General features: G+C 47.1%; 1 protein-coding gene and 1 long non-coding RNA gene across 2 annotated transcripts; both read left to right on the top strand.

The window, feature by feature from the left end:
• The first annotated feature begins 10,889 nt into the window (after positions 1 to 10,889).
• On the top strand, positions 10,890 to 24,197 carry LOC120506516. Its single transcript, XR_005628526.1, has 3 exons — positions 10,890 to 11,049; positions 23,663 to 23,709; positions 23,983 to 24,197. It is a non-coding gene; the product is annotated as an uncharacterized LOC120506516 (long non-coding RNA).
• Positions 24,198 to 25,555: 1,358 nt separating this feature from the next.
• ATP1A1 (ATPase Na+/K+ transporting subunit alpha 1) lies at positions 25,556 to 51,409 on the top strand. The gene is made up of 23 exons (XM_039717721.1): positions 25,556 to 25,710; positions 33,286 to 33,390; positions 34,611 to 34,670; positions 35,681 to 35,884; positions 36,235 to 36,348; positions 36,855 to 36,989; positions 37,147 to 37,264; positions 37,724 to 37,992; positions 39,000 to 39,198; positions 40,594 to 40,703; positions 42,087 to 42,221; positions 42,755 to 42,947; positions 43,428 to 43,603; positions 44,149 to 44,285; positions 45,586 to 45,736; positions 46,269 to 46,437; positions 47,040 to 47,194; positions 47,533 to 47,656; positions 48,440 to 48,585; positions 48,712 to 48,842; positions 49,399 to 49,500; positions 50,564 to 50,655; positions 51,068 to 51,409. Exons 1-23 carry the CDS (start codon positions 25,699 to 25,701, stop codon positions 51,094 to 51,096), a joined length of 3,066 nt encoding a protein of 1,021 aa, XP_039573655.1. The 5' UTR covers positions 25,556 to 25,698; the 3' UTR covers positions 51,097 to 51,409.
• Positions 51,410 to 65,468: the final 14,059 nt, after the last annotated feature.

Here is a 65,468-nt window from a genome sequence, read left to right on the forward strand (position 1 = left end):
GAGTGATATAATTCCTTGGTAACCTGTCAAAGCACCAGCACAAGCATCAGCTCAGCGCCCTGAGAGGCAGTGGTGGTGGGATGCTGGAGAGAAAGTGAGACAGGGAGGGAAGAGACAGAGAAGGAGGTGAATGTAAGGATGGAGACTATAACCCAGACCTTGCTTTTGTCTTTTCAAAAATGCTCCCCTGCTGTAGCACTTACAGTGAGAGAGCTCATTTATATTTTGTTTCTGTTCTTTCTTCAGGCTTGATAGAAAAAAATAAAAACCAACAAGCCAGCAGATGCAATGGAAAAATGAAGTGACAACAGCAATCCTCCCAGGTCACCCTTTTTTTCCTTTCCACTGTGCTTGCCAAGCACAACCCATTTCAGTCTCTGCTGACAATGCTCCGTGCTGCAGCGTGGTGTGTTCCACCCCTCCGGGGCATGAACTGAAAGAGAAACTCCTGGCAGCCCCCAGGAACTGCAGAAGTGAGGAACTCATGTAACTTCCACAAGGCTCCTGCCCTGCCACAAGAGCTGTGCAGTGTCACTGTCCCGTGGTGTGTGTGTGTGTCAGGGAGCTTTGTGGGGGCTGCAAAGGGCCCAGGAGGACGCCGTGTCCCGTGTCTGAGCAAAGGCCCGGCTACTTCCCCGAGCAGTGCGTGAGACATGGCAGCGCGGCCTGCGACGAGGTTGCTGACAAGCCCCAGGGGGGTTGTAGACCAGTCTGTCACTATTAATCAAAAATACTTCTTTTTTTTTTCCCTCTGCCTGTGCACAGCCCCCTTTACACTGAACTGCTTGTTTTTAGGTCTGTCCCAAAGAAGGGCTCCGAAATGGGAGCCTAATCCAAAGCAGAGCCCCGGGCAATACCATGTTCAGATGTCTGATCCCTTGCACTTGGTTTTGAAGAGCCTAACTCTGAATTCTCTTCAACGAAGTGCCCTTTGACCTGTGGCCTGCAGACCCTCTATTCTGAAAGGTAATTAAGGAGAGCAAGCCTTTTGCTGGCCAGTTTAAATTCACTGTATGGGGACTGCATCTTCAAAGGGAGAAAATCATGGGAAGATCTATAATCAGAGAAGTTGAAAGCTACCAGTCCAAGAAACTGGAGGCACTTACAGGAGAGATTGCAGTGCTGGCTGTGGTTTATCTTTTTGTTCCCATAGGACAAGTTTTGCCTCCATTTAGAAAGCACTGCAGGACCTGGTTACTCTCACAGTCCTCCCTTAAGTATTGACTACGGAATAAATAGAGGATGTTTTCCTTCCCTGAATATCTATTTCCTTCCTAAATAAACCATGGGTGAGTCTGTTTGGTTTTTTTGAGTTTTTGTTTTGTTGTTGTTGTTGGGTTTTTAATGGAAGAAACACAAACCAATAGGGAACTTACAAAGCTTTTAATAGCTGTATTTGGTTCCTCAGTACCATGAGGAATGGGGAAATCACTGAACATAGAGTAATACCTTGGGACCAGCTAACTCATCCTCCTCTCCAAGGCAGGATTAACTAAACCTAGTCTATGCCTGCCAGATGCTTTTTGACATGTATTTTACAGCCCTACAACCCTCCAGCCTACTCAGGAAGTAATTAATGTGTTAATGGTATTGATGTTGTTCTTCTTAGTGTGTTTAAGGCACATGAGTTTGGTTTTTCCCCAGTGGGAAAAGAAAACTGGTTCTTTTTTTTCCCTTTGCCCTTTGCAGTGACCTTTCACCTGACTGAGGGCGGTTACAGTGGCTCCTCAGAGTCTCCTCCAGGCTGGATGAAAACACAGCCCATGCTTTCTTGCCTCCCACCACAGTCAGAGTGGGGGAGGCAGCTGAACAAACCTTTGTGCAATTCTTTCACTGTCTGTGATGGTGGTGATACAGAGGGAGTGGGTAAAGCCAGAACTGGTCAGATGCCATCCATGCTCTCTACTCACAGAGCTCAGCAGAGAGCAGTTCACATGCATCAGCACTGAGGTGCCTTCTTCAAAACATCCAAAGGCCTGGAGCTGTGATTCTGCAAAACTGCCCTCATCATCATGAGTCACTGGACAAAGGAGCTGTTGGATTTGGACTCTGTAACCTGGTTTGAACCCTCTGCTGATATGAACCCTGGGATCTCTTCTGCTCTCACTCTTAACCTCTTACACCACTGAGCTTCCAGGAAGGCTTGGACTGAGACCCAAACACCCATTCTGTGTGGGCACGTTCAGAGACAGGTTTTTGCAAGCCGGTCTTTGCTTCACCCATGGACAATTTTAATTTGGATGGTTTTCCTCCAGCCCCATCTGTTGTTGTGGCCTCACATATACAGTTCATGGCTTGTTCTTGCCTCCTACTCCTTGGCCTGCCAAAGTCCCACCCCTGTTGCAATTACCACAGCCCTGAAGCAGCCAGGTACAGTATTCCTCTCGTGGAAAATCAATCCTTTTCATCCACAGAGAACTAGAACTGCATTTAACTATTTTCTGAGTTAGCACCAGTCTTGAAGCTAGTGAAATGTCAGAATTTGGTCCAGGATTTCTGCAAGGCTGTGATATGGTAAACTTAGGCTGATTCCTTATGTGTAGATGAGGCCAAACTCTGTTTATGACAGGACATTGTTCTGTAGCTAACCTATTGCACAGGCACACTTCCTATCTTTAGTGTTATTGTCTAACCCTCTTACACCCAGGTCACCCCAACAATATTGCAGTGGAGTGCAAAATTGTCTTGCTGTATTCAGCAAGACAAAATCATGTTTGCAGGTAACATTTCAACAGCTCTCCTTAGAGCTGAAGCCTGGGGCATTTTTAGGTGCTAGGAAGGTTCTGCCTGTGGAAGGCTCTGCCAGTATGAGGCCCTTGCACTGGGGCTTTTGCCATTGCACAGGAGATCTTTGTGATTCACCCCAGTGAATGGGCTCACAGAGGCTTTCCAGAGCAGGTGAGCAGTTTTCACAGCACAGCAAGTGTGTGTGCAGACCAGTGTGCACTCACTTCATGTTGGTGGCTGGGTGCCATTTCCCAGTGGAAATTTTTGGTTGTTCACTGATGCAGGGGCCACGCTCAGTCCTCACCAACCAGCACAGCAGTGCCTCTGGCAGCTCAGCACTGAATGACTTCACCTTCATGTCTCTGACCTTGGACATCTGGTCAATTCAACCTCACAGGACCCCACTCCGGCTGCATACAAAGGAAACAACCTCAAAATCATAAATATCTCATATATCCCTTCTGTTGAGGGCACAACTCAGAATTCCTGCCCTGATAAGGGAGTTTTCCAGTAGTGATCTGTGCAAAGGGTCTGTGGAAACACCTGTGATGGGTTTGCTTTCTACACGGGGTGCAAAAAGTAGAAGTCTTTTTGTGACTCTTATGAGTCACACCTCTATTGCAGCAATGCAGATGCTGCTACAAACTCTCCTGATGTACACTGACCAAACACTGCCTGTCTTGTTAGGTTCCCAGCTCCAAATGAATTTTGAAGCTCCTGGCAGAATTTATTCTGTATTCATACCCTAAAAGAGCAGAAACTGCTCATGCATTCCCTTATTCCAGAAAAGGCTGAGAAACTCTTGGATGTTGACCTAGCCTTTAAGGTGCTGCTTTTGTTCAAAGGGTTTCTTACACTGAAAGTTTGGTGCTTGCTTAGCTGCTTTGAGCAGCATGAAAATGTTGAATTATGTGGATGTCAGAAAACCATGATGAGGATTGTCCACTTGGGAAATTTTAGGGACGTGACTTCTGTGACTGTGTGAATTATGTGGTGTAGCTAAACAGATAATAGATATGACCACCTATGACATGTCACTCCTTAGCTAATGCCATGCAAAGATTGCTCATTGTGGGCAATACTCTGTTTTGATGTCTCTGGCCTGTGTCAGCTGTAGCTTCCTCAAGACTGCAATCAATTCCCAAGATTGCACAAAGGTTATGGACTGCCTCCAAACTTCCAGTGTGAGACCACTGCTGTGTGCAGGGGTATAGTAATAGCTAAACTATATAATTACATCTGCTGGCATTCACATGAGGGACTTCAGGACCTTCGCCACATCTGCTACCAGTTAGGGCTGTGCAAAAGCCAATCTTCAGCTTACTGAGCTGTGTCAGCAAGCCCCTGCTGTGCTCTGCATGGAGCAGCTGAAATAAACTGCAACTGGTAGCTGCTGTAAAGCCCCTCATGTTTTGCTGTACAACGTAGCAGTGAGCTACATTGAGAAGGAGTTTCTTAATGCAGACTTTGCAAGAGAGTGGCCAGCCAAGAGACTTTTGAAGCTGGCAGCCAGTAATCAGTCTGCATAAAGAAAGCACAAGGGTTTGGGGGTCTGAAGGGCAATAAGGCCCAAAGCAACTGCATCCCACAAATCCAAGCAGTGGTCAGATCCCTGCATGATGACAGCAAAGCCTGACAACTCTTTGTGCCCTGCCTGGTCCTCCCTGCCTATGGACACCTTGCTGGCTTCACTACCTGCTGGGGGAAGCAGGCTCCCAGCAAAGCGAATGGAGATAGTCCTCTTCCACCCTGCCCAGTCCCACATCACCAGCCCCATCAGGATCCCAATGGCTCTGGAGATGGGCAAGACAGAAACCCTAACATTCTACCCAAGTAGAAATGTCAGACATCTCTTTTTCTGCAGCAAACAAGCAGAATCCAGTCTTTACCATTTGCTTATGCAAGAGGGGTGATGAGGACAGGGCAAAGCTGGGAGGCTGAGCAGCCCAGGTGTAATGGAGATGCATGTTATGCTAACACAGAGCCCTGCACATGGTGCCATTTGTTGAGCTGCTGTTTGGCTGGGCTCCTGCAGCTCAGCCGGTCACACAACAACCTCTCGCTCTCATTAATGCCAGATTGGGTTCCTGCCGCCGCTCCCCTGCTGCTTTTAATTATGTGGCCACCAGCCAAGGACTGCTGGGGAAAACCCTACCCCTCAGTTTGGGTGTCAGCTGATCCTAACTAAAACATATGGCTCTTGGAGGGGGAAGAGGGCATAAAGGAAAACAACAGAAATGGAAACAATTCACTCGAGAAGGAGGATGAAGGTCCGAGGTTAAAAGTGCAAGAATAAGGAGCCAGGAGGGGACATGGAGCAGAACACCACCATTTCTGCCGACCTCTCCCTACAGGCACACAAAGTGCAGGGAGAGAAATGGTCTGTGGTCTAACAAAACTGTGGTCTCCTCTCTTCATCCTCCTTCTCCTGGGCAGTCTCACCAGGGCAAAGAGGAGGCTGCCAAGGTCTTGCGGCATAGTGGGCCTGGAGGTGGAGAAGGTGCTGGCACAAAGGCAGTGAGAAAAACACACAGCCCTTGGGGAAGATGGGAGGGGCACTGGGGCCTGCCAGGTGCACGTGTGCCAGGTTCTGTCCCATGCTGCAGAAGGGATTTGTGTCCAGGAATCCCATAAACCATGCTGTGACCGTGCCAGTGCCTGCTGCTTCGGCAGGGTGTGGAGTTGGCCCATGGAACTATCAGTCCCACTGGTATCCTTCAGCATCTTCTGAGGGTGTTGGAACAAGGAAGCGAGTGGGGACTAAGCACTTGTAGCTCAGAAAAGTGCAATTTTTGGTGACACCTACCAGGGCTGGTCTCTGGAGAACTTGGGTCTCTCTGCCACTTGCACAGATGCGGAAGATATACAATGGGGACTGATCAAGGGCATTTCCCCTCTGCCCCTCGGTGGTTGCAGGAGACCTGGCTTCTCTTCTCTGAGCTGGAAAGAAATCAGTATCAGAGACAGTCCTGGGCACCCCGGTGTCCTGGGATAGCACAGAGCATAGGCAAAGGGACACACGTGGCTGGAGCTCTGAGCTGCACTGATGTGGGCAAGGGAGGCTGCCGTGGAGGTCTCCATATGCCCCAGCTCTGCTCTTCAGCACATGCTGGGAGCTGTACCTCCCATCCTCCCTCTCAGCAGCCCGCTCCCCTCGCTGCACAGACAGGCACTGGTTGGTCCCTGGCAACTGAGAAATCCCAGTCTGCAAGGCCAGCCCAGAGGCACTTGCTGTACTGGGATATAGCACCAGTACTGGGTGATATTTTCAGGGGCAATGACAGCTGTGTTCCCAGGCATTCAGACAAGGTCAGTCTGACCCTGATACTCCTTCCTATTGCCCAGCCCCAGGCAGTTCCCCACACAGGCCCTCTGAATTGCTTACCAACCGCCAAAGAATTTAAAAAATCCCTAACAAGTCCCTAAGAATCTCCACTGTCTGCACACAGGGTCTTGGGATGGGGGCAGGCCACCTGAATGACAAGGCAATGGTGCACTGACCATGACCAGCTGCCCACTCAGCCACTCTCATTCCCCCCACCTCAATAGGTCAGGGGGAGAAAAAAATCCCCTTGTGGTCAAGATCATTGCAGTTTAACAAGAAAAGCAAAAGCTGCACGTGGAAGCAAAACAAAACAAGAAATTCATTCACCACTTCCCTTTGGGAGGCAGATGCACTGCACAGGCTGCTGTGAAAAAAGTGACTGTCCTAACTCCATTCCCGACAGACCCAGCACAGACAGTAGACATGTCTTGTGTATTTTGTGTATACACTTGCGAGTGCTCACCTTTTTTTTTTTTTAAATCTTTTATTTTTCGCACTCCTGCTATCTCACTGGGACCCAGGCCTGTCTCCCAAGTGATACCCAGTTCTTAAATGTCATCATGTCAGATCCATCTGTACAACGAATGAACCATCCTCAGATGTCCTCAACAACTTCAGGAGTGCTCCTGCCCACAAATGCCCATTTCCCCTGTGCATGTTACCACAAACACCTGCAAATGAGCCATTACACAGGTCTGTGCTCATACACACCCATTTGTTCCTGCCACAAATACAGCTCGGCCATGAAGCTGGACCTCTGTGCTGGCAAGCTACTTAGCAACATGAACTCTCAACATCAATTAGGCTGACTGCACTGGTGAGCAGCTCTTACAATAAAAATCACGTTACCTTCCCTTCTGGCTTCCCATGCAGACAATGTGGCAGCCTGGGAGTCATGTTAGGTCAAGAGATGTGGAAGTCTGAACTAGCTGCAGCTGCCTCAAACAGCTCTGGAAGGATCTTTTCCTCTTTGTTCATTTTGATCCTGTTTTAATAGGCGAGAATAACTGGTTTAAAGCAGCACACAGAGTCCCTGGGAAACCCCCGGCTAGAGCAGACACTTGGCTTTGTCCGGTGCCTGGGCACCTCATGCAGAATGGGGACTTTGTATTTGCTTTTAGAAGATAACCAATTCATATAGGAGGTTCATGAATATTCAGCTTGTGCTTAGGGTTGGGGAGAACAATCCTTAAAACAAAGAGGCAAATTCTTTTACCCTTCATTTGGGGGAATGTGTTTTTCAGCCCAAGGGCTGCAAGTAGCCTGCCATCACTTTCTGTGCAGGATCCATTAATGACCGGTGTTTTTCCAAGCCTGAGCGTGCATCGCTGCTGAAAAATAGATGCAGTCAGTGAGGGCTTGGGGTTAATGTTTCTGGATAAAGGAGAATTTGGAGGTGAGTCCAAGAGCATAAGGAGCCAGGCTGAAGTCAGTCAATCTTGCTGTTGTAGCCTCTCCGGCTTTGTCCCCTTTCTGTGGCTGTACCTGCCCTGGGAATCTCTAGCAGAGCAGTCTCCCAGCAGTGGGAAGACGTGGACATGTCTTTTGCTGCATAGCTACTGCAGTTATTCCTCTGTGCAATGAAAAACAACCAGCGAAGAGTCTGTCTTCCCCAAAGACGTTTGCCAGTTGCATGCTATTCCCAAAGCTGCATTTAGCTTCCCCCCTCATTTTCCTTGCACAGCACACATTTTAGGGCTTAGAGACACTGTCTAGGTGTGGTAACAAATTACCAATAAATAATGATTGTAGCTGCTTGTCATTGCATCTGCAATGACCCCGCATGTGTTGTGAACTCGGCTGTTCCACCCCAGGCAGCAAGCAGCAGATGAGCAGGAGTTTGCCATACCACAGCGACCTGGGTGCATTTCTAGGCTCTCGTATACATGCTTCTCCACACGAAACACACCTTGTTGGTGTTGCTTACAGGAATTTCCAAGTGAAATAGGCTTTCCTTGAAAAAGTGAAATAACCCTTCCTATTAAAAGTACTCCTTTGCAGTGTAACTGTGCGCATGCTTGGGTTGTTGCTGCTCTGAGTGCTGTCTTCCCTCCCCTTCCCAACCCCCTTCCAAAATGATTACACTGGTAACACTTTCAAATACATCCTTGTTTTCCTTGTCTTCATCCTCATGGGAACTCTCCTGTAATTATTCCGCATTGTCCAACCAAAGCAGCAGAACAAGTTGGGTGACCCCTGTGTGACTGATCACCACCCTGCCATGGAGAAGACAAACAGTCAGGGCTGGAGCTGGGCAAAGTGGGCACTGTTTGCACCAAGTGAAGGGGATGTTATTCTGTGGATCTCTGGCCTGGTTCCAAAACTGTTCCAGCAGTGCCAGGTGAAGCTGGCTGCTAACTGAGTGCATCAGTGCTACCAGGCACCTGCCTGGAGCTGTGTGTGCTGCGAAAGAGCCTCTGTGTGACCTCTCATCTTTTCGCACTTGCCAGGAAATGTGTGCAACACCAGCTCCAATTGACAGACCCTCCTCCATGCTTCCACCTGCTGCCTTTCTTTTGCAAGCATGTCTATGTGCTCCTTTCTCCCCTTCCAGCTTTTACCTCAGGACCTCCATTTTTTCCTTCTGTTCAGCTCCAGATTTTCTATCCCACCCCCCCGCTGCAACCCTCCGTTCCCCCTGCTTCCCTCCAGCCCTGTCCTTCCCTCTATCACCATTCCTCTTCTGTTTTTCCCAGGTGAGAGGCTGCTCAAGCTATCCACCTGCTGACCAAGGGCGAGGAACAGGGATTAAGGAGCTACAAGGCCGTGGGCAGCAGGACCTGGTGCAGCAGAGCTCCTTTAGCCCCAGCAGTGATGGAGAGGGCTGTCAACGTTATTGTTGTGTTGGCATGGCAAAGGTGGGAGGAAGGAGGCAGAGGATGGGGGGGAAGGGATTTGAAACTTCAACTGCCCCTTTGTGTTTTCACCTCCTCCAGTTTATCTGGTGCCCTGTGGAATTTATGATCCTCCCCCCTGCAAGGAGCTGTTGTCTTTCAAGTCACAGAGTGCCTTCCAGCCGGGTGATAGACCAGCTAGCCTGCTCTTTAACAACCTCTAAGAGTGTAATGAGCAAAGCCAAACTTTCTCCAGGCAACAGTTTTAGGAAGACTGATTATCTCCCTTTTACGAGTGGGAAAACAGTGTCAATCCATTCCAAATCCCCGTGCTGGAGCAGAGCAATGGATACAGCCCCTGATTTATATGCTATTCCAAGGCTGCTAACAATCTCTTTTCTTTTCTCCCTCTCTATGTTCAGCTGCACATTTGCCCGATTTAGGGAGAATAAGGAGACTGACCCTTGTCATTTGAAGAGGCAGAGAGCAGGTAAAGCAGAGGAGAACAGGAGCAAATACAAAAGTCAGACAGAAAACTCCCATCTCAGCAGTAGGAATTGCCATCCAGGTCCTGCTTTCCAGGCACCCCAGATGAGGGACTTTCGGACTCTCAGCCTTATCTGTTTCTTCCCTCATTGCTTTGGGGTGTTGTGAAGGGGCCAGGAGGCACATTTTGAGAGCATGCAGCCCATGTGATGGGCAATTGGAGAACCACAGCTCCCAGAGCAGCTCTGCCAGTGATGGATTATACAAACAGAGCAGCATGAGGAGCAGCCCCTCACTCCATCCCCCTGTGTCAGGTCACTGTTCAGGGTCCACCCATCCTTTCCTCTCCTCCATCAAGTTCACTGTGGGATGGGCCCCAGGTCAGCCCTGGCAGCAGACTCCTTCTGAGCACCTGTGGCTTTTTCTGATTAAGGGACACAGAGCTAAGAGGCACTGGGAATTTGAGATAAGCTCCAGCACTGGGAGCACTTTTGACAGCCCCATAGCACAGCTGGAGAGACAGAGCAGTGGAGAGATGTGGATTTCACAAGCCCTGTGCAAGGCCTGAGGCACATCCAGCTCTGGAGGATCCCTGAGCACCTGGGGATGTGGCAGGCTGGCCAGAAGCCCTCTGAGGAAGGTGTTGATGCAGACACCTGCACACGGAGTGAAGTACCCAGTGCCCAGCTCCTGAAGCAGGTGCACAGTGGCAAGGTATCACATGTTCCTGGTGGCTCCATGCCCTTTGCCAGCTCAGCCAGGGGTGGAAGGACACAGAGCTCAGACAAGCAGGATGCCTTGCAGATATTACTTTCTTCAAACATCACCAGCCCAGTCTGCTTTCTCTGCATACCTCGGGGGGCTTTTACCTCTGTGGTACAAAATGCAGCTGCACCAGTGCTGCTGTGTGCAGCCTGAGAGCCCTTTGTTTCCACAGGTCACCCCAGACACCCTGCAAGCCTCCCTTTCTGTATGCAGCCTGAGGGCCCATCAATCCACCCCTCCTTTCTGCCTGGGCACATCCTGTGCCTTCAGGCAGGGGTAGGAAGCTACAAACTGTTAACTCCCTCCTCCCTGTCCCAAGAGATAAAGGCACAGATGCACTGAGCCAGGCAAAGCCTCCTGGCAGCTGAGATCCACACTAGCTGCTTGACAGGAGTGGCCTCCTCTGTGTATTACCTGGCACTCCAGATATGTGAGTCTTCCTCCTGGTTGCTAAACTTCAGAGGTCAAGCTGCTACCTGTGAGATTCAGCTCTTGCTGTCACTTTCTAACACATGGTTCTCAGTTACTATGACAGGAAACATAATTTCATTTGCATTTATTTTTGTATTTATAATTATACAACGTGAAAGGCCCATTCTTCCATAATCTCTGACACAGCAGTACTGACATCCTCTCAGTGGGATTTGCAACAGGATAGGCTGGTGGATTGCACGTTTATTGGATCAATTCCAGCTTGCCTTCTTCATGCTCTGCCACGGCTTCTCCGGTTACCACAGGTAGAAGTGCTGAAACCCAGAGCAGTAATGCACACCATGCCTTCTGCTGTCCTTGCTGGTGGGACAGGGAGAAGGAATGCCACCTGGAAAGGCTCCTCCACCTCTGCTGTCATAGAGAAGTCACGCAGGCCTTGGTGCTGAGACCTGCAACTCAATCTGTGGACATGACCTTTTGGTAAGTCAAGCTGAGTGTCCCAAGTTTCTAATTCTTGTGCATTATTAATGTCTTGCTCAGGAATTAATGTGGGTCAGGCCCTGCTTATGGGCCCATGTGTGCATTTCAAGTGTAAGTTTATCCAGAGTTCAGAGATGGATAAAGGCAGGATTTTGGCTCAGTCTTTTTTAGAAAAAGAGTCTATGAAGTAATGACCCAGTGACAAGTATCCTCTTTGATTTGGTTTCTATTCTCTCAACAGGGAAATTGTTCACGTAGGGCCACAGTGAGTCTTATGTAGAGGCCAGGATACAGACTTATGTTTGCACTATATCACAATAAAGGGTTGGAGAGGTGAGCAAAAATTTTAAGAGAAATGAGCAAGATGGGCAGAGGGCTCAGAAAACATGACCTCTGAGGAAGCTGTGGTAGACTCCATCACATTTTTCCTCTAGGCACAACTGTAAAAGTCGTGATGCATTATTCTCCATGTCCATGGATGCAAGGCAGGCCTGAGTTGATTTACAGTAAAGGTGATTTATGGTAGGCACAGGGACAATATTTTCAAGTTTTTAAGGATTGCTAGTCTTCCAGTAAGTACCCACAGACAGTGCTGCTGGGCTACCACCCATCGGTCTTTAAAAACCTGTCTCCACAGTCGGGGGAGGGTGAGGCATCCTGGATCCTGTCTCAGAGGCTTAGATCACCATGAGCTAATCGGTGAGGCAATTGGGCATGGCCCTTGGCCTTTTTGGAAGAAGGCTTTTAGGAATGCATTCAAGCAGCATCCCCTTCATTCAGCTGGGTGGGGCTGGGTGACAGCAGCCAGAGATCTCACAGCTAAACTGCAGGAGAAAATGTGGAGGGCACCTTGCATAGGAGTGCATGGTGCAGTGGGGAACTACAGTTTTCCACTTAGGATATAGCTGGAGTTTCCTAGGCTCTGTGATGAATCCCCATCAATCATGGTATTTGAGACTTACCTATGGCTAGAAGCAGGGCAATGCCTGTGAAGTTTACAGCTTGATCTCCTTCACAGTTCAGGCCTAAACCCTACCCTTTGGATCAAACATTTCTTTCTCTTTCAGATGTTGGGTAGAAATCTAGTCTTGCAATCCAGCTGGTGTAAAGGTCTAGTAAGGGTGAATAACATTGCAGCTACACAGTGCTAAGCACAAAATTAGGTGCAGTACTTGGATTACCTTTTTTTATTACACTGCAGTGTTCCTTCAAGGCATTCCCTTTTATAGAGCAAACCTAGTCCATACTCATTAACTCAGATGGACTGATGGCAAGGAGCTTGGCTTTCCTGTCCCAACCACATCAGACAAACAAAAAATAATCCTGCATCAACAGAGACACAAGACTGCGTGCCAACAGGAACCAGAGGTGTAACCTGCATCTACTTCCATGGTTGTTTTCCATCCCAGCCTTCCCTGACCATTACATTTCCTAATGGCATTGCATCTGCAAGAGACATTTTGCAATCTACTGTCCTGTTTCTGAGCAGAGAAATGAGGCTCCACACAGCATAACAGGAGAGCGGAAATTTAAAGAGTTAACAGCGCAAGATTGAATACCAGTCATGATCAGATCCCTCTGCAGTCCTGAGGACCTCCAGGTGAAGAAAGGGAGCTGCCATCTTTTAACTGTATTCTAGCTTGCCACACCTGCCTCATGGCACCCTGCCTGGTGGCACCCTCCCCATATCTGATCACACACCCTTCCTTGTCCTGTGACCTTTTTTCCTTCCTTGCCATATTATAGGGTGATTTGAGGATTGCTGGATGTCCACAGAGCACAAAGGCACCTGTGTTTTGCTGTCAAGGACTCTGGAAATGCTGCTAGAATCTAGCTGACTCCCCCCCTGCCCCCGCTCCCCCAGTGCTGCCTGTGTTGGCAATATTAACAAGAAGTTATTTCCAAAACTGAAGTGAAGAGACAACTCCCTGATTGGAAGAGCAATAAAAAAAAAATCTCACTCCTCTTTTACCCTCACAGTTTTTTCTTTTCTTCGCTCCCCTCTGCTTACTTCTCAGGGGGTTATGCCCTTTTATCACCACGCCTGTTCTCTGTCTCCTGGGAGAGCTAAAAACCCCAGCATGAGAAATGCGTCTTTCTTACGGTGGAAGCTCTCCCAAAAGCCTTAGCACACTGGTGAAATCCTATACTTCAGAGAACCACCCACCTCACTCATGCTAAAATCATTGCTTGAAAGATCACATAAAACAATCTGTTACGCAACTCTCAGAACACCAAATAACCCCCTTATTTATAGTATATACACTTGCAACAATAAACCTCCCTTTTGAACTGCATTGGTCAATATAGATTTAAAAGGCTTTTCCTATTTCAGCCAACATCTCAATTTGTTGTTAAGCGTTCAGTGCTTTGGCTTGAGAGGAGCTGGTTGAGTGACTTCTTTTAGGAGTAGGTGATTAGGTTTGCAAAAACTTCTCCAGTGTGGTTCTCTGGGAGGTGGTATTGCTCCAATTTTTTTTTTATGCCAGCTTCTTCCTCTATACGTGAAGCCTGTGTCAGGAAGCCTATGTTTTGAGTTTGTAAGTATACCTGGAAAATATTGCCCCAAAAATTAAGGAAGAGGATAAAGGCTAATACTTCAAGCTGCTAAGAAAAGATTTTTAAAGTATCTGTAACATTTGAAAGGCCCTTTCTGTGATAGGTCCAGCCTATAAAGGCCAGCAGCAGAGCACCAACCACTTGCAAGCAATCCCCTGCATGCCCATCACAGCTCCTTCGGTCTGTCAGCAGAAATAATGTTTTTCTGCAGTGCCCAGGGCACTACGCCAGCTGCCAGAAGCCACAGACTTCTCTAAGCTCCCTCCCCGATGTTCAGGCGAGCCAGACAAGCTCAAGCTGAGGGATAGACGCTGGGCAGGTGCAGTGCCTGAGCCATCCCAGTCCTGCCAGTCAGCAGCAGCCCGAGCTCCTCCAAGGGCCACCTCAGCTGCTTGGGGTGGACTGAGCCACGAGGGGAACCCTCTGCCCCATTGCCCAGTGCTGCTGGCCAGTGTGGAGGTTTGGCTTCTCCATCACCCAGCTTCATGGAATCACATGACCCACAAGGATCAGGGAGCCCAGCTGCTGGCCAGGACCATCCCCAAGAGTCACACCAAATACCCAAGAGCATTGTCCACACACTTCTTGAACTCCGTCAGGTTTGGTGCTATAACCACTTCCCTGGGGAGCCTGTTCTGGTGCTCAGTCACCTTCAGGGTGAAGAACCTTTTCCAAATATCCAACCTAAATCTCCCTTGACTCAGCTTCAGGCCATTCCCTCTGGCCCAGTCACTCCCATCACAGAGAAAAGATCAGTGTCCCTTTATTGCAGTGACCAAAACCACACACAATATTCCAGGTCAGACCCCTGTTATTTCAGTTAGAGAAGAGCTGACCCCCTCTAGATCTTCCCCAGTCTTTTCCATCTCTTTATTGCTGTTGGCTTCCTCAGGGCAAGGAAATACTTTCTTTTATGCGTTGGTTACAACACTCAGCGCATGATTTGTATATTTTTATGTGCCATGCTGAGCCCTTGCCTGGAGATGCAGGAAAAGAAGATTGTATGGGTGTGACATGCATTAGTTCTTAAGAACATACCTCGGGGAGGCTGTCTGGTGAGTTAGGCAATACCCTTGGAGAGGTTTGTGTGCACACTGTAAGGAAATAAGCTTCAAAGAATGAAGGCAAGGCTGGCAGTGTTTGTTACTGTTGTCTTCCTACTCATTGGGGCATAAATAAGAGACAGGAAGCTGCCTCTCTTTATGTAGGAACTGGAAGCTTTCTCATCTGTCCATTGGGATAGACTGGAGATTACTCAGGTTGTTTTCTTCATCACGTCTTTGCAATACAGCTATATTTCTATGTATTTACTCCAGTGATGTCTTAGGCTTAAAATTTCCAGGTGTAGGTATTCTAGAATAGTTATCCAAGCAAACCTTCCTTGTGCGAGTACTGCATTTGCTGTCACAAGAGAGTTCTCTTGGTTTAGCTGATTTCGATAAGTGAAACAAAAATTATTACATATTGGCAAAAAGACTTTTAAGTGGATTCAACTGCATTGCACTAAGGTTCTTGTCATTATGGAAATTTCAACTTCTCTGCCAAAGGGAAAAAAAAGATGAAGTAAAAAAGGAGCTGTTCCTTAACAATATTGTTATTCTGGCACAAAAAAGCCTGTCACAGACATGTCTTAAAATTAATTTTCCCAGATATTCACTGAACTCATGATTATCATCTCCCACTAAATATTTCCACTTTAAGTAGAGACCAGGCTTGAAACAAGATAATGCATCCAGCAGTCCATCTGAACATTCATATATATATGAGAACAAGAGCTGAACTCTGACACAGCCCTCAAACCAAAATAAATTCCTCAGGCTTTTTAGAAGTGAGAAAATTCAGCTTTGAAAATGTTGGGTTTGGTTGGGGTTTTGGGTTGTTTGGTTTTTTGGGGGCTGGGTTGTTGGTTTTTTTTGTTTGGGTTTTTTTTTGGTTGTTTTTTGTTTTTTTCTTTTTTCTTTTTTCCTTCCTTTTATCTGCAAGAGAGGAATCTGCTGGATTTGAGCACTAGATCAGAAGATCTTGAGGCTTAAGGGCAGATCTCAATTATTCGGCCCAGGTCTATCACTAACCATAATGGGCTTTTTGCATCGTTTCTTGAGGACATGCCCATGCAGACAATAGCTATGTGCTGGCAAGCCACGGTCTAAATGCATCTAAATACCACATAATAATTAAAAAAACCCACACGGGGGACGGGGAACTGGGCTGCTGTACTGCCTGTACTTGGCAGATACCTGTGTGGAGCAGTGTCATGGGGGGAGCAAGGCACATCCTCTGGGACATGCTCTTCCTCAGAGCTGCTCCCCCGCTCTGCCGTCTCCACTGTAATTGCCTCTTGGAGTGCTAGATGTTAACGCTGTGGCCCCAGGGAATGCTGCTTTTCCAGCAGCCTGTGGGAAAGAACAAAGCGGACAACAAGAGAGCGCCTGGAGCAAAGCACAGGGGTAGACATCTCGCACTTCATCAGGGGAAAACCCAAGCTCCAAGTCAGCAGATTTACCACAATTTCAGGTGCTGTTAACATAGCAGTTAAGGTCCTGCTACACATATGTGTATGTATGAAAGAAAATCTGCACTTGCCCAAAAGCAGCCAGTGCCAGGAGGACCTCGAAAAGAAGCATCATTCTGGTGAAGAGCTGATGATATCCCGCTAAACAGAGGCTGGGCTTTCAGGTTTGCCTGGAACCGTGTGATCCTAATCAGAACATGGGCAGATCTTCCCCATGAACTTTCCGAAGAGCTGAGCCAAGACAAGTTTTTGTGCAATTCACTGCCCCTAATTTTAGCTTATTTAAAAGTTTAAGTCTTTTAACAGGGCCCAAGTTAGTGGTGAAACATGGGGTCTTCCAGAGTGACACCTCACTCTAGGATCAGTGGTGAATATCAATAGAATGAATTGCTCTTGGAGAGGTGCTTTCAAGTGAGTTTGGAAATAGCACACATTCAACTCTGTCCCCTTTGTGCTGTGTTTCTCTCTCCCTCCTGTACTCTGTAGACAATGACATGATGGGGCTTTTAGTGTGGGACTACAACTGGAGAGTCAGTTTGCCAGCTGGGTAAATCCACGAGTGGCTAATGCAGTGCCTCAGAGCAGCTGGGAGAGCACAAGCGAGCTCTCAGAAGGGTGCACCATGTGCACTTCTTCTGACTCATGGCAAATGGGCAGCATCCTGTCCTCAGCCTTGGGCAGCCACAGGAACGGATGCATTATAACCCACGTGCTCTTCCCTGGCAATAATTTGTTCCCATGTGCGTGCTATGTGCCTCTATCAACTGCCAGCTTGTACTTTTGCTAATTTCATCAAACACAGGACCAATTTCTCCTAATCTGGGTGTAATCCCTCAGACAGAGCTATCACTGCCTCTGGTCTATGTGCAACTTTTATCTGGGGCAGCCAGAGGAGTGTGACAGCTGCATGATAGTCTGCCTGGCACAATGGGCAGCCCCACAAGAAAGGACTTGCCACCCTGTTCCCCTCAGAATGACAGAGGGACCTCTGAGGTGCCTTGGTGGTGCAGGGGAGTGCCTGGAGCAGCCTGAAAGTTCTAGCTCACCAGCATATCAGGATATGTCACTTGGAGTAGCCTTGTAGCCATCTCAGCACAGGGCTGTAAATCCCCTTGGCCTGCAAAGCCCCCAGGGCCAGAGAAGGTGGAGGAAGCAATGGAGCAGCATCATCCCCAGAGCTTGCCCTTGGCATCTGGCTCTGCCCTCCTAACACAGGACTATGTGACCTGCATGCCCAGAGGAGATAATGCAGGTTCTTCTCTGGTTTTAGCCTGAGCCATCACTGCTCTGCAGGAATTTTTGGCAAGGCAGTGAGGTCCCTACTGCACTGCTCTGCTCTGCAGTCGGGCGATGGCCGTGCTCAGCCATGGCCACAAAGGGGTGCTGGGCTGGCAGTGCCCAGCCGTGCTCCTGGGCGTGTGTCATACACCAGTGCCCACGGCCCATTCAAACCCTCTCTTTGCAACACATGCTGGAGCTGATTAAAGTGTGAGAGCCTCTGTGTCCTCTGGTCTTTATGCAGAGTAAGCAGCACTAGAGACAGCACTTGCTAGGACTTTGCTCTAATTTTTACAGGTCTAGTGAACTTCATCCACAGCACAGGTAAAACTCCAGCTTTATGCAGGTTCTTTCTCAATTACTTCTAGCTGAGGCTACTTTTTAAGGTATCTTGTTTGGATTTTGAACATGAAGGCACAACATTTTTAAAATGACACTGTTGTTAAAGCCAGTGACCTTGTCAACTATGCCTGTCATCTGAGTTTTCTCTCTCACTCAGCAATTCTCTTCTTCTAATTAATTTTCTTACTTTTTTTCCACGGGGTAATATTACATTGTGTTGATAAGCAGCTCTTTTCTTTTGCCCCAGAACAGTGATGAGTGCAAACAGGGAGATTTAAAAAACCTTGAGGAGAAAGATTTTCTGCAAACAGGATTTATTACAGAATTAAACTCTTACAGAATTAAAATTCTGAGGAAGACTTGAAGAAAAAAAATCTATAGCTGGTCAGTGTTTTGCTTGCTCATGCCTATTTGAGTTGCTCTGAGACATAAGTACTGGGAATATAACACATCCTTGGGCTACAGCCCATCTTTACAGAACAATTTTTCTGCTGAATATGCACTTCCTAATAAGGGTAACTGCTCATGTCAAGACTATAATGATACCAGTGCACTCATGCCATGGACGGCAACCTACTGTTCTGGCAGCTCTCTTGTTTTATTTTCCCACCACAAGAGCTGGAGTGAAATGTATTTTTTGGTGAAGCTTATTTTTGCTGGCTTTCCATCTCATGCAGTGGAAGATTTTATGGAGCTATCTTGTCCATTTCAAAGCCTTTTTTTAAACCATCCTTTTCCCCAATTTGCATTGTCCTGAAGTAGCCCTGTATTTAAACATCAATCATGCAAATGGGCTTTGTGTTTCCCAGGGCACAAAACTCCCTCTGCAAGCACAGTGTAGGAGAACTACTGCGAGCCTGCACCTTCTAACCACCAGCTTGGCTGGCTCTGGCTGCTGTAGGTGACATTCTTGCTCTTTCCTAGATTCTTGTGCATCTCAGCTAAGATGACAACCAATTTATCTGCACATAAATTCCAGGAGTAAGGAGTACTTCTGAGTGTCAGGAATTAGGACCATATTCAGAATGTCCCAAACCCAGTGTGGGATGAGACTTGTGTGTTTCACAGCCTCTTCCCCAACTCTGTCACTTCTGCAGGACCCCAGAGGGATCCTACTTGAGGCCCTGCCTCTGTTCCTCAGGAAGACAAGAGCATTTCCTTAGTAATTCCAGGTGGACAGGATGCTTTTCCTAACAGTGAAAGACTTGGCCACTATAAGCTATAGGAACTACAGCTGATTACCAGCAAACCTGGGGGCTCCTGTCTCCCACACTGTGGTGGCAATACCAGTCTATGACAATACAGCCTTGTGCTGCCAGTGCTGTTTGTGTGGGTCTGGTGTAAAAGCAGATTTCCAAATAAAAGCCTCCATGGGGAAAAAAATGAGGGGGATGTTTTCTGCGTGTTTGTTTCAAGTGGGACTGGTTCTCCAACCTGTTTCAGTGTTTGTCCATAGCACTTGAGTGCACGTAGCTGCTGGGGGGAGATGAGAAGTGCCAGGGCAGCAAAAGGAAAGGCCAGGGGATTGTGGTGGTGAGACAAACCTTTTGCCCTCTGAGTGTTGATGGATCTTCTGGGGACATCCAAGCAGTCTCAGCTCCTGAATGATGAGATTACCCTCCCTCTTTCTTATTGAGGCATGTACCTGGGGGATACAACTTTGATCACTTTGATTTCTTCTTACCACACGGTGCTTTTTAGACAATTACACTTCAGGCACTACTAAAATATCTGCTCTGCAATATTTGCTTTATCACAATACTTGACTTTGTTACTTCTGCAAAAATCTTAATGGGGGCTGGATTCTTATACAAGTGAACCTGCATAATGAGTAACTCCATTTCAGAGCCCAATACTCTCAAATTTTTCTCTCTTATCCTGAGGTTGTACGGAAGAATTTCCCTGGTTCAGGGAAAGAAAACCCGCAACAAATCAGCCTTCCCAAAGCTCAAGCACTGCAATGACAGTTTGATAACCAGCTGAAAAATGTGTCTGGTGGAAGATCCAGAGTAGGAGTCTGGGCCTTAAAAGCAGGGTCCTAATCCATAACAAATTACTGTGTGCAACACTTTTCCAGGGAGCCCACACAGTGAGGTAAGGTTGCACCATACTCTCTCTCCTTCCTTGAATAAAAAGTGCCTGCTCTAATGAGAGACAGGTCCCTGATTCAGCAAACCACTTAAGTGTTTTGATGAACTGGGGCCAAACTGAACATCTTGTGCAGAACTCAATTGTCTAGTGAACAATATCAAATATTTTATTCATGGATGCAGACTTAAATGAAAATTAAAGACATGGCTATTTAAGGCCTTAGGTGCCCAAACTCATATTGTTCATTTTTTATTATCTTAAAGTAATCATTTGTACGGGAAAAGAAGCAGCCACCTCCAGAAAATCCATCCCTGTCATGCTGGGAAGAATATTCTCAGTTCTCCCCCAGCACCCTGTCAATTTGATGGCTTATGTAGCTTGCTTAGAAACTTGTCACATTCAGGCTATTTCAACAAGTTCCAGCCAGTATCCTGTTTTCCTACCAGGAACACCGAACTTTAGTACCCTTATTGGCTGCATAAGGTGTGGGCAAGAAAGGCACAGCCTCCAGTAGGCCAGATCAGGTATTAGAAGGGTCTTAATTATTGTGCCATCACCCTTACTCCCCAGACAAGGCAGAGAGCTCTGTGCTGACCTCAGCCCCTGAGGTTGCAGCCAGCAAGCATCCCTCTCAGGCTGCTCTCCTCACTCCAACAACTTGGGCTGTCCTGCTGAAAGGGCCTCTCCAACCCAGAGAACACCAGCCTTGGAAAATGAAGCATTACAGCAGGTGAACACAAACCTCAGCCTATGAAAGATTTCGCTGAGTAGTGCTTCACCTGAAATGCTGGATGCAGCAGCATGCTGTGGCTGAAGGCTGCATCACAGGCAGGTGGAGAGAGCAGAGCTTGGACTTGGGCACATCCTGACTTCAGGGTGTTTCTCCTTAGAAACATAATCTTTTTCTACTGAAAATGTTCAGTAGAACATTATCTATGCCTTTTGTATATTTGAAAATATTTCCATAGATAGCAAAATGCCAAAGAGAGCTGTTTCTAGTATAGCAACACATACTTTATTTTCTTCTCCTTGTCCACCCTACAGCAAGAATCTTCAACTCCTTTTTACTTATCAACACACCCACTTGTCCTCACAGTTAGGCAGAAAACAGTCAAAGTATGGATTGAAAAGAAAATCTGGCATTTTTCACCACCTTGTCTATACTTAGTTGCAACCACCTCCCTGCCATGGAATACAGGCACATGCAAATGGGAAGAAAATGAAAAAAAAATTAAAAAACCATACATGCAGACATTTTTGGATAAACCTTATGCTCTCTTTGATTTATTCCCATACAGCTACTAGCGCTCAAATGATTTCCAGAGCAGGCATAAGTTACATGGCACTCAGTTTATCTGCTTTGGAATGGCAAAGTGCACATACAGATATACACTGTGGTTCCAGGGAGTCTAGGGATTTCAAAGGTGCTTTATCTCCCAGATAACTCACTGGCAAAGAAGGGTGAATTAATAACAGTGTTGGTGACTAAAATTGTAATGATAGATTATGAGTATGGGCTTTAAAAAAGAAGCGTCAGTTAAATGCATGTTACAGATTTGTTCAGAGGAAGATATTAATAGTTTATTTTCTTTTTTTAATTTGTGGATTCCTAAGCATTTTTCTTGGAGAAGCACAAATCCTTGAATTGTGTACTTCAATCTACTGGCAATGGCTTTTTTCCCTGTGCTCTCACAGCATCGCCCCACTCCAAGTAGTCTTTGGGGATCTGTGAACCAGAAGTAAAACCCCATCTCCTAGCAGTCAGACAGGAACCACATTCCCCTAAATCCCACACACTGATCTGATTCACTGCATGACTCTTGTAAGCCTCCATCCACCTCCTCTCTGGGAAAACACAAAAGATCCACAGTTTTGAAGTTCCTGGGCTGAAGGACTTTGAGCTTAGTACGGAGAAAGGCTGAGCAGCCAGAGTTCCCACTTACGGAAGTGCCAAGTGCACAGGAATTCTGTACAGGCATAGCACTGAGGCACTTGAAATGACGGGAATGCTGTGTATTTGTGCCCTTTGCCTCTGCACTCATGACACCATCGCTCTAAAGGAAGGTGAATCTATTTATATGCACTGCTAGAGGCTGGAGCCCTCATTTTCACTGGGCCTTTGAGGAGCCTTTGTCATGTTTTTGTGACACAACAGTATTTGAATGACTTGGAAGGCTTCAGAAAAATAGTAAATACTGTCAAAAATACAAAATGTTTGTATCCCTCAGCCAGGGGGAGGGAAAAAACATGCCGGAAGCTTAGCCAAGCCTGACAGGGTATTGTGGATCTTGATCTTTGCTCACCCAATAGTTAGATATTGTTCCCCCTGCCCCCCCTTTTAATGGAGTCACTGCCTTATCTCTTAAAATGATCTCATTAAAAGCAGGGGACAAGACAGCAGAGGGTAGGAGGCCTGTAATTACAGATGGAAGGTTGATAAAAGTACCACTTCATACACCTTGTCATCTCTCAAGGGGGGTGGTCTTCAAGAAAGCATGAACTCCTTTTGACCACTTCTCTGAACCACACTGACAGAGAACTTGTGGTGGAGATGTCACACAAAGAAAAAACAGATGAGAGATAGGATTTTTTCCTATTCTGGGGACTGTCCACTGCTGGGATCCTAGTTTTCCCAGCAAATGCAACCCTAGGCTGCGGCAGGTGTGAAGGGGTAAAGAAGATTTGGTTCTCTGTGTCAAGCTACACAGGGTCTGTTACTGGAAGAAGGAATATGTTTGAGAGCAAGCTGTCATATCTAGCAGGAGGAGCAAAGGGCTTTCAGGCCCTTGGACTCTTAACTGGAACCTGCTAAAGCTTTTCTGCATGCCTGCCTTCCCTCAGTGTGACTGTTCTCCTGTTCTGAAAATGGCCATAACAAAACTCCCTGCTGTAAAACAATCCCTGCTTCTCAAAGTAAAAAATGTGGCACGAGGGCCTTGTGATGTCCACAGCAGCAGGCAATGCCCTGCACTGCTTAGCTAAGGCTCATCCTTCTCCTTTCAATGCATCCCATGCTACCTACCCTCGGAATTCGACTGCTGTGCAGCAGCCCACAGCCAGACCACAGCTGCTGTCTGAGGGGAAAGGATGTATGGTTGCAGATCTGCAAAGTAACGATTCAGGATTACTGCTGGGATGACCTGGAGTGGGACACACCAGCCAAAGAGCAGGAATTTTCAGGTATCAAAGCCTGACCAGGATTTCACCTGCTGGCAGGAGTGAAGTTCCCTGTATGTTATCTCTGCTTCACTCAGTCACCCTGCCAAGGTCTCAAAGAGTTTGTAATTGCTTGTAGATACTGAAAACAGAGCTCTCCTGATTTTTCTTAAGCTAATCTCACTGATACCTATTACGGAAAGAGAACACAAGCATTTCCAATACAGAACATTACAATCCCTGCCTGGTTTGATGTAATAAAATTTCTTTTGATCTGTATGGATTTGTTCTCCGTTTAAAACACTGACAGTGACACTGAGACATTAATCCAGGTTTACAGCACCACAGCTGCATGCGACAGTTTCCTATGATGAAGAAATGACGATGCATCAACTACCCCACGGAAAAGTGTGTGACAGTGTGCCAAATCAACTACACTGGTTAGGTAGCACTTCAAGGGGCAATATAATGCAGAAGTGGTCTGGAGGTCCTCTTTTAGTGTCCTACTGATGATGCTTCTTCTCTGCCACATAGAAAGAAAGTCAAGGTTGGTACAGTGCATTGCTGTTCAGGAGTAAAATGCTGTTAAGGAGTGAAAATGAAACTAATAGGCGATTGCAGGCACTGGAATTTTGACCCAGTTTCTAATGCTTATCCCCTTCTCCCCACCCACAGGCAAGAGCCAAGCATTTCCTGGGAAATTTCAGAAGAAAATCTCAAGGGTAAGTAATGAAAGCTATCTGAGTGTCGCCTCAGGGCTGGGTTGGTGCAGCCTGGTAGGTAGACAGCTGTCCAGGTATTTTCTAGGTAAACCAAAAGCCTCAGCCTCCCACTCTGTCAACTCAGTGCCAGATCTAATAATGACCATGAGAGGCTCCAATATGGAGATTATGCATACAACTAAACAGTGTCTCTGAAATGCTGGCCTGCTGTCTAAAATTGCATCTGATCTCACTGCTGGTTTTTGCTTTCATGTTCAATATGTTCTGTTGCAGAAGCACCACAGAACTGAGAGATCAAGATGTTTCTAAGTCCCAGTGGGAGCATCCAGCCAGTAGATTGAAATACACAATGATGGAGCATCCCCCACATCTGCAAATAGCCAATCCATCAGAAGCTCCAGAGCTGGTCTAGGGAGCAGCGACAGGGCCAAGCTCCACCACCTGTGGTGCCCCTCTACACGATTGTTTAAATAAACACGATGATTGCAGTGGCAGATATCCCCCTAACAGACCATGTTTTCGTGGGCAGTTTGATGAGCAAGTTCTTTGTGCAGGATGTTTAAGGCTTGAATTCAGTTCCTGTGCAAGGGTTTCAAGCCATGCTAAGCAGGGAAGTGCTCTAACTATGTTCCGCCTTCCCAAGAATGTTTGCAGCTATTTTTGGAACCCTCAGCAGGTGAAGCCTCCTGAAACACTTTCTCATTTCCAAGTTTATACAGGATTCCAGGGCTTCTACTAAGCCGTCGAGAATAAAAAAGAGCATCAGCTCATTTTCTTTGCCAGAAAATCTAGACAGAAGTAAAAGCAAAGTCAACAAACTTCTGGAAGAAAACCCCAAAACCAAACAAAGCGAACAAACACAAAGTCATAATTTCTGCATCTGTCTCTCCCAGAATTTGAAGCAGAAGGGAAGGATGACCATAGCCAAACTTGGTCCCCTAGCCAGGCTCCCTGAGCAGCAGAGGGCACAGAAAGCTGCCCCCTGACTCGTCACCGAGTCCCGAATCAACATCAGCTCATTTTCTTTGCTAGAAAATCTAGAAAATTGCTAGAAAATGCTAGAAGTAAAAGCAAAGTCAACAAACTTCTGGAAGAAAACCCCAAAACCAAACAAAGCGAACAAACACAAAGTCATAATTTCTGCATCTGTCTCTCCCAGAATTTGAAGCAGAAGGGAAGGATGACCATAGCCAAACTTGGTCCCCTAGCCAGGCTCCCTGAGCAGCAGAGGGCACAGAAAGCTGCCCCCTGACTCGTCACCGAGTCCCGAATCACCAGAAGGAGTTTCCAGCAAGAGCATCTCCCACGGAACGGGCACGGAGCGCGCTGGGGCTCCGCGGGCTGGCAGCGCGGCAGGGACCATGCCCAGCAGAAAGGGAACGGGAGCCCCGGCGCTCCTAAGCCTCTCAGCGAGCGGCGGCAAAACCCGCGGGGAACCGGCCCCTGGGGGCTCCGGGAAAGGCGCCCGGGGAGCCCCGGCCTGGCAGCGGTGCCGGGAAGGGGCGCTGGCTGCGGCGAGGCGCGGCCGGGGCGAGCCTCAAGGTGAGCCCCCGTCCCAAGATGCACCCGGGACGGCGGAAGGGCCCGCGGGCGCTGCTCCCCGCCAGCCGCGGCCGCCGCCTCCCCCAGCGCCGCCCCCCGTTCACGCCCCCTCAGCCACAACGGGCTGGGCGTGGCGGAGCGAGGCTCTTTATGCGGCGGGAAGCCGGCGGCCGGAGCTGCGCGCGGCTGCGGCGCGGGAGAGGAACGACCCGGGCGGGGGCAGAGGGGGGCGAGGCAAAGGCGAGGAGCCGAGGAGGAGGAGGAGGAGGAGGAGGAGGAGGAGGAGGAGGAGGAGGAGGAGGAGGAGGAGGAGGAGAAAGAAGAGGAAGGAGCGCGCCGGCCGCGGTGCTCCTATTGTTCCGCACCTGTGCCGGCCGGGACACGTGGCGCCGCTGAGCCCCGCTCCTCGCCCCCCGTCACTTGGCCCGCACGCAGTCGCCCGGCACCATGGGCAAGGGGGTGAGCGGCGGGGCCGGGCCGGGGCGGGAAGTGGGAAATTCAAGGAACCGGACGGCGGCCGGTGCCCCTTTCCCTTCGACGAGGCTGCGCTTTGTGTGTGCCGGGCCGGGGCGGCCACGTCGGGTCGGGTGCGAGGGCGGCCGGGGCCGTTGGCGAGCGGCGCCGGTGCCGCCAGCCCCAGCAACGTGCGAGGGCGGCCGCCGCGGGCCGCGGGAAGGAAGAGCCGGGCCGAGGGCGTGGCTGAGCCCGGGGCGAGGAGCCGGCGTCCCCAAGCCCCCGGCTCCTCCTGGAGGCCGTGTCTCCCGACGAGGCCGCCCGCAGCCCGCGGGGCTGGTGTTATCTGGTGGCCTTGCGGAGCCGGGGAGGGAGCGCGGCTGCTCCCCGGGCTCCTGAGAGTACTTTAGACTTTCCTTGAGACACGAGGGCCCGGCGTGGCGGGGGCCGAGAGCAGGGGAGCCCTCAGCGTTATTGGGGCTAATTTGCCTGTTGGTAGCAGTGGCGGTGTGATGGGAGATGGTGGCAGAAGGGAGGCGGACACGCTTGAGGTCTCCTGTTCGCCGGGGCGATAACTTGGCACAGCAACAGGCTGTGCGGCGATTCCTGCAGCGGTTCCTGCTCTGGATCAGCCTTGTTTCTATTTACAGCCCATTATAGGGCTATAGGAAGGAGAAGTCGTGAGTTCGGGTCGTATCTTTTAACTAAAGAAAAGTGTATATGAAGGCTGTTGGGGGATGTGCTCAAGCACCCGTGTGTGGAGACAGAAACACCTCTTGGCTTGCTCCGTTTTCATTTTATGTTAAACTAGAGACCAGTTTCTGGGGTTTGTTGCTTGGATGTTTGTTTTTTCCCCTTTGAATGCTTCCCTGTATATCTTGTGTAGTTGGAGGTGCGTAGATTCGTGTTTACTTTTGGTTTAGACACATTCCTGTAAAATTCCTAGGTTTCTCTGTTTCCTGAGGAGAGGGTGACTGTGCAGGGCCATGGCAGCGGCGGTAGCCTGTTCCCTGCCAACAGGTGTTCTGTGCTTCCAAGCGCTGTTCAAACATTGGCTTGACTTTGTATTGTCCTCATCGGTGCAGTGCAGCAGCAGCAGTGTTGACACAACTGCATGAGTGGTAGGGAGCGCTGCAAGAACATGGCTGAATGGAGAGTTGCTGGGAAAACGGGGTTGAGGAGTGTGTGGGGTGGGCTTTCAGCATTTGTTCTGTGTATGTTTCCTAAGGAAGTCCTTCTGTTGCTTGGCAGCCCAGCCTGTTGCATTTAATCCAGTAGGCAACAGGCGGTCTGGACAGCAAAAGTTCATCTGGGAGATGAAACACTGAGGAGAGGTCTGGTAGTGTGGGCAGTATTCTGAATCTCGTTTAAATCCTCAGAGCAGCCTTTGAGTTGTGTGTGTATGTAGGACTGCAGCACAAAAGGCTTCAGAGGCTTAGCCTGCCTTGGTGGGGCTAATAGAAGGTACGAACGCCTTCCAGTGTACAAAGCTGTCTTGCTCCACTTCACATTTCGGAGGTTGCATGGATAATAAAGCAATTAGCCTGAAACTGAAGCGCCGCCACAAGGGATAATTCAGCAGGGATAATACGGCTGCCTCACGCCTTCTGGTAGCAAGTCACAAGATTTGCTTGTTCAGTGCTGAGAATGTGTGTGTGTGACTGGGGACCCCCTGGAAAACGGGCATGTGAGAGAGCGAGGCAGTGAGAAAGATGGGGTGTGGATGCAACACTGAACAGCATGTGCCTGCCCTGACTTAGGGTGCCCAAAAAGGAAACTTCTTTCCCATGGTTGCATGGGATGGAAGAGAAAAAAAAAGAGCCTAAGTGTGAGAAAACAATTTTCTTCTCTCCGTGGCTGTGAGGAGAAGCCGAGTGTGTTTTACTTTAAATGGTAATGGGGCAAGGGGAGGGCCAGCTGCTGCTACATAGCCCAAAAAGCAGATTATCCAAAGGGGGGGGGGTGGTGTGTAGCAGAGGAAAGCGCACTGGATTTCATTCCTGTTCAGGGCTGACTGGAAGCTGTTTGGTAGGTAGCAGCATGTTTCACTCAATCTCCCTTGCTGCACAGGCATTGCGTGGAGTTGGTGTGTGCTTTGGGTCACTTCTGGAGGTCAGCTTTGCCTTAAAGGCCATGAGGGGTAGATGTCCTTAATTCAGATCGTATCTTCTAACTAAAGTGTGTGTGAAGACTGTTGGAAACAGTAGTGAAGACTTTTTGAAGCTGGATGCTGTGATCCCATGTGTGGAGCAGAAACGCCTCTTAGCTATCTCAGATTTCCTTGAACCCCAGTTAAGGGTTTTTTCCCTGTCAGAAACTAGGAAGGTTTATTGCATAATGGAACCAACTGAGGGGAAATAATGCAAATCAAAGCAGTCCTTATCTGGTGCAATTAAAAAAAATCTTAATATATTACCTTTCCCTTCCCCCATCTTCTTGATTCCTTTATTACTATGGTTATTTTATGACAGTTCACTTTTTATTACTGTGCCTGGAGGATTGTTCTTTTTCCAAAGAAAACCCTAGGCCTAGTCAGCGTGTGTTTCTGGAAAAGCAGGGGAGCAGGGACAGGGGCCTCTGGCATGTGAGGTGAGCTGTACAACCTACTCCAGTCCTGACTTGCTGAAAGCTGCAGCTCATCCTTCACCCAGGCCTTTCCAAGGGGTAGCCCTCACCAGCTTGTCTTGGGGAGAACTGGGTCCAGTCCACTCATCTTGATGTGTTTGTCAACTACTAGAGATGTCTGGAGTTATGGTGACTATTTATTACAGGTGAAGAAATGAGGAAGGCGATTCTTTGTAGTTGGCAGAGCTTCCAAAAACCCAGGATGGGCTGCTCAGCTGTGCAGTGATGACATTTGGAAAGCCCTCTCTGCTCTTGGGTCTTCACACAATTCCAGAGCAGTAGAGTTGTTTGTCCTAATACCCAGACAGGGCTTAAGGTGTGTGGGTGGTCCTTGTTTTATTCTGATGATTAAAAACCTGATTAGGTTTACATCTCTTCTTATGGGAGAAGAGCTTGTCCTTTCATAATTTGGGAAGCAGCAGACAGTGCACAATTAGCAATTACTAGCTGTTGAGTAAAAACTGCCTTGTACTGTCCTAGATGCCGAGAGTCTGATCGATTGATGCAGTTTAAATTTTTGATTCGAGATAGGAGATTGAATACAGCTCTTGGGAGGGAATAAGAAGGATCCAAAGAAGCCATTCCATCTCTTGCTAGGATTACATAGGGTCATGGAACAGTTTGCAATAGGCGGAGTTAGTTTTATGACTCATCTGGTTAATATATTTAGTCTCATAAGGCAGGAGGACAGTAACTTTTCTGTTTTCTCTGTACAATTGATTATAATGACATAAGCAGTAAAACAGACCAGGCCTCCAGAGACTGCATAATTTGTTTTGGCTCTTACTTGACATTTCTTGTTGGATTAGGTGATCTTAGAACACGGTACTTCTGAGCATGTCTGCTGATTTGTACCCCTCCTGTTTCCTGGTCAATCATGGCTTGTATTGAGAACATCAGCCATGAATGGCTCAATTAGTCCAGAGCGGAAAATCATCAGCTGTAGCTGAAAGACAATAGGATTTTCTGGGGGATGTATAAAACTTCTTACGCTGATGTGTACAAATGTTGTGCTTAAGCCAGTGGAAAAAAAATAAATCTTGCATGGAAAAAAAAGAAGCTGCATTGTTTTTTTTCCGAGGCAGTTTTGATGAGTCAGTTCTTGGGCTAAGTCAAGGAACAGGGGTGACATTTCTGATGAGACAGACCTTCCTTTGTGTTCAGGCCATGTGATTAAATCGAGATAAGATGTGGATGTGGAGTACCACAGGCCTTCTTCTCTTTGTATAACAGGAAAAGAAGGGGAGAGTAGGGAAATCCTACAGCGCTGAGGTGGGATGAAAACCTTTTCCCCTGGCAGCCCAGCCAGCACAAGCCTTTGTTCATCTTGCAGGAAGGGAGGCAGTGGCCCTGGAGGCACAGAACAGGGCAGGACTTGGACTCTGATGCATGTGTCAAGTCCAGATTTGAATGATGGAGCAGGAAGTTCAGATTCTGCATGAAATGATCCTGTAACAAGAGCTGAAGCTGATTCTCCTGACTTACCTACTTACCTTTTCAACAAGGGTGGGATGTAGCAATAAAGGGAAAGTATTGAAAGTATTGTGCTTTTTTTTTCAAGCTGAGGAATTACTGAGGTCCTCTGTAAGATAGACTCCATTAAGACCCAAATACATGGGTGCTTAAAGAAACAAGTAACTCTATCCACTCTTTGTTCTGACTGGAGCTGATGACTGGGGTATTTGGGTTTGGTTTTTTTTTCAAGCTGAGGAATTACTGAGGTCCTCTGTAAGATAGACTCCATTAAGACTCAAATATGTGGGTGCTTAAAGAAACAAGTAACTATCCACTCTTTGTTCTGACGGGAGCTGATCACTGGGGTATTTGGGTTTGGGTTTTTTTTTTATTTTTTTTTTTAAAGCAAATCATGCTTGAACAAGGGCAATGAGCCTTTTCATGTTTGCCCACTTGTAGATTGATTCAGCTGCAGCTGAAAAAGCCTAAGCACTCCTATATTCCTGGATTCATTCACTGCCCCCAATGAGTAACTATTTCTCAGAGTAGTTTTGAAAAACCAGGGGGTTTTTAGATCACCTGCAAGCAGTTGCCAAGCTTTTCTTGGGGAGAAGGGGTGAAGCTGGAGGTGATGGAGTGGTAGGCAGACAAGGCACTAGCTCCTCCACCTTGGTTAAATTTCTCATCTCAAGCAGTAATCAAGAGGCATGTGTTTTGTGCAGGGCCGTGTTTGGACTTGTCTCTCATAGCTCCAGCAGAAGTCAAAGTTGTTTCCTTCAGAGACTGAAGGAGAGAGATGTTTCATGGTGGCTTTTTGTGAATTGCCCTGTGGCAAATTCCGGTAATGCTGGAATGTGAGGACCTTGCTGGTTTAAGTACTGTGGCTTTCACTTTTTTAAGGAAAATGGGAGTTTAGGTGCAGGGAAGAGAATGTCAGGAATGCTGACAGTCTGAAGTTCTGTGTCCTTTTCCTGGATCAGTGGAGGCAAATAGCTTTGCTCTGCTGTATTTATTAAAAACTGTTTCCATTGCACAGCTCCATAGTGTCGTGCAAAGCTTGCCTTTACTGAGCAGGGCAAGGGGAGACTTCTGTGCCTGTGAAATGTGTGACTGTGGCTGCAGAGTTGCACACAGAGCTTTCTCAGCACAGTAAAAAAACCTGTGTCTAGATGTGACTGACGGGTTCTTCCAGAAAAGTAATGGTCTTCCTTCTTTTTCGTGCAGTTTCACTTTTGGTTTTGGTTTCTACTTCTCTCAAAATAGATAATAATTTCCTGTGCTAGCTGCTCATCATGACAGGTCTTGGATGCAAACAGTAGTTCCTGTGTCCAGGTCGCTCAGGAATCCAGCTCTCAGGAGTCCAGTTCATGGTTTGAGGTGTTCATGCAAAGAACAAGCAAAGCAATGCCTTTGAAACCTTTTCTTAATCTCGTTAAAGATTTGATTCTGGTGCCACTAAGTGCTGTTTCATCTTAAAGTTCTTCTCAGGGATCTTATTAGGTGAAAATCTCATCACATAAAACTTGGCAGAGTGTGGGGATGTAATTGGTCCCACGCAGAAGGAACAGAAGATTAAGTGATGTTTATGTGCACTAAGTCATCATTTGTTTGTCCTTAGATGCTTGTTTACCTCATTGTGACTAGATCTAAATCTTTGCATGATTTCATGTAGAATTAACCATAATAAAAGTGAATAAAAATCCTACTGAATAAAGAGGCTTTAAGCGAATCATCTGCTCTGTGAAGTGTAAGCAGGACTAAGCACAGATTGAATCTGCAAAAGTGTACTGCTGCTCTGTATACCATTCTTGCTGCTCAAACTGCCATAAATTGAAAGCAGATTTCTGTTGTGTAAACTGGCCAGCTAGTTTGCCAAACTGAGAATGAAAGTGTTGGAACTTAGCTCCCAGAATAGACCGGCAAAGGTACCACCTCTTATTTATCTACAGTTGATAGGCTGCTCCTCCTCACCAGAGGACATGGAAGGCTGGGAAGGGGGAGGAGGAGTTAATGTCTTGAAGGAAACATACGTTTGCTCTCAGGAATTGGTTTCTTCTGCTCTTCATCACTTTTTCAGCTTGAGCCAGGGCTCACGCGTCAAGACTGCCTGAATAGTGTGTGTAGCTTGCTTTCCTCCTTGCTAGGCTTGCACAATGTCTGTGTCTAGTCTGTGTATTAGGTATGATACCGAGCAGACTTCTCTGTTCACTAGCTCGTTTTTATTTATTGTAGTGGCATAACTGTCATAGAATCATGTAGGTTGGAAAAGACCATTAGAATAATTGAGTCCAACCGCTAACCCAGCATTGCCAAGTCTCACTACACCATCTCTCCAAGTGCCACATCTACACATCTTCTAAATACTGCTGGGGATGGTGACTCAACCACTTTCCTGGGTATCCTGTTCCAGGGCTTGACAGCCCATTCTGTGAAGAAATTTTTCCTAATAGCCAATCTAAACCTCTCCTGGCACAACTGGAGGTAATTTCCTCTTGGCCTGTTGCTTCTTGGGAGGATACACCAGCACCCACCTGGCTACAGCCTCCTTTCAGGGAGTTGCAGAGAGCAAGAAAGTCTCCCCTGAGCCTTCTTTTCTTCAGGCTCAACAGCCCCAGCTCCCTTAGCTCCGTATCAGATTTGTGCTACCGACCCTTCCCCAGCTCCGTTGCCCTTCTCTGGGCACTCTCCAGCACCTCAATGTCCTTCTTGCAGTCAGGGGCCCAGAACTGGGCACAGCACTCAAGCTGCAGCGTCACCAGTGCCAAGCACAGGGGGACCATCACTGCAGTGGTCCTGCTGGCCACACTGTTGCTGACACAGGCCAGGATGCCATTTGCCTTCTTGGGCACGTGTTGGCTCATGTGGAGCCACTGTTGACCAGCACCCTCCGGTCCTTTTCCACTGGGCAGCTTTCCAGCCACTCTTCTCCCTGCCTGTAGCTCTGCTTGGGGTTGTTGTGATGCAAGGGCAGGACTCAGCACTTTGTCTTATTAAACCTTGTATTGTTGGTCTCAGCCCATCAATCCAGCCTGTCCAAATCCCTGTGCAGAGACTCCTGCCCTCCAGCAGATCGACCCTCCTGCCCACCTTAGTATTATCTGCAAACTGACTAAGGGTGTACTTGATCGACTTGTCCAGATTATTGATAAAGACATTAAACAGGACTGGCCTCAGTGCTGAGGCCTGGAGAGCCCCACTGGTGGCCAGATGCCAGCTGGATGTAACTCTGTTCACCACCACTTTCTTGGTTCAACCCTCTAGCTGTTTATTACCCAGCACACCGTGCACCTGTCCAAGCCACAAGCTTGTCCAGGCAGCCTGTTTCTCCAAGAGAATGCTGAAAGAAACAATGTTAAAGGCTTTATTGAAGTTTAGGTAGAAAACTTTAATAAACTGTGATAATTTTGTCTGCCTGGCAGTCTTGTGTGTGTGTAGTTCATGTCTGCTGCTGTGGTATTTGACTGTAAGATGTTTCTAATGATGCTGTGTCTTCCCTTGCAGGCTGGAAGAGACAAGTATGAGCCCACTGCTACATCAGAGCATGGCGGGAAGAAGAAGGGAAAGAAGGAGAGGGACATGGATGAACTTAAAAAGGAAGTTGTGATGGTAAGAGTGCAGGGCACAGAAAGAGTAGCTTTAAGGATGTTTGCTATGCCCAAAGCCCTGTCCCTAATCTGACTAAAAGAGAAATGAGCTGGTGTGCTGACAATATGGTGTGTCTGAAGGCACTGCTCTCCCTTCTCCCCTCTGTCCCCAAGTCAGATGTGCTGTAAGTGTTTCAGCATCAAGATGAGCACACAATGGACTCTGGCAACATCACTTCTCAAAAGGCACTTGCCATAGAACCCGAGTCTGTGCTTGCCTGCATTACCCATAGCACAGTATGGATGAATTTCCTCAGCCAGGCAAGCATTACATAGCAGCACAGCAGCATTACAGGCTTTATTGTGCTGTCATGTGAGTGGGACTGCTGTTTTCATTCCAGCTGAGGAGTTGAGGCTGTACAGCTCCATTTACTGCTGGCCTCTGCTCAGACTGACCTCAGTGTTATTCCTTCTAATCATGTTTGAGGCTGTGGGGAGTGTCTCCCATCTCCATCTGTGAAAGCTGGATGATGCTATATCTGTCTGCGAGCATCATCTGGCTTAGATCTGCTGTCCTTAAAGGTGATGCAGAGTTTGGTTCTGTTCTGTGGGTTTCAGACTGCGCCTTAACATTTTTGACCCCTCTGTTAGGAAGAGGGGATTCTAAATATTGCTCAAACATTACATTCTGTGTTCAGTAGAGGTGTGTACTTAAAGCATCTGCTCCTCCAGTGCAACTTTTTAAGTGAGGCACTGCTTTGAACCAACTCAATCCAACTGAAAAATAGGCAGGCTGTGGAAAGAAGCTTCTTTGGGGAAAGAAACACTTCCCCCAAAGTAGTGCTTAATATGGCAACACTACTTAAAAATGTGTGAAATTACAGGTTTAATCTTCTGTGCATTCCTACCTTCCTTCCCAACTCCTTTTCTTTCCATTCCTCTCGCAACCTCCCCAAAAAACCCACCCACTGAGGTTTCACAGAATCTGCTGGGGGTGTAAGAACTGCACTGAGAGAACATTATACTTTTTCAAAAAAGCTTTCAAGTACTCAAATAGTCACAAGGATGCTAAAGATGAGACTTCGCTGAATTCCAGAATGAGTTTGAGATTTCCCTTCACAGAAAGGATGAGCTAGAGTCCTGCTATCACGCTGTTACAGATAGGAAACCTGGGGTGGGAGGTGGAATTGCTGAGCTCTTTTCTCAGATTCTTTTCTCTTCCAACTATTTCTTGTCTTTCAGGATGACCACAAGCTGAGCCTTGATGAACTTCATCGTAAATATGGAACAGACTTGAGTCGGGTAGGTAAACATTGTATTCCTTCCTTCTTTGCCCTGATCTGAAAAGAAACAGTCACAGCTCAGAGCATTTCACAAAGGAGATCTGGGTGGTCTGATTTGGGTATGGTTTTTTGTTTTTTCCTTTTTGTGTTTAATCTCCCCACCTCCAGTTAAGTTTCTCAGGCTTTGGGAGAACTGTTGAATTCACAAATACTTCTCTTTATTCTCCCACTGTACAACTTGACTGCAATACTTTAGTGACTCTGCTTCTAACAAAGTCACTGTTATCTGCCTCTGAGTTGTTCAAGGTCAAGTTGATTCTTGGTGTTATTTTTTTTCTGGAGGAGCTCATAAGGAAGACAAATGTTTGTTATGTTGCTAATGTAACAGCTCTGGAGAGCTAGCACATGCCCAGAGACTTAATGATGGCTAGTACCAGTTAAAATTCTGCCTTTCTGCATTAAGAGGTGTGCAAATGTCCTAGGTTACCTTAGAGTCCAATGCCAAAGCACTGCAATGATTTTACACTTCTGCTGTTGTTTGCTTTGCTTAATGCATGTCTTGCATGATAGCATATAGCATCAAGTCTGCTCTTTAAAACAGTACAGAGATTTGCATTTTTGTGTCCAAGATCTTGGCTTCTGAAAGATGAACTTCCTGGAAGGTTGTTCCAGCATGTCATCACTTTTATGGTCTCCAGCTTTCACTTCTTCCATAATTTGATGGGGGTGATTGACACTGAGCTTTTCCTCAGAGCTCAAAGTCTGTGGCTGTAACCTTCTTGTCCTCCCCTTCTTCTGTGTTTGTAGGCCCATGGCCTGCAGGCTCCTCAAGTAGCATTCAGCATCCTGTAGCTCCTGTTTTGGCATCAGCTCTCACATTCTGCACTTGTGTTGTGGAACCCTGGCAGCTTTGGACATCTCAGTTTGCTGTTAGCAGCTCCTTGTTGCTGCGGTAGAACTTGAGCAAATTCAGACCTACCTTCTGCAGCTGGTCTTTCCACAATGCCTAAAAAGGAACCTCTCTTGTAGGGCTTGACTTCTGCCCGTGCAGCTGAGATCCTGGCTCGTGATGGCCCCAATGCCCTCACCCCCCCACCCACCACTCCCGAATGGGTGAAGTTCTGCCGGCAGCTCTTCGGCGGATTCTCGCTCCTGCTGTGGATCGGTGCTATTCTGTGCTTTCTGGCTTACGGCATACAGAGCTTGATGGAGGAGGAGGCCAACAACGATAATGTAAGTAAAAATGTCTGGTTTACCTCAAAGGCAGGCTGAGCAGCCTTTTGGGCTCAAGGCAGATTAACTTCCTTTAAGCATTAAGTCCAGAAGCTTTTCCCATAAGCATGGGAAATGCAGTGTGTGAGTTTAACGTGTTTTGGAGTGCTTCCACATAATGAAATGAACAGGCAACTTCCTTTGTGTTAACAACACTAGCTTGTGGACAGCCTTTGTGTTCAAATCTCTACAGAGACTGCAAGTACCTTCATGCTTGTGATGGGGCGCTTAAATGCCAGGCAATTAATTTGGACAAACTGGAAGCCTTTCAGGCAGATTGTCCTCTGACTCACTTTCTCTGCTCTTTGTAGCTGTACCTGGGTGTTGTGTTGGCAGCTGTGGTTATCATTACTGGCTGTTTCTCTTATTACCAAGAAGCAAAAAGTTCCAAGATCATGGAGTCCTTCAAGAACTTGGTGCCTCAGGTATGGAATAAATAATTTCCTTGATGTCTGGCAAGCCATAGCTTGTTCAAAGGTATTAATTGTTTTAAACACCATCTCCAGTTGCAAGGGCTTGACTATTAATGTGGGTTACTAGCTCTTAATTTTGAAGGATCTGTGAGACTGCTCCAAGTAGCTATGCTAACAGGCCAATATAGTTCCTGAAAATCTGTGGGTTCCACCAGCTTGTTAACAATCACAGGGCACTTTCTCTGTAGTCTGGGGAGTTCAGTAACTGGTATGATAAGCAGTAAAATTTGAATTCCTTCATGGACAATCTGGATTATAACTAACTATTACACTGTTGCGTGGGTAACAAGGAGCTTTAATATCAAGAAAAAAACCAACTCATTTTTCTTAACTAGCATATATATCAGATATTAACATCTTAGTAGAAGCACAGCATAACTGTTTTAAGACTCTCAGATCTTTTGAGCCATTTCCTAAGATTTGCTTTTGACACAGATTGTTTCTTCACTGTCTTTCAGCAAGCACTTGTAGTCAGAAATGGTGAGAAGATGAGCATAAATGCAGAAGGTGTTGTAGTTGGAGATCTAGTGGAGGTAAAAGGAGGAGACAGAATTCCAGCTGACCTTCGGATCATATCTGCACATGGTTGCAAGGTACAGTAGTGACAGGCTGTTGGGAAACTCCATTCTGAAGGAGGATGAATTAGTCTTCTATGCTGTGAATGGGGGCTGGAGTGGAGGAGAAGGATGGGGAAAGTACCTAGCAGGCATCTGTGTGCTCATGTATGACAAAGTACTCTCTTTCATGTAGGTGGATAACTCCTCACTTACTGGTGAATCAGAGCCTCAAACCAGGTCTCCAGACTTCTCCCATGAGAACCCACTGGAGACCAGAAACATTGCTTTCTTTTCCACCAACTGTGTGGAAGGTATGTGTGTCTCCTTCCCTGAAGTATGAGCAATGATATTGAGCTGTATAGATAAGCAGTGGGAATGCAAAAGCAGGGTGGAAGTTCCCATCAAAGTCCTTGTCCATTCCAACTGCACTACTGCAGACAGTGGTTAAAGACTCCACAGCACTACTGGGTGTTTTGTTCTTGCTTCTTTCAGAGGAGCAGCTCTGTGGTGTCTTACAGCCTGCCTGATTTAATACAAGTAAAAAGTGTTGAAGTTGAAAGCAGATAATGTAGCATGAACCATGAGGTAGATCTGTATGAAGTACTACGGCTGCTGCAGACAGCAGGAATGTTAGACATGTCTGGCAGGACTTCTGCTGCAGCTCTGAATATGGGGTCTTTGTGCTGAAGCCCACCCAGGACATCTCTTCCACACTTACAGGATATTAAGCTGTGGTTGTTTCTGTTTTCTCAAACCCATCTCTCTTCCAGGCACTGCCCGTGGCATTGTCATTAGCACTGGGGATCGCACTGTGATGGGCCGTATTGCCAGTTTGGCTTCTGGCTTGGAAGGGGGGAAAACTCCAATTGCCATGGAGATCGAGCACTTTATCCATCTCATCACTGGAGTGGCTGTGTTCCTGGGTGTCTCCTTCTTCATCCTGTCCCTCATCCTTGAGTACACATGGCTGGAGGCCGTTATCTTCCTCATTGGGATCATTGTTGCCAATGTTCCTGAAGGGCTGCTTGCAACGGTTACGGTGAGTGAAGTTGGAAAAAAGATTGAATTTGGTCCTTAAGGAAGTGGAGTGCTTTATCTCAGTGTGCATTCAGAGAGGTGAACACTGAAGTAATGAAAGGTGGTGTGTGTGTGGGGCTGGGCTCTATAAGTTCAGTGTATTTTAACTAATCAACATCTGCAGCAATTTATCCCATAAAGATGGGTCCCTAAGTTAAACTCACACAGAGGCCTGGCATCATACAGCTGAAGTGAGCAAGACTAGGAGTTCTAAGTCCTGCCTTTTTCTGTGTCAATAAGGAGTTTTCCTGCTACAACCATCAGGGTTTCTACACCCACATGCACACCAACCCTTCCAACCCTTTAGGGCTGGCAGAGCATCCAGCAAGCTTCACTCTGGCCCCAGCTTTTGGTCTGGGATGTGTCAGAGGTTTTTTTAAGTTTGGTTTCCTTAAGAGCTTGTGAGAGTATCTAGGTGTTCTTAGGTGTGTTCTTAGGAGAGTGGTGGTAGACAGGGGAAAATGCTTCCATGCTGCCTTAGGAAGCAGAGTAGCAACCAAGCCAGGAAATGAATGGTTGGGAACTAGAACCAGATAACAGCTTCTAGCAAGAAAGTGAGCTGGAGCTGCTCACTTTCTACCCCAGCAACTTGCAGGCCTTATCACCAGAGCTAATTTGGGCCTTCTCATATGTGGCTTGCCTTCACCTATTTTGAGAATGCTTATCGTTAGGAGGTGGCAACTTTGACTGAAATGTTAGCCTGTTAGCATGTTATTTCCTTCCTAATACACTGAGAAGTAGGAGGCTAAAAGCCTTTTCTGGAGATTTTGTAATGAAGAAAATGTCACTTAAACCTAGCACCTGAGCTGAAGTGTTGCTGTTTATTTTGCACTGGCAAGGTGAACAAGAAGTTAGGGAATAACTGCAGCACATGGAAACTGATTGTTATTCCATGCGCACATTGAGTTGGATAGCAGTGTTATTACTGCACAAATGCATCTAACCTGACATAATCTTTCTTGTCCCCAGGTATGTCTGACACTAACAGCCAAGCGTATGGCTCGTAAGAACTGCTTGGTGAAGAACCTCGAGGCCGTGGAGACCCTGGGTTCCACATCCACCATCTGTTCTGACAAAACAGGCACTCTGACACAGAATCGTATGACAGTTGCCCACATGTGGTTTGACAATCAAATCCATGAGGCTGACACTACAGAGAACCAGAGTGGTAAGATAGCCTCTCTGTGCTTGAGGCATTTTATTAAAAAATGGCTTTTTCTGGGCCTGCCTGGACACTGGTGCTTCTAAGAACCTGTGTTTGTAGCTCCTCAGTCCCAGGTGATATTCACAATGCAGGGATTTCTAATGTACAGTGTAGAATGAGCATAAAAAAATTGAAATGACACATAGAAAGCTTTGCACTGTACCACGACTCTGTTTAATCCTTTAACTCTGTTTAGCCTGCCTTTTGTGCAGAATTACTCCATTGGAATTTGAGCCTCTTGAATGTTCAGCCCCATATGTTTATCCTGTACATAGAAATATTTGCAAAGTACCTGATCATCTTTGCTAAAATGTATCTTGATGAAATTGCTCAATCTTAAGTCGGTTGAAAGGAATGACAGCAGAAGTTTTGGCCCTGATAATAATTACTTGAGGCTGGACATAGATGGCAAGTTCCCATGTGGAACTAGATGGTTGGCTTGGACAGGGATTTTCCCAGAACATCCAGGTTGTGTTTGCATAGTGCCAGCAATGAGTGTAAGACTTTAGCAGGAAGTTTCTTCTAGTTGATAAAAATCTGAAATCTCAGTGTGCTGTACAACTGAGAGAAATGCTTCTCTCTCCAGAACTGTTCAATACAACCAAACTCAAGAGTTTCCTAGCTGTTGTCTACCTTGTGAAATGCTGTGCTGGCAACACATTATTAGCATCAATATTTTTGCAGTGGTGCTGCTGCACCCTGCCCCGAACCAGTCCAAAACGTTGTTCTTGTCTGCACTGCTTAAAAAAGCCACTTTATTTAACACTAATGCAAAGTAATGAGCTATAAATAGATCTTTTGGAAGCCCTAGGCCTGGCAGTGGTTGGCTTGGCTGCAGTGGGAGTAAACCTAGAAGATTTCACTTCATGGAAAGTATGTTAGGTTATCGGTTAACTGCCTCTTCAATTCATCTCCTTTAAAGCCAACTTCAGAGCCAGAATGAGAGAGTATCTTTATTTAAGCATTGTTCCTTTGGGAGCTATTTCATCCAGTCCCTGGATGATGGATAGAGTGAGACAACCTGGAGGTAGAACCCAGCATCCCTTATGCAAGCCCTCTGAATGAGTGTTATCTGTCCAGAATTCCTTGGCTTTGTCAGTGTGTCCCTCTGTTGCTGCTGGATACAGCCAGTAATCTGGAATCTTGAAAGCAGAGGTGTTGTCTTGCACTGCTGCTGTCTTAAAATAATCAGCTGCTCATAAAGTATCTGGGAAGGTAGGAAGAGTGAAAGAGGTGCAGTGATGTTCTGAATGTTTCCTGTTTCTGAGATAAAGGTTTCTTGCTCTTAAACCTGTGGGATTTTGAGCTTATGTGACTTTATTGAGGGGTGGCTTTTCAACATTCTTTCTCTGCTTTCAGGTGCTTCCTTTGACAAGAGCTCAGCCACTTGGACTGCTTTGTCCAGAATTGCAGGTCTCTGTAACCGTGCTGTGTTTCAGGCTGGCCAGGAAAATGTACCAATTCTCAAGGTAAGTTCCCAAAAAAAAAGTGTTGGTCTTGTTCCTCATCACCATCCTCTCATAATGGTTGTGAGATTACATCCTGTAGGTCATACAGACCTGCAAAGTAGAGGTAGCTGCCACTCTTAATCTTCTCTGCAGTCTAGCACTCTTAGAGGAAGTGTGCTGTGGGCAAGGGAGATGGGATTGAAAAGACATTTTTCCCACAGCAGAATCCCTGCAATCCGCTGCCATTTACACTCAGTTTGGGAGGCCAGATATCTCAGATAGGGCTGAAAAAGACCAGAAAGCTTTCCTAGGCATTTCCCAGTATCTGGCTGTTCCAGGAATTGCTATCTCTGGCATTTGTACACTTCAAAGCTACAAACACCTGGTGCTGGAGAAGTAAACATCAGAGCAGGGGGAGCAGTGGTTGTGGGCGACAGGCTAGAGACAGTCTGCTCTCACTGGCAAGTCTCCTTAAGCTTTCACTGGTTCAGTGCTGGTGCAAATGCTGGCATAGCACCAGTTCACATTCTTCCTTCTGAACTGTGACCCAGCCAGGGCTGAAATTAACTGTACAGTGCTTATAATCTGTCAAGTATTAGTCATGTTGCTTAGTAAACTTATTCCCAGGGTGTTCTGATGCAGTGGTAGTAGAGATGATGGAGAAAACTATTTTTCCCCAGCACTCCTCTGACTGTATCTTAAGTATACAAAATGTGACCTGAAGTTAAAAGAGCTGGAGTTCTTCCTATTTAAGGAAGGCTTGGGAGAGGGAAGTTTTGAGAAGTCTTTAGATACCAAAAAGTAGTACAGAAATGAAAAAAAATTGCTCACGGACAAAGAGAGACCAGAATGGCAAGAAATACTTGGTTTCAAGGCAGCAAAGGAAACTCTACCAGGACACTGAGCATATTCAGATCTCCTGGATTGAGAACCCCCATCTAATATGAGTGCCAGCCTTTTTGGGACATATCAAATTTCTCCCAGGGGCTTCATGAGCTTGTATTATCTTGGAGTGGGGGAGCACATGGAAGCATTTCTGTGTGCATGTAGTCAGTCTTCATCTCACATTAGCTGTTCTTCATGGCAAGCAGCTTACAGCAGTTCTCAAAGATTCCCCCTCCAGCCTCACTTGGTCTGACTGTACCTGGTTATGTGAGTTTCTCTAACCCTTTTAAAGGGCTTCTTGACTTTGTCACAAGAAAACTGCTGCTCTCTTAAGGTGGGAGGCCTGGCTTTCTGAAATGCAGTATTTGTTGGTACTAGATAATAGAATTATTTATTACTTGCTTTCATATAATCTTATGTAGAAGCTGGGACTGGGCTGTGACGAATTCACTCTTAAATCTATTTTAAACATCCAGTCTTCCGTGGTTGTATGTTTTGATAGTTGTCTTTTTTCCTCAGCGAGCTGTGGCAGGAGATGCCTCTGAGTCTGCACTTCTGAAATGCATTGAATTGTGCTGTGGTTCTGTCAAGCAGATGAGAGAAAGGTATCCCAAAGTGGTGGAAATACCATTTAACTCTACCAACAAGTACCAGGTAAGCAGGTGTGCTCTTGAAAGAAGAGCTGCTGTGTGAAGTACTTGTATGAATTTGCACACAGTGTGCCTCAAAACATGTTCTGGCACCCAAATCTTGTCTAGCCATTACTTGCTTGAAGACTGCTCTATAAATCAAAGTTAACAGACCATAGTTACATGTGTGGGAGCTGCACTGACACTAAGGTGTTAGCTGCTAACAAAGGATCAGACATGCTCTCAAACTGTGTGGCAGTAATGTACAGAGCATGGAGAAACTCAAATCTGGGAATAGGAGTGAACTGCTGGGAAGTGACCTTAACAGGTGGCACTTGAGTAGAGAAAAGGTCATTACAACACCTGCAGTTACACATTAATGCCAAAGAATGCTCAGATTCCTTAGTTTGTAAACCTCTTTAAAGTGTGGGTAAATGAGAACTAGAGCAGAATATCACAAATGGCCCCGAGCTGCCATAGTTGCAAAACACTGATGTTGACTACTCGTGTCCTTCACAGTACATGTTTATAGAACAGATTCATTTCTTCCACCCTTAGCTGTCTATCCACAAAAATGCAAATCCATCAGAATCCCGTCACTTGTTGGTGATGAAGGGAGCTCCAGAGAGGATCCTGGATCGCTGCAGCACTATTCTTATTCATGGCAAAGAGCAACCACTGGATGAGGAAATGAAAGATGCTTTTCAGAATGCTTACCTTGAGTTGGGAGGCCTCGGGGAGAGAGTGTTAGGTAAGGAAAAACAGCCTGATTACATTGGAAGAGATTTGTCCTTGATGTTCCCGTGTAGTCCTCACAGATAAAGTGAAGGGTCACTCTGTTCCTGCAGTGTAACCGTAGTATTAAGGTCACTTCAGCAATCCATGTAGGGACAGTCCTGCCTTTAATCTGAAAGGCAGCCTGCAGCGTCTGGTCTCTCTCAGCAGTGAAGTCACGTAGATCAAAATGCAGCAAAGCATTTGGGACCTTCCATGGGACCACACAGTATTGTTGGGTTTATTCCACTGCACAAGAACCAGGCTGTGTCTGGGCACCTAGCCACAGCTGGTAGCTATCAGAATAGGAGCATGACTCCTGTCTCAACAGCCCTGGCTAAACCTCTGACTAAGCTGCCCTGTTATTCTTGCACAGCTGTTTGCAGAAGCAGTAAGTGTTCACTCTCTGCCTCCTGATGTGTAGGAGCAGAGTAAATGTGGGTTTGATGTGTTACAGGATTCTGCCACTTGGCTCTGCCTGATGATCAGTTCCCTGATGGCTTCCAGTTTGATACGGACGACCTGAACTTCCCTGTGGACAAGCTCTGCTTTGTAGGACTCATGTCTATGATTGACCCACCTCGTGCTGCTGTGCCAGATGCTGTTGGCAAATGCAGAAGTGCTGGGATCAAGGTAATTTATTCCTGGGTCGAAAATCACTTCATTTTCATACCTGTGGAAATAAAGGGCTTCCTTGACCTCCTGTATTACTGTAATGTGAGTGGATGAAGTAACTGATCAGGATTTAACTACTACTATTTCAGGCTTAATTTCTAAGTTGAATACAAATGGTTGTGTGTTCATGAACTGAAAAATGAATGAAACTCCAAACTGCTAGGGCCCTGGCAGGTGCTGAGAGCATGGTGTTCCAAAGCACACGATTTGGCTCAGGGTGAGTTCTGCATGGGCCACAGTACTGATTAAAATGAGAGGGAAGCACAGGCTGGAAACAGAACTGGCTTCATTAGCTCAATATGAACAATTTTTTGTCTTCCACCCACCTCAATCCCTCACATACTGGTAGCAGGTTACTGCCTGTACCTCAGACTTGCTCTGTGCTAGGGCTCACGAGTAGAACAAAAGATGTGCGGCCTTTTCATTGTAAGGGACCCTGCCCTTTGGGCAGTGCTGCCCTGCAGTACAGGCAAGGCTTCCATGGCAGTCTGTTTGCATTTCAGGTTATCATGGTTACTGGAGACCACCCGATCACAGCGAAAGCCATTGCCAAGGGTGTCGGCATCATCTCCGAGGGCAATGAAACAGTAGAAGATATTGCTGCTCGACTCAACATTCCTGTCAGCCAGGTCAACCCTAGGTAATATCTGCTGGGAAAGGCCAGTGCTGTTCAAAGAATTCAGCATTTGCCTCTCTCCTTGCCTTGGATAATCCCTCAGCATCTCCCCTCTGGACACGAGAAGTTTGGCATTTGCTTAGCTCAGCATATTGTGGCTCTTCAGTGTGTATCATGAGTTATGTGAAGAATGCACAAGATTGTATTAAATGTGCATGTCTTGTGTGTGGGAAGTACTTAAGGGTAAGATTGTAGGAGAGCAAAGGGAGCAGGACTTATGCCAGGTAGAGGAGTTGACATCAGTGCATAGCTACAAGTAGAATAAATGTAAAAAGGGAACTCCTTCCTCTTAAGGGTTAATGCTTGCCTTCATAGCCCAGCTAGGACTGAGGCATCCTCAGAAAATGTGCTTTGGCATAAGCAGGCTGTTTGCAGAATGGCTGGGCTGTCTGCATTGCTTAGCTTGACCCAGCCTGTGTTTGGGCTGGAGGACAGCCATGTAGCTTATGAACTGTGAATAGAGACACCCTGTGAAATGAAATTGCTTGGGAGTTTTTTTGGGTTGGGATTTTTTTTTTCTTTTTATTTTTTAGATTTTGAGGGCAACTTCAAAACCCAGCAGTGCAGGCTGGGGTTTGCTGGGCTGTGTGACTGAGGAGGTCAGCAGCTGGCTGTGAGGGTGGGGAAGGAATTTCCCTGTCTAAACTGGGTGATGTCAAGAGCTGCGTGGATAGTCTCCTAGACCTATAAGGGATGGTATGCTGGGCTGGAGAGATGGTATTTTGCTGCAGCATGTAGGGTACCAAACCAGTCTAAATATAACATTGCATGCTTTTGTGGCCAAAGGGTGTAAATTAGTTGGAACTTGCATGGTGTGAACACTCTGTGAGGAGCCATGTGTCACCAGTCACATGGTCATCAGTCTGTTGCAAAAAGGATTGCCTGCAGAAGACAGCAGCATCTCTTGAAACCTTGGAAGCTAACTACCTGAGCCAGGAGTTCCTTTGTTTCAGAGAGGCTGAGATTTTTGGAAACTACTAGTCTTTGCCTTGATGCCTTTTAGAAAGCTATGGAAAGAATTAATTTGCTCATGAGGTTTTTTGTCTGTTGCTTGGTTCTGTTGTGTTGTCTTTTTCTTTTGGTGTTCCCCATCTGCCTCTCAAAATTTTGTGCATCGAACGAGGCAGAGGCTGCCTGGATTAGTATTTAGTCCTAGCAGAATTTGGTCTTTTCCCCAGAGCACTGAAGAGCCTTATTTTTATGGGGCAAATACAGGTAATGAGAAACTTACTGCAAAATAAAACATACCTTACCTTGTTTTCAGGGATGCCAAAGCTTGTGTGGTTCATGGCTCAGATTTGAAGGACATGACTAGCGAGCAATTGGATGACATCCTGCTTCACCATACAGAAATTGTCTTTGCCAGGACATCTCCTCAGCAGAAGCTTATCATTGTGGAAGGCTGTCAGCGACAGGTAAAGAGGGGGAGAGTAAAGATGTCATATTAGAGAAATGCACAGACATATAGATGTAAACTACCAGGCAGTTCTGCTGTTGAAGTGCTAGGGCTAAGTCTCCTCAGTGCCTTCATGTAAAGAGCCAGATTAAATCTGTCTGTTAGCAGCCTTCAGCTGCTCATGTCAGGCTGCTCTACAATACATAAGTACAAGGGTCTGACAGGAGAACCTCTTCAGTTTGTACTGAGGCATTCTTCTGATCCTAGGGTGTTCATTAGTAAACTTAATTCCTAAATTCACTGGATGTGCTTGGAGGATCCAGCATGCTTATGTGTTTTCCAGTATCTCCTTTTGAGAGAGCAACATGGTTCCCTTGATGAGCCTGATCAGACTAGGGAAAGGGTGAGATGAGGGCAAGGAGGAACTGAGGTCTCTTTACAGCAAGGTGAAATAGTTTTTTGTGCTTCATCTGTAAGATAGGAGAAAGTTTTTCTGCCAAAAACATCTTACATGATGATTTCAGTCTTGCTGTTCCTCTCTTTGTGACCAGGGTGCCATTGTAGCAGTCACAGGTGATGGTGTGAATGATTCCCCAGCCCTGAAGAAGGCTGACATTGGTGTTGCTATGGGTATTGCTGGCTCAGATGTCTCCAAGCAGGCAGCTGACATGATTCTGCTGGATGACAACTTTGCCTCCATTGTCACTGGGGTTGAAGAAGGTGAGTCTATAACTTGTGTTCAGTGGTGGTAAAGTAACATGCTTCAGCATCCCCTCTGAAATAGAGGCACCTGGGGGCTCTTCTTTGAGCTTGCCTCCATGACAAGAGTTTTCAAGGAGAGCAGTACTTTTCCTCCTCCCTTCAAAGTTTTATTTCTTTCCATGGGTGTTCTGCATGACCCTTTGGGGATGGGTAAGAGTAGGAAGCAGCTGAGTAACAAAAGCTACTTTGTGCTGTTGCCTAACACGTGACCTTACAGTCATCTTTGCCAGCTGGGTGTGACATTTTCCTCCCTGATGGAGAAGTAGCACTCAAACAGGAGCAGAACAGAGGGTCCCTCCAGGAACTCTTGATGTCCAGAAGCAAAGGCTTAGTATCCTGCTGCTGTATGCAGTGAGCCCTGATTGCTGTGACCAGAAGTGTCACTCTCCACAGGTGTTGCTGTGCATGGAGCAGTCTCTCACCCTTACATACAAGAGAACCCTTTCATTTGTGGCACTAGCTTTTTGCCTTTTGGTGTTAGCACTGAGGTTGCCTGTGAGATGCTTGGCTGCCTTCTGCTGACAAGTGAGAGTTACCCTGTTCTCTCTTCCTTGCCCCAGGTCGTCTGATCTTTGATAACCTGAAGAAGTCTATTGCCTACACCTTGACCAGTAACATTCCTGAAATCACGCCGTTCCTGATCTTCATCATTGCAAACATACCCCTTCCTCTGGGAACAGTCACCATCCTCTGCATTGACTTGGGCACTGACATGGTGAATGTGGTTTTTTTGTCTCAAGAAAAAATGTGGATATTCTTAGGTACCTTAAAGAAAGGACAGGTGGAAGGAAAATGCTTAAATAGTTTTCTCTAGTGTTCTGATTTAAACTGAGTGACTATCTGATATCCTTTTATTCACATTCATCTCATGGCTCTTGAGTCTGAGGATCTTTCAGCTCTCTGTAAGGACAAACTGGGGAAAGGGAGGGGGTAAGGTCATTTTGGAATATCACTTTTGGGTAGTGCTATTTCTGATAGTGAATACATGGGACAGAGAAGACTCCGTACAGGGGAGAATTGAAACTCTTCTAAGAGCACTCCTGTCACCCTCAGGTCCCTGCTATCTCCCTGGCATATGAGCAAGCAGAGAGTGACATCATGAAGAGGCAGCCCAGAAATCCCAAAACAGACAAGCTGGTGAATGAACGGCTGATCAGCATGGCCTATGGGCAGATTGGTAAGCTGCTCTGTTTTCTCTGGCACCAGTTTGAACTTGGTGGTAGCAGGGGTTGTACACAATCTTGAGTCAATGACTGCTCTGCTTATTTTGGTAGGGTTGAGGTTTGGGGCGTGTAAACCAAGAACCTCAGGCTGTAAAGAACTTGCCATGATTCTTCCCCCATGGCTTATAGCGGTGGCTTGTGCAGCTTGATCCATTGAATCGCTTTCACAGTAATTTTGTGTAATTGCACAGTGCTGTAAAGGAACTGGCTGACAACCAGCTCTCCTCTGGTTCAGACTTGTTCAACAAGAACATAGATCCCATTGTTAGTTTAATTAGAAGTAAAGGATTCTCTCCAGCATATGCCTAAACACACAGCATTAGGAGCTTTGATTAAAGGCAGCTACAGAGATGTGCCCAGTTCACAGGATGGGAGCTCATGCTTAATTGCAGCAGACCTTGGGAACCTTCTTGACTATTTTGCAAGGGTTGGGGGTGGGCAAGGCATAATGAGAATACAAAGGGAGTTTTATCTTGTGTCCTTGAGTATGGTGCCATCACAGCACAGGGCAGAACAGAAGTAACTCTGTACAAAGTTGGGGACAGAAGCTGCTCAGCAAAAGGGTTGCAGCTGAATTTGATGTTAGTGTGAACTATTTCTACAGCTGCTGCTTGGGACATTGAGCCCTGCAAGGAGTAATTTTTAAGGGGGCAAGGGTTTCCTGCAAACTGTTGTTCTGTTACAATTGCCCTGTACAGTAGCTTCATCAGCTTTATCATCCTTTCTTACCTGTTTAGGTATGATCCAGGCCCTTGGAGGTTTCTTCACCTACTTTGTAATCATGGCAGAGAATGGGTTCTGGCCTTCTGGCTTGCTAGGGATCAGAGTTCAGTGGGATGACCGATGGATTAACGATGTGGAAGACAGCTATGGGCAGCAATGGGTGAGTTTTGAGGCACAGCTTAGAGGCTGCCAGCCAGAATATTAACACCTGCTGAACTTGGTGTGCACACCAGAGAGCAAAGGCAGTGTGTCTGAACAAACGCTCTCTGCTTTGTCTGCTTCCTAGACCTATGAACAGAGGAAAATAGTGGAGTTCACTTGCCATACAGCCTTCTTTGTCAGCATCGTGGTCGTGCAGTGGGCAGACTTGATCATTTGTAAGACCCGAAGAAACTCTGTCTTCCAGCAGGGAATGAAGTAAGTTACCCTGTCCATGGAGGATTTAGAATTGGACTCTGTTCTCCAGCATGCAGCATTCTAGTCCTTCATCTCAGCAGTGTCTGGGTGTTTTGACAAAAGTCCTGACCAGACTGCCTTGGTAGTAGGTAAAAGACTGGGTGCTCTCTTCCTTGCAGTTGTCAGGTTGAGACAAAGAAATGGTGGCTTCTGTTGGCATTGTCTGTGGGAGCTAGGCCACCTCACTAGCCCACGGACACTCCAGTACACAGCCTTGATCTCCTGATCTTGTACATCAAGAGATCTCATGGCATGAGCTCCAGCCACCTCCTGAATTTGTGATGAACGCAGTTGCTGGTTGACTTGATCATGAACTGTCTCTGAAGAGACTTAAAATACCATCATGGCAACTCTGCAGTTGGCTTGGATGGATGGTCTGGTAGTCCCCACCTGATCACCCTCTGGGCTGGACTGGAATGTCTGTTTCCATTCACTCCCATATGGCCACTAGGTGTTTTTTAGGAGGTCATCTCTGAATGTCTCTCTTTGTTCTTGACTTCTTTCCTATCTCTTCTAGGAACAAGATCTTAATATTTGGTCTCTTTGAGGAGACTGCTCTGGCTGCCTTCCTGTCCTACTGCCCTGGGATGGATGTTGCTCTAAGGATGTATCCTCTGAAGTAAGTTGCATCATGCTTTTTGTGTAACAGATCGTACCACAGAACAATAGTGCTTGGGTGGGGAGATGGATAAAAGTAGTTGTGAATCAGTGGAGCATCAAACCTAGTCTTAAGAGTTCAGGCTAGAGGGTGTCAGTGATCCTTTGCTGTCGTGTGGCATACTGTGGTTTTCTTCACTGTGTGTGGAATGTTTATGAGGAGCTACTGTTCAGTGCCTCACTAAAAATCAGCGATACAGCTTCAGCACTAGTGTGCTCTAGTGCAGCTGCCTCTTGCACTTATTTCATGGAGTATTTTTATGGGTAGGGTAGGGCACCTCCAAAGAAAGCTTGCTGTAATTCATTAGGCCAGATGACTCTTGGGTACTGAAGGGCTGCTGATGACGTCTTGTGCTTTTTTCCTACATCCCTTGGGAAGAGAACAACTAGTAAAGTCTTTTAAAAGTTGCTACGTAGATGCAGATGACTAGTTGATGCACACTGACTTTCCTAATGGTTGGGAAGGTGCCAATATTTTAAGTGTTGCTCAACAGCATTGCAACACTTCATGGCAGGGTTTGGTCTTAAGCCAGAGGACTGTTCAAAGTTTAAGTGTCATGAAATCTTCATGGAAAAAAAAATCCTGGTACATCCTGCATTCCAAGAGTTGGGTGCTGAAGTGTGAGCATTTCCTAACAGGAAAGCTGGCCTCTGCCCAGTGCCTGCAGCAGCTGGATGTTAGTATGTGTAAATCACGAGGGGAAACAATACAGTTCCAGCAAGCAAGGCTCTGGGCACAAAGGTTGTGTACTTAGAGGAAATACTGCTTGATTGGTAGATGGGGAGGTGCTGGTACAGAGATGAGCAAAGGTGCCATGACACACCTTGTGTTGGAATTATTATCCAAAAGTGAATTAATCTATTACAGCAGAAAACCTGCAGTTCTGGGCTTGGAGGATTCTTGACTGAACTGGCAAGCTGGGTCATGCCAGCCTTTTTGCACTTCAGTGTGCCATGGAGTCAGAGCTGTGCCAGGCAAAGAGCATCTCCACAGCCATGTTCTCACTGTCTCCTCTCCCAAACAGGCCGACCTGGTGGTTCTGTGCTTTCCCATACTCCCTCCTCATATTCCTGTATGATGAAGTCAGAAAGCTCATTATCAGGCGCAACCCTGGCGGTAAGAATCTGCTCCTCATCTGTGTGTTTCCTTCCCAACCTCTTCATGCTGCTGAGTTCTCCAGAAACCCCAGCAAAGCTTGGGGACCCCTAAGCGCTATTTGGGGCTGTATTTTGCAGTTAGTTCAAATTAAGGCCTTTTTGCTGTCCCTACATTCTCTCCCATTACATAAAAGTACAGATGTACTGAAGTAGATGGAAAAGACTGATTAATGCTTGGATAGTTCTAGAAAGCTGGAAGAGATCCTGAAAGCTGGAGAACATAAATTTGGCAAGATTTTCCTATTGTGACAGGCCACTTGTTAGCTCAGGTGCTACAGTGCTAGTTTTCAGGAGCTGAAAAGGAGCTCTCATGAGCCTCATATTTGGTTTGCCTTGAGACTAATTCTGCTTTCTCCTCCTTTTTCCTTCAGGCTGGGTGGAAAGAGAGACCTACTACTAAAAAGTACCTGTAAAACATTCCACGCACAGCCCATGCCACCTCTCCACCATCTCCCCTGTGTGCATACTTCATCTTTGCAAGAGCAGAACTGTGTCTGAGCAGGAGTGAACTGAAAACTAAAGGAAACACGAAGAAACATGGACTGGAGGAGAAAGCAAGGGGGAGGTTGGGGTGGGGGGGAGTGTCCGACCATCAGTCCAGGGGGATGAGAGTTTGAGTAGTTTTATGTGCCTTTATGTTTTTGTAAAAGGAAACTGAAGATTTTATATGTGGATTTTTACAAATAAAGATGGATTATAAGAGGATGCCCCCACATGGTCTTAGGTGGATGTTTTTCTCAAGGCAAAAACTGGTTCAGGGCAGCCTCCGCACCCTGGCTTAGGGTGTGGTGGTGAGTGCAAGGGTTAGTCCCTGGCTTCCTGTTTTTGTAATAGGGAAGCAGAGCTGCTTGACCCACAGACAACAGCATGTGTAAAAGCCCCGGTGCACCTTACACTGGCTCAGTGCTTAATGCGACAAACTGTTTGCCAGCACTTGGATCTCACAGCCTGAAGCTCAGGAAGCTTCCTTGGCTGTGCATCTTGGCTTCTTGAGCAAATGGAGCATTGAGTAGAGAGAAGAGCTGGCCTGCCTTAAGGGGCTCCTTGCTGGGTTCTGAGTGAGTTCTACTGACTGGCACTTGGATCCAAGCAGCCTTGTTCTCAAAACTGACACTGATTTTCTTGCTTGCTTAGCCAAGCAAGGGATAGTGTTTCCTGGTGTCCTCTGTGCATGGCACTTGCCCTGTCCTGATATTGGCTCGTGCCTCCTGTGGAATGAGAGCAGGGGCTGATCATGAATTCTGCATCCTCCACTTTTGAGGAAGGTGTTGCTGTTGTCTGGGGTCTGAGCTGTCTTGTGAGCTGAAGTGAGTCATGCTGCTTCCTTCTGAGTATCTGACCTTTTTCTGTATGCTTTGATTTACTGTTAATGCCTGTATGGCTCTCTTTTGTGAGAACTCTGTGAGAGAGCTGGCCTTTTGCATGTGGGCAGTCACCATGAAGTCCTCTAACTATTCATTGCTCCTAGTGCTGTTATGCTAAAGCAAGCTGGAGATGCTTCAAGCCCTGTTCCTGAACTACTGGCCTGTGCCCCTCTTAGATATGTGTCTCTCTTCAAAGGATCACTAAACCACAGCACTGAAAGGCTCTGCAATTAAAACTCCATGTTGTCATCCCTCTTTCCTCATAACTTTTTGTTTTTTTAAGGTGGTGTTTTGAAGCTGGGTCACTTACCTCATGTACTGAACAATATAAACTCAGAAAGCACTAGCGAGGGAAAAAATGAGAAGTTGAGGGTGGCAACGGTTTCACTTTGTCTTGGACACTCTACTGTGGAACCCCCAGTTGGAGATGATTAAAAACAACAATAAAGTCTTCCAGTTGTTGGAATCTGCCCATGCTAACAGTTGAATTGATGCAACTGGGCTTGAGGTGATCTCAGTTGGGAAGGGGAGATGATGAGTTGCACTAGGGGAGGAAGAAAAAAAGGTGAGATGTGTGTTAGGGGATCTGATGATGACTGAGAAGTGATGCAGAAATGACACTCAGTCCACCCAGGCGTGACACTTCCTTGACTTCGGCATTACACTTCCTTAAACATTTTGGTAAGTGCCTGAGGTCCGCTGCAGTGAAGTTGCAAAATCAGTGTTGGTTGTCAGATGCTGGCAAAAAAAGGAAGGAAATAAAAAGGTCCTATTACTCTCCCTGACATTTCAGCTTTAAACAGCTTTAGCACTGGGCTTCTCACTAAGACTCAAAGGTGTGGGTGAGGAGGGACCCCTGAAGGTCCTGCTGCTGCTCAGAACATCGAGGCCAGAGCTGACCCCCTCCCCAGTGGCTCCCAGGGCTCCTTGTTGGGCTGTCCTTGTGCTGCACTGTACTTGAGGCTCCTTTCCAGACACATCCAACCACATCTTGCAGGAATGTTTTCTTGGCTACAGTTGCTGCTCAGGAGTTCTACCTCATCTGGACATGTCACACTAGTCCAGGAGCATTTCTTGCGCTTCATGCTGTGACTCACCAGTTTAGTTCCCATCTTCTATAAGAAAGCTACTCTGAAGCCAAGTCTGGACAAGCAGTGACTCATGTTAAAGGAAAGTCTCAGCCCACTGTGCTCTGACATCCTTGCCTGGGTAGGGGGCTGAGGGAGCCGTGACTGGGGTGGATGGGGCTCCAATGCTTGGAGAAGGGAGCAGGTAACCAGGACCAGGATGGTAGAGAAGGCAATGGAGGATGTTCTGTATTGGCTCTAGGCACTAGTCAATATTCACAAGCTATAGTGATGAGCAGTAATTAGAGACAGCATTTACAGCAGCTTCCCTGTAGCACAGTGAGCTCCCATCACATGGCTGAGCTCACCCTGACTTTTCTCCCACCCTCAAAGGGCAGGATGTGCTTATGATGGCAACACCATCACCTTTAGCCTGAAGTGACATGGAAGATTTTGCATGAGATGCCCATGACTCACCACCCAGCAAAGGAAGCTGAAATAGCACCAGTGCCTGAGTGGATGGACACCAGATGTCTGTGCCAGAATCATGCATATCCTTTGCTGGAGCTGGGGGCCTGAGGCAGGGCATGGGGCCAGCTGGGAATGGTACCCCCCAGCATGTGGGAGCCTCAGCAGACCTCTACAGAGCAGTTACCTCGCTCAGTGCTGGGCTCTTGCAGAGGAGTTTTTTCCCTAGTAATCCTTCGTTTTCACAAGATCTGCCAATTAGCAAGAAGAAAGGCACTAGTCCCTCCTGGGGACCTGCTCCCCAGCACCATTCCTCAAGGGATAAAGCACTTTTCTACCAGACTTGACAGCAGGCAGCTCTGAACCCCTCCACAGTGCTTGCCTGCCCCTGACTCCATGGCCTTGAAAACAGGAGGAGAGCAAAACATCCCCTCCAACCTATTAGGCCTCTGAATCAGCTGATTAGCCAAAGTAGAAAGCAGATTAACCCCAATTAGGTGAAAATGTATCAACAATTATATTCAGTAAAGCTCTGTGGATAGGCTTCCCAGGAGTCTGGCTTTGGAAATGCATCCCAGGGACCTTCCATAGCTTACACTCACAGCTTCTTACTCCATTACCTCCTAAATTGTACCAATGCTTAGAGCCCCTTCTGTGCTCTCCCACAGCCCACTGCTGCAGGCTTGCTCAGATCCTGCCTGCACTTGCTTCAGATGTTGCCTCCTCTCCCCTCCTCTCCTTCAGTCTCTGCAGCCCTTCTCTTTCCCCATCACTCCATGTCCTGTCCCAAGGGCCTCTGGACTCCTGGGCTTTGCTGATGAAAAGTATGGCAGAAGGTCTGTGTCTGTGGAAAGTTGTTGCTCCCTATATGGAAGGATAGAAATCCCTCTCATCACACTCATCTTTTGCCCCCATGAGACCATCTATCTCCCTGCTTCTTTCGTCTGGCTTTCCAAGCACAATAACTTATTCACTTGTGTGAACCTCTAAGCTCTCTGACTCTTCAGAAGGCTGGAAAGAAAGTACGGCTGATTTGCCGAGCTCTGATAACAGCAGATGCACAATCTTGCATTTATGTGCTTCCTTTCACTTTAGGAGGCCCCACACTTTCCTGCATGGTACACGAAACCTTCCCTCTGCCTCTGGGAGGCTTATGCTGCTGTCCGGCAAAGAGCCAGTTCAAACAGCCCAGCGGGGAGATCTGATCAGGAAGGAGATACTGAAAACCCTCCCGTGAAATGCCACCAGAACTTTCCAACTATAGCTGGAAAACAGCTGTGCTTCCTAAGCATGCCTGGGAAGGTTGATGTCACCTCCCAGAGGTTTGCCAAGCCAGCACCCCCATGTCCTATGTGCCCACTAAACTGGATCCCTGATGCACTGAAATAAGCCAGAAAGTCAGGGATGGTTAGAAAATCGTCAGACATGAGGAATGGGAAACCTCTCCACAGGCACAGCAGCTCACCTTTTCCTTTTACTGTGGCAGAGGACATTGAACAGCCAGCAGAAGAAAACCCCACAGCTGTTTTTTAAATGTTACAGGGTAAAAAAAAGGAATTCTTGACAGAGTGTCACATTTATGGACTGGGACCCACAGCTGACAGGAATTGGGGCTAAAAATAGATGTCAGTGCTAATGGGCTCAGAGCAGCCTTCGGCAAACAAGTCCCAAGGTGAATTATGAAAGCTAACACGCGTTCTGTCCCTAACAAGTGTGGTTTCTATTGAGGCTTATTTACTTTGGTCTTCATACCTGCTGGACACAGGATACCAGGGTCGGGTTTCACAACTAAACGGAGCCGGGCCTGATGGGGAGACAGCCAAGAAGTCAACAGGAGCACTGTTGTGGAGGATGCAGCTCCACACAACTCAGCAACAGCACTGGCCAAAGGAGTTCTGGTGGTGACCCTTGCCCAGACAAACTGACCCAGCTCAGTTGTGACTCCCCTTGGTGACTTGGCTTTCACACAACCTCCTGAAACTCTGCGTTCATACAACACCTGCCAGTCTATCCACACGCACCTTTGGTGACAGCTATTCTGTGGTGATGATCTGATAGTTTTCATCCAACCAATGCCCTGCATTACCCACCCTTATAAATCTGGTCTGGCTGAGGCATGGTGACAGAGCTCCTTTCTGTTGAATAAGCATCGTGTAGTGCTCTTGATGGCTTCGTCCCATGTGTGGGAGAATGAGCAGCACCTGACCCAGACGAAAAACAGAGCAGCACAGTCATGAAGCTTGGCTGTGCAAAAACTGTTGTCTCAAAAACTCGGAAAGTATTTTGAACCAGCAAGTTTATACTTATCTGCCCTGTGTATGGCATGGCTGGGGTGTGTTTGATCTGATGGCAGGAGGTTTACCACATTGTCAAGCTACAACCTGAAATGGCTGAGAATAGTCTTCCCACAGCTCCATGCTGCCCCAGCAGACAAAGCTGGGCCCATGGGCGGAGGAGAAGGAAAATAGAGTGCTCAGCAGACAGCAAGGCTTTTCCTTTCCAGTTGGGGTATTTTCTGCTCTTTTTAAAAGTTGCATCTACAGCTAATCATGCAGGGACATTTTTCTGTTCCTTTTTAATGTTTTTTCCCTTTTACAAAATGCTTTCTAAAAGCAAGTCTGTACAACAGCCAGTCTGAAACATGGCTGTCCCCAGCCTATCCTTATCACACGTGCTTGCCTGCATGCTCTTACTTCTCTGCTCTTCAGGTTTTTTTTTAGGAGGCAATCAATCCCCAGGGAGACTAAAATAGAAATGAAGGGAGTTTTTCCTTGGAGCGAACATTTCCGTGTGACCTTCCTTCTCCTCCACAGTGAAAATTGACCATCTTGGACAAATCACTCCCAAAGCAACAGATACCACTTGAAGGCTTCCGGCAAAGCCTTCTAATTACCATAGGCCAGGGGTCAGGAACAGCTCAGCTGCACTGCTGGCAGTCAGAGCAAGCTACTGGGAACAGTGTGATCACCTCGAAATAATGAAGGTATGACAGGAAAGAAAACTTAATACTGAGATGACCACCCTCAGGATCTGCTGGGGAAGGTCTATTTTGGTCACAGACAGAGCAGGCAGGGCAGAGTCCTCACTACCTCCTCTGGAAGCAGTCAGATAGCTACAATTTGCCCAAGTCTTCCTCTTTTTCATTCTGGATTTCAGTGTGTTTTTTGTAATCAGCTGCCTGAACGTATCCACGTCTTTAAACCCCCACGCATCATTACTGGAATCAAGGAACTTGCACTGGTGTCAGCAGGGTCATGCTATGGGTGAGATCCCCACAGTACAACCAAATTTGGAAGAAGCACCCAGAACCTCTTCCTGCCCTCCGTGCCTTATCCATGAGTTACCCCTCACGTGAAGCTCTCCACCCAGTGCTGCATGCACATGGTTGCTGGATTCTCAGCCAACATCCACGAACCCTGCTCCCCAGAACACACACACACACGTGGTGTGTAACCACCATGTCAGGAGTTTTCTGTTTGTGTTGTCCTGAAGGATTGTCCTGTCCACTCATACCAGTGAAATACTAACACCTGAACACTCAGGAAGGATCTAGCTGTTTAAATACATGCCCACAGTTGTCTTACAGCTACAGCTGTAAAAATACAGCTACATACATACTCTTTGGCCTGACCACCTTTCAGGCTTGTCCTGCTGTCTAGGGAGAGCTCAGCAATGCTATTGCTCCCAGGGTGTCACTGGGGCTTGAGCCTCAGCAGCTCAGCCTGCCAGCTGTGCCCTAAGGGACATCAGGGAGCTGGATCTGGATAACCTCCAGCAGCAGTCTGGGAAGGGTGCAGCATCCCCAGGGACAGGGATTGCATTGTATGTCCAACAACGCAGGGAGAGACATGTATTCTACCCGGGGTTCCACAGAAACTGACTGAATTGCCAGCAGATCTGAGCAGCAGTTTGGAACATGCCTTGGTGGGCCATAAGTGTGTGATGGTTCATATAAGGGGTGGGGGAAGCAAAGCCTCCCAAGCCAGTCTTGAGAAAGACACCCTGCTACAGTGAAGCTTGAGAAGAGAAGGGGCAAATAAAAGCCTTTTCTTTCACAGCTTCATGCCTATCAAACCTTGAGCAGGAAAAGGGAAGTCAGTCCCTCTCTGAATTTCAGGCTAACATTAGTGACTTCACTCCAACAAGGCCTGTCCCACCTTACCAAGGAACAAAAGTGTCTTCAGATGCCATGTGTGTGTTACTGTTAGAAAAACAGCTCTTCACATGGCTGTGGGATGAGCTTCTGCACCCACTGAGGGTGCTGGTGACACAGCTCTCCAGTCCTGCAGAGGTGAGGGGTAGGTTTGTCGGAAGGAGATGTGGCACAGGCAGGAGAAGAAAAGCCCTTGAGCTCCTGTACTGTGTGTCCCACCCCAGCCCATTGGTTCGCCTCGAAGCTGTTCCTCCTCCTGGTGCCTGTTCCTGACATCTCCTGTGTACCCTGGACAGTCATGGTGTAGGCTGAGGCTGTTCAGCAACCCAGAGCTCGTATTCCACTTCTTACCAAAATAAGTGAGGAAGGGGATTTTTGTTTGCTTTGCTTCGCTGTTAAGCACTTGGGAGCAGACAGATTTTGCCATAAATGGAAACTTTTTTCTGCTCTGTGGAGGAAGCTTGGTGTAGGAGTACAGAGCTAGCCAAATTAGAGATATTCCTCTGTATTCACATCATTCCCAGCTCCCCAGACCTCCCATCACCAGCCAAGGCCATGCATTAGGGAGCACAGGTCAGGAGGTGATAGGCAGGAGAGGAAGGGGTTCTTAGAAGAAGAAGATCAAATCTCAGAACATCATATTTGCATTCATTAGGAGGCAGTAAAGAAGCTAGGCAAGCAGGGCAATTAGAGATAAGGGTGAGCAACACACTGTTCCCAGACCAATGTCCTGCCTGCTGGTAAAAGTGGGGGTGCAGTGCGATGCATTCTTGACATTTTGTTCTCCCAGCTGATGCCAGCCCAGTTCTTATCAGATATCGCCACGGCCAATGATTTTTCATAGTGGATAATACAACTGAGCTGCATAGAAAATAATCGTAAACCTCTGTCCAGGCAGCTGAGCAGAATGTTCCCTTCCTGGCCTTCAAATATTTGTGGCTTTACCTTTTACACTCTTCCTCACTTAATCTCTTTCCTGACCTGCACATTCAAGGCTCTGACCCACACCCTGAGTTACATGAAGGTAATGAACTTCAGACGAGATCTTTCCTCCACTCCTTGGATCCAGTCTGATCTCCTCTTCCACAGAAAACACATCCTTGTCTTTATCTTGAACAAGATTGGTGGCTTCCTGCTGGTCAAACAAACCTTAAATTGCAGGGACAGTACAGCCAGCATGCAGACTTGGAGCTGGGGCAGAAAGGCACAGCCAGAGCAAGGCTGCCATCAGTGGCCAGCATGACAACAGGAGAGTCCATGTTTACCTCCTGACTCCCCAGCTCTCCACAGCAAAAGAATGCCTCCATCCCTCTCTAGTGAGGAAAGCTATCTCCATGCTCAAGGATAATTCCACAATCTTGGCAGTGCTGGACGAGGTGGAGGTGCATCTGCTGTCCACCACCAGCATTTCAGACTCAGTGTGGAGATCATCTTGCAGGCAGCAGAGCCGCCTCTGACAGGAATCTGACCTCGAGCACGCTGGCCTGACCTCCCAGCAGCAGTGGCACCTGAAGTTCCCTCTCGGGCGGACTTTGGCCGAGGCTCAAGGATGCTTTTGCTGCTATTCTTCCTTTATGCTGAGCCTCGTGAAGCTGGGCTTGGTGTCACTGCACTGTGCAAGAGACACCCTCCTTGCTCTGCTCTCTGTCCAACTCTCTGCTGAAGCAATATTTGGGGAGCTCAGTTATGTGTGCCAAAGCCAGGGGAGCTGAGAACGCAATCCAACAGCTTCCCTTTAGATTCTGCACTCCAGGGTAGGGAAACTTTCCAGTAAGCACTCACACCCTGGTGATAAGGGTAACAGAAGCACACTCCTGCCCAGGTTAACACCTGATGGTACTGTTAACTCAAGCAAGGTACTGCTCTGCCCTCCACATGTGCATACCACAACTCGGGTCTCTTTCAGAATTCCCTCGGATGACTCCTGCAGATTAGGCAACAAGGAGCATGTTAATTTTGGCCAGGAAGTGCTGGCTTCAATTTACTCTGGGCTGCTCTGCCCTTGGCTATGTTCCCCAGGGGCTCTCCTTTTGCAGCACCCTCACTGCCAGGGCACAGAGCACACCCCACTGGGGCTGTCAGTGATTCTGGGGCTGTTCAGAGCCTCAGGCTCTTTGAAAGAGATTTCTGTGTGCCATCCGTACATGCATACACATGCAAACATACAGATTTATACAGACATATGTATATATCTGTAATCTGTGTCTGTATTTATACACATGACATTACACTGTCACATCATAGTTGCCCTGCACTGGAATGCTTCTTGACCTGGGACATGAGCTATGTAGCAAGTTTCTGAGCCAGTTTAGGCCCTTTTTGGGGTCTTTTTCAGAATAAACAGGATAATTTCCCATTTTGTCCATTCCTCCATTTTACTGGCAATGATAGGTATCAGAAGCCGCCAAACTGAATCTCTTCTACGCTGTGTGCTCTACCCCAGCCCTGCTGAACTGGAGCCAGTCTCATGCACTATCATATTATGGCATCAGCTGTATCCAGCCACGTTCAGATTTTTGTGACTTGCATCCTTTGTCCACACACTCTGCTCTGTAGGTCCTAGCTCCCTTTCTTGCAGTGATGTGGATTCCCAGCTCTGCAAACAGTTTCAGGACACTATTCACCCAGGCATAGCCATGTTTTTAGGGGGGATGCACTTGTATTTCTTGGCACAGCCAGGGTTAGTTCTGGCTCTCCAGCAATCCTTGTTTTCAGTTCCAGCCATGGGCTGGTCTCTTCTAAGGGAGCTGGCTACGCTCCTCTTTTCCTTTCTCCTCCCTAAAACTACCAAACCTAACAAGCACATCAGAGGCAGCCAGTGTAAGAAATAGGACTATTTCTTGAGATCTTTTTATTTGCTCACATTTCATGCAGGCACTGACTGAAGCAGTCTTTGACCTTCCTCTGCTGCTTCCCATAGCCCCAGAGCTCCTCTGGAGCTTTAAGACCTCCAGCCTTCTGCTCTGATGTTTTCTTGGTATGTCTGGCACTGTGTGACTGTCAGAGATTACTCAATAATTCAGTTATTAATTTGCAGGACAGGGGCCTGCCTGTGGTCAATACGGAGGCACCTTTGTATTTATTGCATGCAAACTCTGCCCCTTCTCTGTCCCAAGAAATCCTTCCCAGCACCTCTAACTGATGGGAACTTTTCCAAACAAAGCCTGTAAGCACAGGAGTGCCAGTTTCCAGCTCTTTGCAATAGCAAGACTATATCTGCCAGATGAAATCCTGGGCAACCAAGTCACATTTGCACAATTCTTCCCTACTTGATCAGAACAAAGATTTTTTTTCCTGTCTTCAGCCTGGCCGCTGGTTTACACTTGAATTCACAAACAAGAGATCCATGAGAGGTTTCCCAGCTCAAGCTGTACACATCCCAGCTCATCTCTCTATCTGTGGCCAATCTCTAGAACTTCAGAGAGTCAGCCAGAACTGCCCTGATTTTACAGGAATATTCACCAATGGGAAGTAGCTAAGCAAGTTTACAAAGACAAAATCTAGGCCAAGAGCATGCCTTCCTCTGGACCATGCAGGCAGTAGGCACATCTGTGATGGAGAAGAAACTTCAGAGAGTGATCTTCACACCTGGACAGCAGGTCAAGAGAAAAGGGAAGCTGTAGCTCAGCACCTGTTTCTGTGCACCAAGGGTGCACTGCTACAGGTGCCACAGGGATACTGGTAGTGTCATGACCCTGTGACCTGTCCCCTTTTCCTCAATCCACCACCTGCCTGGGGCCCTACGAGAGGGAGCCACAGGATCAGGACTGCATTTTTCAGCAGACAGGGGTAGGGCCCTTTTGCCCAGCGTGGATGGGTGGCAAGGGCAGGGACAGCTCACCTCAGCTAGCTCCTGCCCATGGAGCTCCTGGCTGGCTCTGGTTCCAGGGGTTATCTAATGGCAACACAAGGTCACCAGCCAGCAACCAAGCGTCACTCCATACAGCCTGGCTTCCTTGCTTGTGCTCCCTGCCAAGAGCAGCCCCCAGCAGGGACTGGCTGTGGCCTCTCTCCCAACCCCAGAGGAAACTTACTGGAAGACCCTGATCCAGGGTCTACCCAAGATTCTGGCAGCCTGAAGGAGCAAGGTACACCGTCCCACTCATTTGGGAGGACATGACACAGCTGATGAACACCAGTGGTGGTTTCAGTGGTTAACATTGTTTGTTTCTCTGAGAGCTGTGTTGGAAAAACATTTGATCTCTCTAGCAAGATAAATACGCAGCTGTTTCCTCCAAAATAGGAGCTAAATAGAAGGGAGAGGAGTGAAAGTGTGTGTGTGCATTTGTGGTGCTTGTGTTACAAAGAAAAAGGGAGAGGAAATGAGGCTTAGTGCAAAATACAGGAAGTGGAAGGAAAACAGCACAAAGCAAACGTTGCATCCATTGAACGGGACTTGAATTGGTATCTTGGCTGCTGTTTGACTAACTTATGGTATCACTAAATCCCATTCTCCTCACAGGGAGAGAAACCCTGCAACTGTGCATTGTCATTGTGACGGAAGAAACAGCGGCAGCTGATGCTGGTTGGGTCAGTTTTACCCCCGGGCTCACAGAGCAGCCTTTGTTCCCAGCATGGTTACAAAGGGCTCCCTTCTTCCCTTCACCTCCCGCAAGTTGTTCATAGGCGTGTTGGAACAGGGCATGTTTTAAGCCTCTGTCAGCTATGGCTGACATGCCTTGGCCAGCTCCCATCAGGACCTCGGCCACCCCTGCCCCGAGGGAGGTGTCCCTCTCATGCACCTCCACGGAGGGTGCAGCCAAAGGCTCATTTCCTTATCACTCGGTGGAGCTGTGTGCTCCCAAGAGTTTGTTGGTATTAAACATGACCACAAGCCCTGAGCCAGCAGGTCCATGGGATACCAGGAGCACACACAGTGCTCCTATCACTTCCTTGCTCACCTCTCTGGTTACCCTCAGCATTCCTAGACTTGTCCCTTGGGCACTCTGCTCCCCCATCTTTCTTGGCAGATGAGCACTGGGGAAAGGGAGCTGGTGTCAGTGAGTCTTGGCTGGCATTCATCAGGGTGACCTCCTTCTCCCTCCACCTGGAACAAGAGACTTTAGAAGTTTTGGCCAGTGCCTGACAAGGGGCAAGTTCTGGTTGTTGGTGTAACCCCAGCCTGTGGTGCATCCTTTTTCCAAAAGACGTAGCCTCTAAGCCAGTGATTTTTGGCAAGTGGCTGTGCCCAACCTCTGGCAGAAAGGAAGGATACAAGGCATTGTGCTGGGTGGCAGAACTCTCCCAGACAAGGAGCTCAGCTGGAAAACACACTTCCCACATTCAGCCACATTCAGCCCACAGACTGGTGGGCTCTCTGCCACCTCACTTCCAAGCTGTGAAGGTCTCCCCACCCTGCTTCTCCCTGTTGCAAAGGGAGAGCATGCACAGTGTGCAGTATCTGAAGACCTGAGATGTGATATTGCACTTGCAAGACCATTTGATGTGATCCCAGCATTCCCCATCTGTGCACACTGAACAGTTCTAGTCTGGGCTATTAGAATGGCAGGATTCTTCTTCTTCTTCTTCTTCTTCTTCTTCTTCTTCTTCTTCTTCTTCTTCTTCTTCTTCCTCTTCCTCTTCTTCTTCTTTTATTATTATTACTATTATTATTATTATTATTATCATCATTATCATTAGTCACATTTCTAGTGCTCTTTAACTTGCCAGCATAAGGATTTTGCCCTCATTACCTTTCTCAGGTCCTTTGTACAGAGGGTTGAACCTGCACAGAGACACACAGAGATACAAAATAGGACCCATATTGCACGCGGGTCCTGACATGCAAAAAGACATATTTAGAGGCTGATACTCAGACACCCACTTGCAAAGAGATTCTATGAACTTGCATGGACATGCAGAACAGTACATGGAAATAATGACACAAGCAGACATCTTCTAGTGCTCCAAAAGAAGTCAGAAGTGTCATTGTCCCCTAAGGGGACCTGGAAAAGGCAGTATAGTACATTAGTTTAGGAGCTGAGATTTCAGTGTCTCCCTTTCAGAATACAGGGAAATTACTTTCAACTTCTGAGAGCATCAAACAGCAGCATATGGAGAAGTCAACACAGGAGCCTCTGCTTCAGCTGGAGTTCAGGCACAAGAAAAGGCCTCAGCAGAACACCACCATGCCTGCACACGGGTCCCACCACTGGGAGATGCCTGCAGTCAAGTGATTCCAAATCTTGTTTTGGAAGTTGTGTTTCCAGGTCACGTTTGTACAACCTAGCACAACCAAAAGGAGCAGTTCCTTGAACAAAAGAAGAACATTTCTGAGTGCCAGCTAAACAGGTGGAGTTGACCACATCAGTCACGGGTTCAAGGGGTTTGTGACCAATGTTCTCCTCTATCCTTATGCTCCCTGGGAGCTTATTTTTGCCCTTAGGGCTTTGACTGATGCCAAGCAACGCAACTCTGTCATGAGGCCTCCACAGGCAGCCCAGAAACACAGCTCAGACTCTCCTCTGGGGCTTGGATAATGGAGTGCTGATTTTTGACAGTAGGGATGAGCCAGGTGACTCCGTATATAAGTTGTGTGAGTTCAGGAGAAAAATGAAAAGGGAAGATAAAAGTTGTTTAGGGGTGCAAGACATCCTGCTTAACACATATGTGTTTATCTCCCTTATCCCGTGTAATACTGTCTGGAGGAGTTGTGGTAACAATCCCAGCTGTGTCAGGGACTGCCCAGTGGTGAAAGCTGTGCCAAATATGCAGATTTTTGGGAAAATCAGTACAGAAGCTTCTTCTGTATGCTAACAGCAGCCACCTATGCATTCAAATCCCAGGAGCAATGAGACCAGGGACTGTACCTCATAGCTCACGTGAAGCTGGGCAAAAAACCATGACCTTGAATCTGTGATGTTTAAAGAGGAGGTGGGGATTGACCTGCAGCAGGATTTACGAGTTGCCTACAGCTTGGCTTAGCTAACATTTCCCACAACAGAGCAGAGGGAAGGGCTTGAGCCCGTTTGAGATTGTTTGAGGGAGAGAGAGAGCTTGTCTCCAGAGCTCTTTTTTATGGCATACATATGAAAACAGTTTACATGTGGCTAGAAGGAAACCTCTTTGTTATTGTGGTTCAAACGACCTCCTAGTATCTAGCCTCTATTTTAAGCAGGTGATGCGTGTGTGCTCTCATGCCAGTACTCTTCAGCCTTTTAGCTGAAATAGCAGCTCCCTTTCATTGGGATTTACCCATCTGATGTATTAATAGGCAGAAATCATATGCCCTCTTAACATTCCTTTTGCTAGGCTAAAAAAAGCAAAGAGCGTCTAGACTTCTACCATCACCTCTCTTTTTGTCCAGAACACTCTAGTGCCATTCTTTCCACTGGTCAGAAGGTTCTCTTTCCTTTTCCAACTTTTTTGGAAGGCATTTTTCCCTTTCTCTGTATCAGCGATACTTCTTTGTTTTGTCTCTTCAGCTAATATTTACATTTCTTCTCCAAGGTCATCAGTGAAGATATGAAATTAGCTCGTGCCAAAACCAGTCCCTAAGGAATTTCATTAGCCCACAACTTTATGTTTCAGGATCTTTACATTAAGCAATTTGTTACCCTCTTTTGAGTTAAAGTGTGTATCCTTGCACTCCCCAGCTTTCACAACTTTCCAACCCCCCTCTGTGAAACCCAGATATCTTTCATATACCACATAACCAGTGCTTTAAAAATTATTTATTCTCCTATCAAATATAAAAATAATAAAAAATACTTTACCTTTC

The sequence above is a fragment of the Passer montanus genome, unplaced genomic scaffold (assembly GCF_014805655.1).
Source record: "Passer montanus isolate IOZ18808 unplaced genomic scaffold, ASM1480565v1 scaffold39, whole genome shotgun sequence".
NCBI classification, from domain to species: domain Eukaryota; kingdom Metazoa; phylum Chordata; class Aves; order Passeriformes; family Passeridae; genus Passer; species Passer montanus.

What these genes read in the sequence shown, in the direction of transcription:
- ATP1A1 (XM_039717721.1), top strand. An exon ending in TATCTGCACATGGTTGCAAG is followed by an intron (nt 36,990 to 37,146) that starts GTACAGTAGTGA and finishes TCTTTCATGTAG; the next exon opens with GTGGATAACTCCTCACTTAC. An exon ending in TATCAGGCGCAACCCTGGCG is followed by an intron (nt 50,656 to 51,067) that starts GTAAGAATCTGC and finishes TTTTTCCTTCAG; the next exon opens with GCTGGGTGGAAAGAGAGACC.